We start from the raw sequence: 64,152 nt of genomic DNA on the forward strand, positions 1-64,152 counted from the left end.
AAATTGTAAATTGCCCGTTCAACCTTCTTCCCCAGATAGCCCTTCAAGAGGACACAACTAGCAATTTATTCAGCAAACAGCTTTCCTTTATGTATACAGGATACATCGTACGGGCTAATCCCTGAGGTGGTCAAGCTAGCCCACGGGATGCATAAATTTAAACCCAACTGATGAATATTTTTAGCAGATACCTTTATATTTTTCGGTGTACAAATAAAAGATAAGATTTATTTAAAGTCGGCAAGACAGATAATTATACAGACAACATACGCTCTCATGAGCTTTTATAACTGACTATTTAACAAATATGGATAACATATAAAGCAGCTACAAGAGAGTAAAACTTACATAATTACAGCATAAAAACTATGGGAGACATGCTAATCTTACAAGAGCTTAAAAAATATTAGTACAAGACAAAAAAATGTAAATGACAAGTGTATTTGTTTTAAAAAATGGCACAAGAAATCTAAATATCAGCTCACATCAGATTTGAAGTGACCTGATTAGCATGTTACTCATAGTAAATAAAATTAAATAATTTGGTAAAAATTATTAAATATATTATTACTGACGTGGCACACAGAAAATCACAAAAATGCTAGGTTACAGGTATCCTGGTTATACAAGATCAACAGACATGCATGATATTTTCTAAAGCAGCTAACCAAAAGACAAAGAAAATCACAGTAATGCTAGGGTACATGTATCCAGGTTATACAAGATCAACAGACATGCATGTTATTTTCTAAAGCAGCTAACCAAAAGACAAAGAAAATCACAGTAATGCTAGGGTACATGTATCCAGGTTATACAAGATAAGCAGACATGCATGCTATTTTCTAAAGCAGCTAACCAAAAGACAAAGAAAATCACAATAATGCTAGGGTACATGTATCCAGGTTATACAAGATAAGCAGACATGCATGTTATTTTCTAAAGCAGCTAACCAAAAGACAAAGAAAATCACAATAATGCTAGGGTACATGTATCCAGGTTATACAAGATAAGCAGACATGCATGTTATTTTCTAAAGCAGCTAACCAAAAGACAGAAAATCACAATAATGCTAGGGTACATGTATCCAGGTTATACAAGATAAGCAGACATGCATGATATTTTCTAAAGCAGCCAACCAAGAGACAAAATCATGCAAGGCAACACAATGTAAAATAAGGCAGGAATACAAAAGCATAACTATGCAAAATAATGAGAGTACAAAACAATGCAAAGTAAGGCAGGACTACAGAGCAATACAAACAACACAGTAAAACAATGCAAGTAAACAGAAAAAGAACATATCATGCAATTAACATACATGTATGTGGGTTGCTAACAAAAACTTCAGATCAGAAAAAAGCTATACCGGTGCTATGTTGTTTAGGCTTCTTCGGGAAGGGAGTTCCATAGCACAGGCGCAGCATATCTGAATGTGTTCTTACTGTAGGTGGTAGTAGCAATACGGGGTACCTGCAAAATATTAGAGTATCTGAAACGAGTTTTGTTTAACAAGATTTTGAAGAACAACAGGTGATATTTTTTTTACTATTCTATAAGTTTCAATAGCCATGGTACACATCCTTCTGACATGAAGTGTTGGTAAATTTACATATGTTAACAAATCTTGATAGGGTAAGCAGAAGTCATTATAAACAAATCTAAGCACCCTTTCCTGAAGTTTTTCCATTTTCCTAGTATTAACTTCACCGCAAAAATGCCAAGTCATTGGACAAAAATTGAAATTTGACAGAATGATGGTATGAAAGACAGTTAATCGATTTAGCTTACTAAGATTATGGCCGATTCTCTTTAGAATTTTAAGCTGTTTAGATGCTTTCTTGCATAAATTACCAATGTTGAGATCAAATTTAAGTTTGTAGTCAATATCAATCCCTATCAGTTTTACAGACTCTTCACATGTAATTTCAGTGTTGCCAATATTAAAGCTCGGATGTTTTAAATGGGTTTTCTTACCAACAGCAATGGTTTGAAACTTGTCAGGATTTGCTTGCATTTTATTACAAATAAACCAATCTATAAGGATTTTACTTTCATCCTGTAAAACTGATTTAACTCATTTAATCAAAAATTTTGGAATGATAAGACAATGTTTTGTCGTCTGCATAGTTGTATAAGGTGCCTTTATAAATGAAGTAGAAGATATCATTAATGAAAACATTGAATTGTAGGGGACCAAGTATAGATCCTCGAGGAACACCTTTGCTTATTTCGGCCCAGGAACTTTCTATATTTCCAATTTTTATTTGTTGTTTACGGTTTGAAAGACATGACTGTAGGAGGGTGGAAGCAGACCCTGAAAGATCGTAGGCTGACAATTTATCTAGTAAAATGTCATCTGGCAGACAATCAAATGCTTTAGATAAATACATTAGTATTGCAGCCACATATTCGTTGTTATCAATTGCCTGCCTCCAGTCCTCCAACAGTCGAAGTAATGTAGTGTGGCATCCATGGCCCTTCCTGAAAGCACAAAGAAAATTGTCAATATTGACTCAAAATAGGTTGATAATTGTTCATGCAACACTTTCTCAAAGATTTTTGAAGGAATGGGAAGTAAACTTACAGGTCTGGAGTTTGACCATAAAAGAGCGTCATTCTTTTCTATAAAGGAGTCACTTGAGCCTGCTTAAGTCTATCCGGAAATGAATTTGTGGTAATTGAGAAATTTATCATATCGATAATGGTTTGTACGAGTGAAGGTTTTGCTAGCTTAATGAGTTAAACTGAAATTTTGTCTGCACCAATGGCTTTCTTGACATTAAATTTATCAATGATTTTGGAAACCTGATTTTGACTAGTATGTACAAAATTAAAGTTGTCTTGTTGAAAATTCCTGTCTTTGATTTCTGAGATGCTAGGGTGAGTCATACTGCAATATTTTCGGCAACATTTGAAAAGAAGTCATTAAAAATCTCGGCAACATTTGAGTCTTGAGAGACAATTTTGTCATTTGCATTTAAGATGATTTTTGGCTGTTCAGTGCAACATTTACTTGACAGATAAAGTTTTATTGTATCTCAGAATTCAGTCGATTTAGTCACGCCAAAACATCTATTCTGAAAGTAATTAATTATTGACAGACTTCTAAACTGAATTTTTCATTTTTGGAGTAGCATTATTTATCACTGTACATATCATATTATGCCAGTCACTAATATTAGTCGGAAAATTCATAGTATTCATACAAAGTGATTTTGAGTTGGTAAGAAAGACATCTAACAGGGACGGTGTACAATTTTGTATGAAACATGAAAATGCAGGTTTAATTTGTAAAAAAAAGGTTTTCCAACTGATGTATGCGCTCAGCATTATATATAGCGAAAATCATCAAAGAAGACAATTTTTTTATACACATGTTACGAAATATGGCTAATAATTGATATGGAACATTTTACTTCGCCAAAAGTTCTTGCCATTTTGGCATTTGGTAAGCATCACCATAATTCTTGCAATGTTTCATTGTTGTGAGCTTTATTTGAAGCTCTTAAAATTAATTTGATATCTGTTTATTTTTTGTTTTTGGTTAATTGATTGGCTCTAGGTCGTTGCATCTATAATTGAATGTGTGTGACTAATCCGGTCGAAACGAAACAACACAGATTTTTTTGTACCTTACCTAACCGGAAGAAGCTAATTCAAGAAGCAAATTCAAAATGGAAGACGAAATCATGTCGATTTCACATGGCGAAGAAAACAAAGAATTAACGCCCAACGAAAATGGGGCATGCGGTGGCAATCCAACAGATAAGAAGCCGACGGTCGTAATTGTCCTTGGAATGGCTGGATCTGGCAAGACAACATTTGTTCAGGTAGAATTCTTCATTATTCATGGGGACTTAAAACTTTATCTGTTTTTCGGATAGTCATATTTTGGATATCAATGTAAACATTGCAGTTAAATATGACATTTAATGATTTGATATTTCTTTAAATGAAACACGTGCCACATGACTGTTGCCTTTGCTATGATATATACTTTCCTTATTTCAAAAAACATTTAAGACTAAGTTATTGTACTTAGTAGTGTTCTACTTCAGACGTTCAGTTAGTCCAAATAATTGTACGACGGAAGGATTTTTGATATGGCAAATCCTTCACGTACAAATTGTTAAGTATCAAAAGTGGGTAGTTGTTCCGATGAGTATTCCGGGTTAAAACATATAGTGTCTATAAAACATCATAAAAACAAGAAATATTACCAGATAATGTTATTTTATATTAGTTCCGTACACAAAAAATAAATATCCAACTTATAATTATGAGTTTGACTGCTTTTCTTCATTTCATTCTGTCAAAACATAACGATATATACATGAAGGGCACCTGCAATGCTTCAGGGCACAGTTTTAAATCGCTCGGAACATTTCGGCCATGGCCGAGTTGTTACGATTGTATAATAAGGTCTATCTCGAAGCTTTGTCGGAGGAGGCCGAGTTATTACGATTGTATCTAGTTGTTTCCCTTCGCATAATTGTTTTCTGTGTCAGTCAACTTTCGTTTTATTGTAAAGGTAAACAACTTGTTTTAATGCATTAAATGCTTGTTTAGTGCGAAATAACATTTCACTTACATGGTAAAATATGAATATAACTCTTTATGATCAATTTCAACCATAAAATACTTCACTTAAAACAATTTCAATATTTTTAAAACACCCCCGTTTTTTGCACATTCCCGTTTAGACGTTAGGGATTGGAAGAATCCCGTATAACACGTCTATTATTTTAGACTAGACGTTCAGTGTACTACAATATAGGATAATAGGGGCATGCATTACATTGATCACAGATGGATGGCAGGAATGATAAGGATGGCTGGTAGATATTCACCAGTAAAGTCTTAAGCTTTGTTGTTGGCTTCTACGTCCAATGGCAGTTACTTAGTATCACCTGGTGACTTTACAAATCAAGCATCCAGCGTTGAGATTTACCATTATTATTCATCACTACACTATCTACACTTGATAAATTGACATCAATAGTCTGTCGAAGTTTTGGGAAGATAATCCATCAACCATAAAGTTTAAGTAACCAAAGGCCAGAAGAGCTTATGCGATGGTAATGTTTTGATTGTATCTCGATGAAACTTGCACAGTATTTAGATATCCATTAGAGCTCAGTTCCTTTCGAAAACCAGCCAGATCCGCCCATGCATGCCTAGATTATGGGCCTTGAAAGTATAAAAAATTAGTGTGTCTGTAACCAATTGCTTGTGAACACAATACATTCTTCAGTTTTGATTGTATCTTGATGAAACTTGTACAGTATCTATATATCCATTAGAGCTCAGTTCCTTTCGAAAACCAGCCAGATCCGCCCATGCATGCCTAGATTATGGGTCTTGAAAGTATAAAAAATGCTATTTTTAACTATGTCTATTTTTAGCCTAGCCTACATGAGCGAAGTCTATTTTTAGCCAAGTTTACATGTAAAGTCACAATTACTTGTGAATGTTTGTTCAAATAATGCCCCTGGGGTCATTAGGCCTAAAAAAAAATACATTTGGTTCGGGTTACCCGACCCTACCTACGGAATAGGCGCCGACCCTAACGTTTTTATAGTCAGTTTGAAAAAAAAAATGAAAAACTAAAAAAAAAAAAAAAAAATTTTTTTTCTTTTTTTTTTTTTGCTTTTCAATATGTAGTTTAAAACCTTAATTGCTGATATAGAAGATAACTTGAACACCATTCTCCAATGATGAAAATGACATTCTTATATAAAGCCTTATAAAAAAAAAAAAAAAAAAAAAAAAAAAAAGCCTACCTACCCTACCTATTTTTGAAAAGGATGTAACCCTAACCAAACAATTTTTTTTTTTAGGCCTTACTGGCCACGCCCCCGGGTTCACAGGTTTGGTATACTTGTTAAATGTTAAAAACCTTTTTGTCTGAAACAGCTATGCAGATCCTTGCTATTTTGAACAAGGCTTAATTTAGTGGTCCACTACCATTGTTGTTCAAATTATGCCCCTTGGGTGAAAACTGGCACTGCCCCCGGGGTCACAAGTTTCCTAGAGACTTATTTAAGAAATATTTTCAAAATCTTCTTGTTTCAAACCACAAGGCCCAAACCTTTGATATTTGATGTGGAGCATCATATTATGACCGTCCAGCAAAACATTTGAAATTATGCCCCTTGGGCAAAAGTTGGCCCCGCCCCTTTTGACTTACTGTTTAATTTTTAAATCTACAGCAATGAAATTTTGACCATGTGTACAGTTTTGCAAATGAGCATCAATGTTGTCCTCGGATGTCCTTGACTTTGACCTTTTGACCAACCAGTTTATTTTTAAAGCTGCAGAAATGAAAGTTTGACCATGAGTACAGTTTTGAAAGCAAATATTTTTTACCCCCAGATTACCTTTACTTGGCACATATTAAAACAGTTCATGCAACTAATCTGCTTACAACACTTTCTGTCCTCAGATGTTGAACGTGCAGCGTTTTCAGCTAACCCAAACACAAAAAGTGAACTATATATGTGTTGCCTATTACTCAAACGTACATGCTCTGGATTTGAAATGACCACAAGAGCCATACCAGTAGAGCATAGGCCCTCTTTGGCCTCTTGTTTTCTTATAGGGAGGGTTTAGGCAAAAAAAGCATATCTTCTCATGCCTGGAAATTCCAATAATCTTGTTTATTTTTGTTAATATTTAGTAGTTCTTCATTTTCAGAGGATAGTTGCTCATCTACATACAAAGAAAACTCCACCATATGTGATCAATCTGGACCCAGCTGTGCATGAGGTGCCTTTCCCAGCAAATATAGGTGCGGCACCACTCAATATATTCTTCATGCAATTGAAATCTAAAAACATAAAAAAAAAATTGCACATTTGAATAGTCTTTTTCATGACACACAAAGTCCTGTGTATAATTATTGATCTCAAAAAGAGTGGTTTACAGTTAATAGTTACATACAGGGAAATATTGGCAGTTCATTTTCATCACTGTTCATTTTCAGATATAAGAGACACAGTGAACTACAAAGAGGTAATGAAGCAGTATCCTTTCACCTGTCGGTTTATATCAATGTTGTTATTAGCAAAATTTCGATGGAGCTTTTTACCCAGTCACTAAGAGAAGAGCTGCAACATACATGTACAATGTATAGATAGATTCAGAGCTTGACATTATCTTATTGTTCACATTTTATCAACTGTAGCTGTGACATATATGATAAACGTAATTATTCTTTTTTACGAAATTTAAATTTTAAATGTTTTTATTTTTCAATAAAAGAAATGAAGATCTATGAACATTGTGTCAATGTTTTCATGGAAGGTACAATGATAATAATAAAAAGTTCCTGAGCATGTACAGATATGGATTAGGGCCGAATGGAGGCATTGTGACATCATTGAATCTGTTTGCTACCAGATTTGACCAGGTGATGCAGTTTGTTGAGAAGAAAAACAAAGATGAGTGCAAGTAAGATTCATGTACATGTCAGCTTTGTAAAGGGAGTTGCAGTGATAATGACATGTAAATTACAAATTCTTTAGGAACTGATTTTGATATGGAAGGAAAATTATTTGATATGGAAGGAAATTTTTTTAAATAGAATATTCCATTAAATATCTATTCAACATAAAAAAATATTTATATGTTACAGGGTATTGGACATGTAGAAGTATTTCCCCAAGGCCCTTTTGGGTAGTCACTTTAATATACTTAAGTTAATGCCTGGGGATGAGTTTCATTAGCATTTTTATTGATTAGGTAATGAGATGTATGGTTTAGGTAATATGATGGATACTTATGTCACAGTGACCTTGAACACGAAAAGCTTGTCCAAATGATAACTAGACAATGGGTAGATTTTTGGTCCTCTAACTTTACGTGGAGGGTGGGCATGACCAGTAGAGGATACATGTTGATCTGAAAATATCAGTCATCATCTGAACATGATTAAAAACTGTACCTAGTATTCTCACACTTAGAATGGTCTTAATCTTAAAACTGCCTTAAAGGCATCCAATGACAAATCAGCTGTTATTTTGGTCCATGCATATTTCATTCAATTGTACAAATATTCCTGACAACATGGCGCTCAGGGGGGCATAATGTTTGCCAAATATCTCTTGTTAATTGATGTAACATATGATATATAAATATATTTCAGGTATATCATTATAGACACTCCAGGACAAATTGAAGTGTTCACATGGTCAGCATCAGGATCCATTATTACAGAGTCTCTGGTACCATACACAGCTTGAGTGAAAGCATTTACTTGAATATCAGACATAAATATGTAGGTTAACTTGAAACAATTAATGTATGACCGTGTGGTCTATAAGTAAAGGTTCATGTTAAGTTGATAATAGATTATCCTTCTCTGTCATGCATTGAGGTTTTTCCAATTGTGCTCCACACCAAAAATAGCTTTAATCCTGTTGTCTATGTGATGGACTGTTCCCACAGTTTTAGCCAGTGACATTTATGTATTGATGTCTTGTATTCTTCCCGATAAATGTCTTACATTTCACATTATCCTTACTAGGCATCCACGTTCCCGACAGTGGTAGTGTATGTGATGGACACGTCTCGCAGTGTGAGCCCTGTGACATTCATGTCCAACATGACATATGCCTGCAGCATCCTCTACAAGACAAAACTACCATTCATAGTCGCCATGAATAAGGTAAGGAAAACAGTTCAGTGGTAAATCGTATTGTCAGCTTGCTAAAAATTAGACCCATTGATATCACAATACTAGCTGTTATTGGCATTGTCCTTTTTCCGCTAAAAGGAAATTCAAAATAACTTGTGACAAATCTTAAGCGACATTTAGCCATGTTGCATAATAATCTTTGCCCAAATCAGTAATATCTCATGCAATACTACAACTGTAATGCTAAAATTTTACATAATCAAAAGATTATGGAAAAGGTTGAGAGAAAACCAGTGGCTCAAAAAAGATCATTTTCATTTAAAAGTCAATTTGCTCCACTGTTTCTGCCTCATTTCATCAATAAAGATATAACACCTGTCTGATCCCAGGTAGACATAGTGAGTAACAAGTTTGCTGTTGAGTGGATGACAGACTTTGAGACATTTCAAGACGCACTAGAGCACGAAACCTCATACACTTCCAACCTGACACGCTCCATGAGTCTTGTGTTGGACGAGTTCTATGCTAACATCAAGGTAAATAATAAACAGTACATATGGAGGGAGGGGGATCCTATGCCCCCACATCCTGGAGCTAGAGAACATGTATATGTCTAATCTGAGTTAAAGTTGCAGCCTACCTGTTAAATGAATGATCTGCTGGTTTGAAGTCTGACAAGTTTCTGTGTAACATTTTCACAATGACAACTTGAAATTTAATAATTGCTTATTAAACCAATGATGTTTCTCCAAGATCGTGTATGATCGTTTCAGAATGCAGTTGTGTACACAGTGAAATGTGTGGGTGTGGATAATAATCATAGACAATGTCAGTGATGTTTCTGCATGATTGTGTTTGATCCTTTTAGAATGTAGGCGTGTCTGCAGTGACAGGGGAAGGTGTGGATAAGTTCTTTTCCCTGGTGGATGAGGCAGCTGAAGAATATGAAAAGTAAGAGGATGAATTTTTACAAATTGTTTTGTAATTTGAGTCAGTATATTGAAGAAGGAAGAGTAATATTTGAGGCAGGTTTTGCATTTCATTATTGTTTTGGAAGAAAAAATATATATTATGAGTAATATCTTTTCAATGAACAAAATTTGATGTTTGTTCAGCGAATACAAGCCCATATTGGAGAAGAGGAGGAAAAAGATGGAAGAGAATGAGGCAAAGAGACAGGCTGGAGAACTGGACAAGGTGGCAGAGGACAGACTGGCGGACATTAACACAGAGGGTGAGTGAATTAACGGGTCTAGGGAATTGAACTGATTGGAGGATCATGCCGTTTCAATGCCATTTAGATGGTAGGACTGAGACTTAAGGGAGTCAGTCAAATTAACATACATGTACAAACCGACATTAGCATTGATACATATTAGTTAGAAAGAAATCACGGGATGTGAGTGGATTTAGTCATGATATAGTTATGTGTTGAGCTCCAATTTGGCTGTAGAGCAAGAAAGAAATGGACTCAGACTTAAACAGAGAGATGGTCAATGACACAAATGATGTTATCCAGTGTAATTATGAGATGTTATCATCATGTAGGGGTATATGCAAGGTGTTAATGGCCAAACAAGAGTTAATGGAGTAGGGGATGACTGATGATTAAGGGGGTGGGGATGATGGACACTAGGCTGGGAAGCTGCAAATTAGAGATGAACATTAACATGTTAAGAACCATTTCGGTAAAGATACATTCCTGCTATACTGATTCTGTCAATCCTTGTCTGAAAAACATATCGGTACATTAAAGTTGAAAAGGTTTATAATTCAAATATGATCACGTTGTCTTGTAAGCTGTTACATTGAAAACATTTAATGTACATTTACATTTGTATTTAGTTATGCATGTAATTTTGCAGGTCTGAGACAGGGCACATCACAAATGACCATTAACCCTGCGGCCGGAGCTGATGATGATGAGGACAGTGAAGAGGACTTCAAGCATGATGAGCCTATAGGTGAGTACATGGAAATGTGTACAGGAGTTCTGTGATGAGTATAAAGTTCTATAGACTTGCACTGAATAAGACCAGTTTCTCGACTAAGACTGCATTCTCGAATATGACCACATTCTCAAATGAGACCACATTCTTAGAAGTGTGATTGAAAAATGCTGTATTCACTTGTTTCATAATTGTAAATTATACAGTTTAATCTAAACTTGTAGAGTAGGAAAAGGTAATGGGGGGGGGGGGCTTAAGTGTTGAAAATGGAGTTTAATTTAGGTGAATGGCAATCCGGCTTTTATAACAGTGTTATTCTTACTCAAAGCTAGGGACAACAAACAAGTGAAAGTGTATACAGTATACATAATTAAGTGTCCTTTTCTCTTTTTTTCAGATGTGGATGAAGCGCGGGAATATGAGTCATTTAAACGTTACCTCGATTCACAGAAAGCCAGACAGCAACAAAAGGCGGACAAACAGGCGACTGATTACACCTGATAGTGGGGAAACTTTGTTATTGTGTTATAATGTGCTTCATCTGTAAATAAACATTATCGCTTAATATTGTGTTGATTTAGTGATAGCATGATTAGAATGATAAAAAATGGTGTGACAGATATGGTCATTTTAAGAGTTCTTAAATGAATTACAAGTAAATGTTCGAATAACTCTTTAACATAGCCTAGGAGAACATTTCTTGATCATAACAAAAATATCTCATACTGAATATTTGATCTGCCCAGCCTGTGTCAGAACTGCTCAGCCAATGTTCCAATATGAGGTAAAATCTCAGCATGTACATGAAAAGTGAACTTGTATGCACATTCAAAATTTAAAAAATCTGAGCTAATATGGAAATTCAGCATTTTGATTGGTTAAATTGGTTTGATTTAAAATCATTTATTTCAACCATAATAAAAAATACAGGTATGGTGGTTGAATGATAAAAATCATTTAATAGGTGATACCTTTCATTTAAGCTGTTTTTTTGGACTGTATTTATATTTATATGAATTGATGTAAAGTAGCTCTCAATCGGAAAATTATGTTTCAAGTCCGATTTTTTTCCAATTATATCACCATCATTAATACTTGTAGGTCCGTAATTATATGGAACCAGTTACTCTGCTACCAAATTTGAATCGAGTTATTGTAACTGTCTATCACTCTTAGATAAATAGGGCTAATACATTAAAAGTCACTAAATAGTGCTGTCTTTGTTAATGTTTTAAGTCCAACAAAAATACATGTTAATCAAACTTATGACGACAATAAGGCCATCTTAATGATTTGACAACAAAAACACATCGCTAAGAATAACAGAGCACCCTGCTTTGCATCCATAATGTTGACATAATACGCCATCGTCCATCAAAATTATATACTACATGTAGTTTGTATTTTGAAACACGTAGCCTAACAAAAACATAATTATTAACAAAATGGAGTATTTAAAACACAATATATTATTGTATTATAACACAAGTATTGTGTATTTAAAAATACTGTTATTAATCAATGGTGTAAATATAACCATGTTCATACAAGATGCATGTGTATATGAATTGTTTCTACGCTATACCAATCGACTTCCATTCAATGATTTGAATTGAGAGCCAGCACCTGTGTCCCGTCTGACAATGGTTGGTTGCTGTACATTATGTATGCATGTGTTTAGTGGAACTGACTTACAGGATGTTGTCTTCCCCAAGTTCATGGATGGATTTAGATCTTGAGCCATACAAAAACCCATTCTTAACAAAATGGTCCATTTTATTGTATTTTAAACCGAAAAATTAGGACTCGATTAAAGAATGTTTCATTCATGCTCATGGCCACCCACTACCAATGAGGTAATCTGCCTAAATCATACGAACATTGTGTAAATGACCTAGTCCAAATAATTGTACGTGGTCAGATTTTAAGCTCTACTGGCCAAAGGCCAGAAGACCTTATGCGATGGTAATGTGTACGTAGTATGTGCGTCCGTGCGTCTGTAAACAATTGTTTGTTAACACAATACAGTCTTCAGTTTTGATTGTATCTCGATGAAACTTGTACAGTATCTAGATATCCATTAGAGCTAGGTTCCTTTCGAAAATCAGCCAGATAAGCCCATGCATGCCTAGATTATGGGCCTTGATAGTATAAAAAAAAATGTTATTGTGTAAACAATTGCTTGTGACCGCGATACAGTCTTCAGTTTTGATTGTATCTCGATGAAACTTGTACAGTATCTAGATATCCATTAGAGCTCGGTTCCTTTCGAAAACCAGCCAGTTCCGCCCATGCATGCCTAGATTTTGGGCCTTGATAGTATAAAAAATGCTATTGTGTAAACAATTGCTTGTGAACACGATACAGTCTTCAGTTTTGATTTTATCTCGATGAAACTTGTACAGTATCTTGATATCCATTAGAGCTCGGTTCCTTTCGAAAACCAGCCAGATCCACCCATGCATGCCTAGATTATGGGCCTTGAAAGTATAAAAAAATCTGTGCGTCTGTAAACAATTGCTTGTGAACACGATAGAGTCTTCAGTTTTGATTGTATCTCGATGAAACATGTACAGTATTTAGATATCCATTAAAGCTCGGTTCCTTTCGAAAACCAGCCAGATTCGCCCATGCATGCCTAGATTATGGGTCTTGAAAGTATAAAAAATGCCATTTTTAGCTAAGTCTATTTTTAGCCAAGCCTACACGAGCGACGTCTATTTTTAGCGAAGTTTACATGTAAAGTTACAATTGCTTGTGAATGTTTGTTCAAAGTATGCCCCTGGGGTCATTACTGGCCACGCCCCCGGGTTCACAGGTTTGGTATACTTAAATTTGGAAATGTTAAAAACCTTTTTGTCTAAAACAGCTATGCAGATCCTTGCTATTTTGAACAAGTCTTAATTTAGTGGTCCACTACCATGGTTGTTCAAATTATGCGCCTTGGGTCAAAACTGGCACTGCCCCCGGGGTCACAAGTTTCCTAGAGACTTATTTAAGAAATATTTTCAAAATCTTCTTGTTTCAAACTATAAGGCCCATACCTTTGATATTTGTTGTGGAGCATCATATGATGACCGTCTAGCAAAACATTTGAATTTTAGCCCCTTGGGCAAAAGCTGGCCCCACCCCTTTAAACTTACTTTTTATTTTTTTAAAGCTACAGCAATGAAATTTTGACCATGTATAAAGCGTTTTCAGCTAACCCAAACACAAAACGTGAACTATATATGTGTTGCCTATTACTCTTACATACATGCTCTGGATTGAAAATGACCACAAGAGCCATGCCAGTAGATCATAGGCCCTCTTGGGGCTCTTGTTTACGATGTTTTATATGGCAAAACCAGTTTTGAACGTCTACTATTTTACCTTAGTAAATTACCTACCTCGTAATTTAAATAGATTTACATTATCAAATCTATATCAAATAAAATAAATCTCAAACAATTTCACAACCGTGGTAATATCTTTAAATTTGTCTTTGCTGTTTTTATATTGAAAAAATGTTAATTTGTGCCTTACGACGCCAGACCAGTACACTTCACAACCATATAATGCACCAGTCAATTGTAACCATGCCCCCCCCCCCTCCCCAGGTCCGGGGGATAGCCGGGGAAAAGGGCCGTGTTTTTACCAGGTGGCCGCGCAGTGTCGGGTGAATGCGGTGGTTTTGTCCTCGCGCCAAAAATAGCGGGAAATGGGCCTTACCTAGGACCCTTTGGAGCGGGGGTATTTAGCGGGGATTTTACCAGCAGTTCGTACCCGGGGTTGGCTGGACCGGAAGTCAAAGTCCCCGCTATACCCCGGACCTGGGGGGCCGTGGTTACAATCGACTGGTGCATAATAGAATGAGTGAAATAGGATTCAAAATATGTTGACAATCGAATGGTAAATCCAAGTGTTTTCTTTTAACATACACACTTTGTTTGATTCGTGTGGGTTTTTTTTAAAATGTAAAACACTGGTGACTGATAAATATGTGTTTTTATACATTTGTATATATCGATATTCAAAAGCGTTGTCGACTGCGTCTACAGCAATCAATGCAACATTGATCTGTTTTAAAAACTCCCGCGCATCGCGACTTCTCCACATGAACGAGAGAGCTTCTGTATTCACGGTTTATTGGCCAAGTAGGTCGATAATGTCCGAAGATAGTAAACAAGTTAAGTACGTGCACATTTGCATGCCTGCAAAGAGGAAGTTTCGAAATACGATTGAAAGAAGGTGTCAAGTGTTATCTTTATCAGAAGGCAAAGAGTGTTAATAAATGAGCGAATGTTTGTGTTTCCTTGTAAATATTCGCAGACCGGTGGACACCGAGATATCAATCAATACTTAATGTATTGATATAGGATGCGTTTTGAGTGTATTTGATAAAGAACAGAACTGTTGTAAATTTTGTTTTATCTGCAGATCGAAATAAGTGCAGTGTTAAACGCAGGTACATTTATAAAATCGGACATGTAACAATACTCATAATATTTTGGATCATTACATTTGTTCTCAACGAATAATTACTTGCACTCATTAATCAAGTCATGTTAAGTCGTAGTTTAAACGTTGCGCGGGGGTTAGGCAAGGTGAGCCCCGCACTAACACGAGGGATCAAGCCCGGGGGTCAGAGGTTGGATGACTGGGCAGGGTCGTGGAAAGTGGCACTCAATAGATGTCTCGCTTCAGCGGCGAGCGTGGACACTCTAGCAAAACCAGGTAATATTGCCAAATACATAAGAAAACTAAAATCGAAAACAAACAAACAGTAAAGCACTTTCCATACCTTCCAAGCATAAATAATGATAATTGAATATATACTTTAAGACGGTTTGATTCAAGACCGTAGTGAAAATATACATCGCTGCCCGCTGTTTTATATGAATGCATGTCATTGACCCATGTTGATATCTATATATACCGCTTTTGAGATGGCCATGGTTGAATGATTAAAAATGCCTTCGCATTGTACTAAGTTCAATTTAACAGCAAAAATTAACTAGACGTAACACACATGAAACAGTAACGTTATCTTACAACGTGAACATGATTGTTCTAAGATTGTGTCATGTATTACTATACCCGATGGATACAATTACAAAGAGGGGTCTACTTATATCTACAAAACGAGGTGGTTCCATCCTATTCCCCACAACTTGCATATAATGGTTTCAATAATGGTTTCAAACCGAGGTGACATTCGTATTTTATGTAAAAAAAGGAACCAGTGATGTATTTCAGAATGTATCCCGGTTTAAGAGACTATGTTGGTTGTTTAATATGCATCTATAATCCGTGATTAAAGACCGGTCCAGGATGTTATAGGCTCGAGCTCGGGCTTGGGAAGCTGGCCACTTGACAGCGGAAGTCGCTGGTTATTTTCAGAGAACGTTTATTTTAATTTCTTCTTTAATTAATCGTTAAAAAATTACCACATTAATGACCAAAATTTAGCACTGAATTTTTTTTAATGAATTTTGATTAAAGTAAATGTTGTCATTGCACGTTCAACGTTGAAAAATGATCTTCACCGGTCATGATATAACATAAAGCAAGAATGGTATGAACTCTGCTAAAAATGTCTATCTTCATACATCACTTATTCCAGAAATGTTTTGCTACCAGTGTGAACAGACCAAATCTCGGCGTGGGTGTGTCAAGGTCGGTGTGTGCGGGAAGACGCCCGAGACGGCGGCCCTACAGGACCTTCTCGTGTACGCACTGACGGGCCTCTCCGTCCACGCCTCTCGTGCGCTTGAAAAGGGCCTCTGGTCCTCGGAGGAATGCGATAACTTCTTCCGGGGAGCCATGTTCAGGTATTGGGCTGTCTTCGCAATATGGAGTGCGTAAATTATATAAACACTAACATCGGAAGTCTGACATAGATGAAGATTTTTCTAATTTAGAAGATTTAGACTTTTTTTATGTTGTCAAAGAAATATAAAAATAAAGTTGAGTTCGACGTGGTATTCTTAGTACGCGGCTTCGTGTATAATTTTAGTTGTGAGTAAAGAATATATATTTCTTTACAATAGCCTATTAATTCTTCAAAACAAGTTATTTCAGTCTAAGAATCCTCATTTCTACGTTTTTGTCTTTTGCAGCACACTGACAAACGTTAACTTTGACCCAGAGCGGTTTCCGGATTACATCCGGCGGGCGGTTGAGTTCCGGGAAGAGATCCGGCCCCTCCTGGAAGCCGAAGCTGTGCGGACTGGGACACCCCTTGACCCGGCGCTCAACCAGGGGCCGGCTGCATGGCAACCCCTATTCGGATATGACAATATTGAATACTTGGAAAGCGAAGGTATGGACGAAGAGTAGTTAATGGGGGTGGGGGGCTAGTTCAAATACCTTACACGTCAAACATCTTTTTTTAATAGAATTTAACAATTTTATAATCAATACAATATAATTTCAGGAAACAAGGAACTATTAATTGTTTATGTTTGCCATTTAATCTCTTGGCACGTTTACAAACTTTATGCATAATGGTGCTCAGTCGGTGTCCACATATAACGTATATCAAAGTCGTGTCTGCGCAGAGACAGTCTGAGCTTAATATGTGTTCCCTAGATCATGAAAGCTTGCCAAATTATCATTCAACTTCCCTAATTAAGTTTCAAGGACAAACACAGAGGCCGTACATGCAATGTGAATGGGCCGCTATATAAGCGTCCATATTTAATGAGGAGTATTGATTTACCCGATTTATTTATAAATATATTTAAAAAGTACATTATCTTTATCCAAAGGCCATAAGTTTGGAGTTCTTGAGGAACAGAAAGAATACGGGCCAGATGTGAACGGGGTCCGCTACATGACCATCTACGGGCTCAAAGGTCTGGCCGCGTACTCCGCACACGCAGTGGGGCTTGGAGAATCCGACCCCTGGGTGCCCAGATTTATGTACCAGGTAGGGAAAATTCTTATTGTTAATGTCTGTCTACGGGCTCAGGGGACTGGCTGCGTACTCCCCCCACGCCGCGGGGCTCGGTGATCCGACCCCTAGGCTCCACCTGATGTACCTGGTTAGGACTGTAAATGTGTTAACCTGTGTATGTGTTGTTCATGCATTTGTTTGTTTGTCATTTGCCCTCGCTATGCAACCTAAATAAGATCACAATAGGTTATCGACTGGCTGATCCACTGTCGTTGCTTATCGGTGAGTTCTCAACAGCCAACGAATACCATGTATTGCACACATTCCATTGGTTTGCAATGAATATCACGAATGCAATGAGTCACTGAGATTTAAACGGATGTGGTCCGAGGCCGGGAGGGCCAGTGTTATTCGTACATGTATGTTATGATACCAAACTAAGTTATTTATAAATATTAAATGCATATGTAGCTTTGTGCCCTCTTGAACATGGTACATAGCATCGCTTCATCGCATCTCATTATTTTGTACCACACAGGCGCTCAGTTTTCTGGTGAGCGGACCGGATGACAGACGACATGACCTTGGTGCAAACCTAGAAATGGCTCTAAAGGTCGGCGAGGTGAACATGCGCGTCCTGGAGTTGTTAGATCGCGGCCATCGACGCCAGTTTGGCACGCCCAAGCCGACAACAGTCAGCACTCAACCAATATCCGGCAAGGTATATGCTTTAAGAGCGCCGCCTATGCAAAACGACAATGTTCTTGGCGATCGCCTGATGAAATATACTCACATGAAAATGATTTCATTCATCTCCACCGTGACCAACGACACACGTTATGTTGTTTAAACATGATATATAGCGCTCGTCTCTTGTCGATATGATATTTCACTAAGAAAATGACACATAATTAGTTAAACAGCTCTTTAACACGTTTTATCTCTACTGGCCAAAGTTCAGAAGAGCTTCTGCGATGGCGCAGTGTCCGTTGTCCGTGTATCTGTAAACGATTGCTTGCGAACGCAATACAGACTTCAGTTGTGTTGTATCTTTACCAAACTTTTACAATAGTTAAATATCTACGAGAACTCGATTTCTTTCTTAATCGAGCCAGTTCTGCCCATGCATGACTGGATTATGGCCCTTGAAATGCTACAGTAATTTAAGGGATACACCTTTGTGTATATTCTAGTAGTTCTTGACTTTCGTGAAACGTTATGGTTCACTGATTGCTTCACTTTGAATGCGAGTTCAGTAGATAAACAAAACATACGTGCCGGTAGAGCATATATCCTCTTGTTATAAGATATCGCATCATTGGTATAGTATTTTCTTCCCAAACCCTCCCCAGTGCATCATGATATCGGGTCACGACATGGTGGACCTGTCTCTCATACTTCCTGCCGCCAAGGCTGCGGACGTTAACGTGTACACGCACGGCGAGATGCTCCCCGCGCATAGCTACCCCGGGCTCAACAAACACCAGGTACATGTGGTGTAAACGTTCTTTTCCTCGTCTCATTTTAAGAACAGTCTTACATTAAAACTTCAAGCGTATATTCATGGTTTCCATTGCTCTATCCTAAATATTTGTTGAATTATGCCCTAGAAACATGATTGTTTCCGGCTGTTAGTCCCTTTTGGTACTAATAAAGTTGATAATGGCAGTTTCGAATTTTACACCACCGTACTTTTCTATCGCCGTGCGACATTGATGCCTTTTGTACAATCGTGAAACCTGTTGAATACATGTTGAAGGATTTTAATTCTCTGTCAACTTATTTCCAGAACTTGGTTGGCCATTTCGGCGGCGCCTGGCAGAACCAAAAGATCGACTTTGCGGCGTTTCCGGGTCCGGTTCTCGCCTCGACCAACTGCGTGATTGAGCCACTCCGATCGTACAGAGACCGCCTTTATACGCTCAACGATACAGGGATCAGCGGCGTCAAGCATATAGACCTCCACAATCCCGAACACATGGAGGCGCTTATGCAGGTACTGTCTGTTGCCGTTGCTCATTTTAAAATTTTGTAAGTATTTCTCCCATCTACACCCCCATCCCTATCCCTATTACGGGTGACGTGCTAGTAAATGTGTTGCCATGGGGCCCCATCCATCGGTCTGTTTGGCACTTCCGTACCTACTTTTGTTCGAATCATCACAACGAGATTTACATTCGGAGCTCCTCGGCCATTTTTTTTGAAAAAATGGCCGAGGAGTTCCGAATGCGAGATTTAGAGATTATTGTTGATAACAGGGACTCGTTCGAAGATTGAACAAATCATTCAAGGTTAAAATTTAAACCTACGTGTTGAACGGCCTTTTGAAATGTCGAATGGCTATCATTGTCTGCCTGTCGCTAAAATGAAAATGACACCGTGCTTACAAATATAACAGTACGATTTCAAGAATTCCTATTGACGTTCTATATATTTTTTTAATTATTATAATAAAAATATAATGCTCTAGAAAAATAAACAAAAGATTGAACGAACATATTGATAAAATCTAATTATTGGATTCAAAGTTTTGATTCTTTTCTTCAGCACGCCAAATCATGTGCTGGATTCGACGACAAGACAGCGGCAAAACACTTCGACAAGAAGTTACTTATCGGTTTCAGCAGGGAGGCTATAGTCGAGCATGCTGAGACGGTAGGCTGTTCAGTTAAATTCGCGTATCTAGTTTTCAAACGTCACGGTATTGACGTCGGAGTCAGCGTGCAAAATAATACATTATTGATGTTTCCTTTTTTGGTATTTTTTAAAGGTGTAGTGTTTAAGTTATATCAACAGGAAACTTAGTACAATCCTTTACTATGACCATACGCACATGAACATGTAGGTAGCAGGTCCGATAACTGAACCCGTTCTAAAACATTTGTTCTGTGCAGCCCCTTTGTCAACGGAGTAAATCGGAAGAACGTTGGCGCCTTTGGTGCTGATGTTGTAATTATGCATTTACGCACATCCTGTATATTTCTAAATGTTTTGGTTTATTCTATATTAGGTTTTGGACGCTGTATCCAAGGGTGACTTAAAGCGGCTGTTCGTCATCGGGGGTTGCGACGGATCGGAACATAAGCGGAGCTACTTCACAAACCTTGCCAAGTCACTTCCGCCGCAGACGCTCATTCTTACCATGGGCTGTGCTAAATATAGATTTAACGATCTTGATTTCGGAACGCTAGGAAACACCGGAATTCCGCGCGTCCTTGACATGGGCCAATGTAACGATAGTTACGGAGCGATAATGGTCGCCAAAGCGCTTGCAAGCGCCTTGAACACCGACATCAATAGTCTCCCTCTTTCGATCTCGCTCTCGTGGTTTGAACAGAAGGCCGTCGCAGTTCTTCTATCCCTGCTTAGCCTCGGAGTTAAGAACATCCGGTTAGGACCGGTTATGCCAGCCTTCCTGACCCCTGCCGTCCGTGAGGCGCTTAAAGAGAATTTTGGCCTTGAACCCGTGGACATTCGGCATCCAATAGAGGATATGGAGGAAATGATGCATTATGATGAAAATGAAAATATTAAGTAGATGAAATCTATGACATCATTTTGGTTGGTTCTGAAATACACACGTTCGTCGTGCAACACGTTCCGCACGTGTTTTTGTTGAGCGTAAAGAGAGCCTTTGTTAACTGTGAGCTATTAGAATAATTTTGTACTTCTGTAAATGCCATGAAATGTTGTTAAAACATGTGCTGTAGTACTGTAGTGTTGGTGCATATGTTTGCTCGGATGCACTAATGTTTATTTTGCCGGATATTGTGATTATTTCCATGTATATGTTTATATATTTATATTGTTATTTATAACGCTTGTTTGGTAAAATATTTGACGAAAAGTTATGAACAAATCCTCTTGTTCATCAACACTTGATCTACACACTACCTGTGCGAGGAGTCACATGTATGAACACTGTAATATACCTTATAAAAGCTGCGAACATGATAAACATAAGTCGATCACATCATCACTGTTTTTTCTTCGATTTATTTATTTTCTTCATTGAAAAACAAACAAACTCATTTTACATAATCAACATAGGTGTGTTAAACCAGCACAAGAGCAATAAATTGAAATTATTTTTATAACACTTTTTTTCATAAATTTCAAAATAATGATTGCATCTAATCTAATTTCCCAAGTCAATTCCAAACCTGGAAATACGAAATATTCTTGTTCTCTCTATATATTCTGTTTCTGCCCATTACATTCTCATACACGTATATAGACGACATCAGGGGCATATTTATGACAATCAAGTTCTTTTGATTACTTTTGTCATGATTTATGTTGTTATTATTTTAAAATTATATGATGTTTTTATTGATACTGTCTTGTTACTGTTGTGCAGGCAGTGGAGGATTTCAGTATTCATCAAGCTCCTTTTTTACTACCTTTACTTGTTATCAGGGCTGTGAATATTTTAGGACCAGATGTATAAAAAAAATAATTATATAGATTATATAATCAATTAATGTACTTAGGTGAAGACTAACAACCTGTTACCCTCACAAGAGGTACTTTATCCTGAGTACTCTTAACAGGATTTTATGTAATTGTTACTATGGAAAATGTCTGTCTGTGATAAGAAAAATGTACACATTTATTAAGGTCTCAAAATAATTGTCTGTCCACACAATATAAAAATTGACAGCTCATTTCATAATTTTTTTGTTATAGCTTTAGATCAACCAATACTCAAGAATTTGCACATGTGTACATGTACATATACAAAATCAAAGTATACGGTTTATTGTGTTTATATTTTTATAGTTTGTATGTTCATGTCCAAAACAAATGCCTTAATGAATTTTGTATATATTTTGCAACATTTGATGTTGATTTCTTACAATGAATGGCTTGCTTTTGACTAACAATATAAAATTTAGTACAGAAAATAAAAATTTCTTTACCATCTTTTATTATTGGCTTATTTAAATGACAATTCCAAAATATTTAACTCAAAACAAAGCCACACTTGTTTGAGACGCTGCTATCTGTTTGTTTTCAATCTGGTTTGCATTATGCTGTGTAGGAGAATACCTGAAATATCAATATGTAATACGTTTGATATAAGATTTATAAACCAGTTTATATGTTTTTTTACCTTCATATGAAATTAACAAGACCCTGTAAAAACAAACACAAAATGAGCTATAGCAGATGTTCCCCAAAAGAGTGCAAAGACTGACTATTCCTCTTCGAAATGTCGAAATCGAACGGAATAGATTCAAGTAATACAGTTTCATAATTTGAAAAAAAATTAAAATACAAATTTCAACGACTTTCAATATGAGCCAGTTCCGCCCATCCATCCGCTGTCCAATGCAAATACACACTCCTCAAGAGACATTGAGGAAACTGACTGTCACAGGAGTGTTTGAACGAGTTGTTGGCTGGTTCAAGGAGGGAATAGAGGACCTTGCTGTCATTGCTACCGTCAGCCTTCTGATCCCTATGGCTACTGCAGACAGTTAACGCAGCTTCTCGACGTGAAGCTATTAAATTGGTGCCAGCAGAGTCGCCTAGGCAGCGACACCCTGGACTCTCTCTTGACGATCTCCATGGACGGTGCTCACGTGGAGAAATATGACGATATGATGTGGCCGTTATAAAGCTTTTCAATTATGTCTAAACATCAAAAGCTCTCACACTAGTTATTCTAACTTGTATATCAAAAACATGTAAGATGTTTCTTCAAAATGGCAATGTTTTTTATGATATAATTTAGAGTATAATGCTTGCACCATCTTGAAGGTTGAAAGTTCAATCCTAACAATGATAAGTTTCCACCAAATATATGGTATATTGAACATTGATCAATCAAACCACAGATCTTAAAAAATGCACTTAGTTAAGGTCATACTATAATAAGAATTACTTTGTCCTTATTTGACATGATATCTTCACCTCACATCCCTTATAAACAACATTTTTAGCATGCAACATTCTAAGCAATAAAACAGAGTATTTCAAAAGTCATCATTGTCGCAGTTGTTATAAAATCAAGAAACTACCTGTTGCCACTGAAACATTTAGGGATGAGACATGCCAGTGGTCCGCCGATGTGAAGGTGTGTCCCCCTATGTACAGCAAGACATCACAGTGTTGACATATAGCATCAGGTAAGCCTGTCGCTTCATTGCCTGAAAGAAGGGAACTTAAATTGTGTTCCATCTAAAAAGACTTAAAGCCACACCCTTGGCTTCTGTCAGTATATTTGTTTATATTCACGAATAAATAACAAAAAAAAATTTGAATAGCCTTCTGCCTAATTCAAAAGTGTAAACAAACAAGAGCTGTCACAGTAAGAGACAAATGCCTCTAAAGTGCCATCAAGTTCAATAAATTATGCAATTACTAATACGCCTTCATTTAGGAAGAGCTATCATAAAATATAATCATATGCCTGCCCCCATTATGGCTGACGTCGAGTGTGGAGGATTGAGGCCATAAAAAGTACTTTGTTTCCACTTATTTTTCAAAAAAAGGATCGGTAGGTAGACGTAACTTTTTTTATAATTTATTTTTTGAGAACCAGGATTCTGTATAAAATGGTCAAATTCTAAAATACTCATTAAAAAAAATGCGCATGTTTTAGGAAATTATGAAAATAAATTAGCACTATAGCAAAAATAAGTGTATCGGGGGGTAGGGACATGGGCCTCTGCACCAGGACACAAGCTAGTTCGGAACAACTATGTGCATAAGCATCATTGCATAATGATTAAACTTTAAGTGTGACCTTGAACTTTAAGGTAGTGTCATGGTTCATTGCCTTTATGTACCAAACATGTGTGCCAAGTAATTTTAAAAACCCTCCGTGCATGACAGAGTTACGGCTCTGACACGATCAATTATACTATAATGAGCATACATACAGCATTCAATAATTATTTAACTCTACTTGTGACCTCAAACTTTAGGTAAAGGTGTGGGTCTTGCACACAACACATCACCTTTATGTAAAGAACACATGTACCAATTCATTTTACAATCCCTCTGTAAATTACAAAGTTACATTCACGACTCGACCAACTATACTGTATATGCATATATGCAGCATTCCATAATGATAAACTTGTTTGTGTGACCATTGAGGCAGTGATGTGAGTCTTGCATGCACCATGTCACTTTATGTTCTGAACATATGTGCCAAGTACATGTACTTCTAAATTACCTCCTTGCATGACAAAATATAGCCCAGACATGAAAACCATTCAATAATGATGTACCTTTAAGTGTGAACTTGACCTTTGAGGTAGGAAAGTGGGTCTTGCACAATACGCATCATCTTTATGTACCGATGTGCTATGTAATTTTAAAATACCTCTCAGCATGACAAAGTTACAACATGTTCAGCATAGTGACCATCAACCATACACCCAGGCCTGGAAATCAACTGGAGACACGTTGGATGGCAGTGAGTACGCTAACACAACAACCCGCATTTCCTACCAATGAGAAGCAGGATTGGTTTATCAGCTGTAAACTGGTGAAGTGGAACCATGCATGAGTGCTCTTTGTTGCTCGTGGATCCTACTATAACGCCACCAGCATCCCTCCATTTCTGGAAATATATACCGTAAAGATATTTCATTCACTACTGCAGTTGATTGATTGTTTGTGTTCCACAAGTTTGAACTGTAGGTCTGAAGCTGTCCCTCTACACAAACATGATCTTTATCCATACACTGCAGGTAACACTGCGCACCAACATTTTTACTTAATCTGAAATATTACAGTTCTACATTTACTGAGATATGATCTAAAATGTATCGTTTCATTTGGCTTGCAATGCAACAATTGATTTGATACTGAAATACACTGAAATAGCATTTTAACAAAAGAAACCAAGTCAACATGCATTTGGTTTGTCCAGGGTTATCATGATACTAGTTGGGATCGAAAATCCCTCTAAAATCATAATCGTTCAACAGAAATACCGGTAATTTTTCAAGGCATTTGGAATTGAATGCAAAATTTCAAAACATTTCAACTGAAGTGGCTTAAAAGAACAAAAACCTACATGTTAGAAAGTGTACTTAACAATGAAAGAGAATAAAGGCAAATTATTATGCTGTACGTTTGTTATTTGGAAGTAAATTTTCAATGATATCTTGAGGTTTACTATTTTAAGGATATCAGCCACATAGCAATAATTGATTCCAAGATTATGTGGTCGATTATCGTTCACCTCAATCATAAATGATAAATTTGAGTACCATTTCTGATAGTACAAGTATAATATGGATTTATTCAAAGATACATTATGTACTTGTTTAACACTATCAGAAAACAAGCTTGCATGATTATTTTAATTACATCAACTTTATAACGCACCAGAGTACCTGTAATGCAAATTCCAGCTGGGACTCATCCTGCAGTCTAAGAAAATCTAAGACCTCCATAGCTCCTGCACTGGCCTTGCTTACAACTGCATTCAGAGAGGCGCTGAAATATACGTATTTTATTTACTTAAATCATTAATTGTGTAGTGAACTTCTTCTTTCATTACTGCTCAACAAATATAATTTATTATAGCCAGTTAATAAGACTTGCTACATATAATATAGATAATTATCAGTGTTAGCATGTAAATCAAGTTTCATCTGGGTATCATGAAGAGTTTCAGGTCCATGGCCTACATTCCTGGGTTACAAATATACCAAAGCTTTGTGCTCAATATTGTGTATTAACTATTGTAACACTTTACCATTCTTAGAAGATCTCTTTAAAGTTTTATTCTTAATGAGTACCTATGTAAAAATAACACCACACCTGTAATAAGAAGGCAACAGCACCTTGTCGGCCCCGAAGAAGTGTGTAGATCGGAGAATTGCGCCCATGTTCATGGTGTCCACAACTCGGTAAGGAAGGACCCACACTGATGGTTCCCCTGTCTCGATGTCAGTTAAGCTTGACCTGAGAGATTAAATTCATCTTTTGTTTTAATATCCAATTAAATGGCAAACTTAATTTCTTGTTGTTAGCAGGCCTTGATTGTGGACATTGAACATTTTTATAAATCTTTGTTTACCAGATAAATATTAAATTCAAAAGAAATGATTTTAAGGAATGTATCACATAGGAAGGTCCCTATATAAGAAGTTTTCAAGGACATAATATTGTTATTAATAATAAAACATTGCCATAGATACATACTTGTTTGCCTCTTTGAACATTGTTAAAAAGAACACACTTTAGCTGGTACACTACACACCTGTTGATATCTCTGTTTACATCTATAAATCTGGACATTCTGGCCGACACATCCAAACAAACACCCTACAATAAGTAGCATTTTAACATCTAATTAATATGACTACCCCCGGTACATGCTGAAATTTGCATTATAACACACTGCTTCAAACAAACCAATCAGAGTCAAGTATTTTTTGCACTTAATTTTGCTTATTTACATAGTGATCAAGTTGATTCATACATTGGGCCTTGATATCAAACTTCATGACTTATGTACCGAAATTTCAATGTTAAACTATAAGTCAGGTACAGTTCATGAATTACAAATGAAACAAATTCATTTGATTTATATGCATGTTCGTAGGGATTGAAACTTGGTCTCGAATAATAATCGATCATCAGAAACAATTGGAGAAGCCATTTTGCTCATGTCATCAAAATAAGAATGCATAAAATGTTTAAAATGAACTGGTATGAAATAATGACAAGCTGCATTTATAAGTTTACTAGTGATAGCTTAAAAAATAAAAAGTAAAATATTATGCTGTGTGTTTTAGTATTTAGAAGTTAATTTTTGCTGATGAGCTGGGGGTTCTTATCTAACTTAACAGCAAAAAATACACAATGCTGTTCTATCATTTTTGTTCAGATAATACTGCCACATATCCATGTATATAACCAATTATCAGCAACCTCAGTCTTAAACTTGAACAGTACTCTAATATTGTTTTATCCTAACCATAACCTGTCTCATATCATTTGCAAAAATGTGCTTATATTCCATGATTTTGAAATGTGGATGTGCCTTTTTCTTTTCTTTTTTAAACTGGTGAAAAAAAGAAAAGAAAGTTTTATCTGATTCAAAATGAAATTTATTCTTTAATGGATTGTTCAACCAAATATATCTGTAATTATTATATATTATATGTCATGGTTCTGCTCTTCAATTGGCTTAAAATGTGAACATATTTTTATTCTTGTTTGATATTTTCTTTCATCTTTTCTTTTTTCCTTCATATTTTTATCACTAATAACATTTAACATTACCTGGTGTGGATGGTGTCCAGAAATCTCCTCAAGTATATCATTTCTTACAGCCAGAAGAGGAATGGTTAGGCGTTCACATTGCATGCGAAGCTCCAACACACGTGAAGTATTTAACCCATGCTGAACATAACATTGCATGATTCAAGTAACATATGTTACCAGTGCGGTTCATTGTTTTGAGTGGAAAACGTCCTCGATTCGGTGAGTATTATCACTGTTTTCTATATGTTTCAACGATAATTTATGGAAACGAACTTGTGCACTGAATGAAGAGCAATTGCTCGTTTACGAAGACGCTTGTTTTAGATCAAAATAATGTCTGTATTAAAATATCTCATGAAAACAATGCTCGTTCTTACTAGGCTTCCCCACTCACTCAATGCATATTTTGCTTCAAAAAAACTATTTAATACCGTTCTCTTGCGTACAAACCCCACCCGATGCTTTGTTCTGGGCAATAACAGTATTGCTATTGTTTTCCGAATGCAGACAGCCAATTTTGGAGTTAAATCGCCTCATTTACAAAAATGCTTGCTGGTTCATTCTGTACATTTTTAGAACCTAGGTTCATCCCAAATCTAGAAGATCTATGGCACACTGTATTTACCCGAATTACCAGTCGTTTTGTTTTAGTTTTTCACAAAAATTAATTTTGTTAATTATTTAATTAAATAAGAGGATGTACAGATTTATAATTTATATTTTCAGGTAATAAAAGATGAAACGAAAGAAGAGATCAAACTTGAATCTAAATAGAAAAAAAACAAGACGCTTAAAGGTAGTCCATATAAACGACATAATTAATGAACTCTGGATACTTGATGATAAAATCAAAATAGAGGTTCTTTATAAATTAAAGGGACTATACACCAGATTGGCACCAAAAAGTTGTTTTTTTCTGTAAAGAATTCAGGACAATTTGAAACAAATGTTTTACTCTTTCATATCATATCATAATTGTAGAAAAAAAATTGAGTTGGAGACCGGGTTGGAACTGGTGTCGCCAAAATTGCAGTCCATTGTCCAAGGCTTACCCTAAATGGTGGTGGTGTTAGTAGTTTATACTCCGGGTCCCGGCGTGAGCACATTGAACGGTCCCAGAGTGACATTTTAACCACCTCACACTCATCCTGGGCAGAACCAGTACTAGGTGCCGTTACCTCTGCAAGGAACTGACAACTTCTGTACATGCCAGGGGCAGTGGTACAGTGCGAATGGTCGTTGAAAGGATTTCATAACCAATCACAACAGAAGTGACCTGGTCCGCCCGGGATTCAGAGTCCAACGTTCTACCGATTGAGCTAACCGGGCGGACCAACCCTAAACGGTTGGAATATTTAAGCTATATACCTAACTTGGTCTTATCACGTGATGACATCAACTAGCCAATCACACAATACAGGAATGAATTCCTAGTTATCTTTTTTAATTAAAAAAAATAAATAAGAAAAACTGCGAAAATTAAATTAATTTTGAACTACAGTAAAACTGCGATCGCTCGAGGTCGCAGGGGACCGAGCCTAAACCTCAATTATGTATTGCGTTGTGGAAATCGCTCATATGTTCAAAGGCTGTCGTTTACTATATGTATACTAAATATAAAATGTAAAAGAAATATCAATAAATCAAATTTGTTTTAAAAAATGGCCATATTGCAAAGCAAAGTGACAAAAAGGAATTCTTTTCAGAGATTCCGATGTTGGATCGATATGGTAGTGTTTATTCATATTTTTATTACTCATTTACATTTCTCACAATTAACTTCAACTGTCATTGCAATTTTGACAACTTGCGAAAATTTTGATACTTAGCTATTGTCTCTTTATTTTGGAACACGCGTTGGGAAAAAGTGTGAAATTATTACCTCGAGGGAGCCATAAGGTTTTGTGCATGATTTGTGTACTTGGGACCGAGAATATTGCTCGACTCCTCGACATAATTAGGTTTCAATGCAGCGTAGGTATATTTTATATAAGAATAGAAGGAAAAAGTTCGGGACCAAGCTCCCACCTCGAGAGAACGCCGGTTCTCGAACGACCGCAGTTTTACTGTATGTGGTACTTAAGTTAGTAAGCTTCAATGCATTGTACAAATCGATAAAAAGTTTATGTCCGGTTTCAACAATTTTCTCTTTTTTTTCGCTATTTCATTGTGCGGAGCCGAGTACAGCCCCTTTAAAAATTACTTATGTAATAATGTAAGGTAAAATTGTGGATTATTTAGGAAATAGCAATGAAAAGGAACTAAGAGTTTACCTTAAAGAGTGTGCTATATGTTTACTTTGGCAATCGTGCAGGAAACAGTGAACAATTTAAGGTCTTAAATGTTGTAAGTTACACCTAAGTCGATAAAACTGTTTTATGTAAAGACATTTACATGTAACCGCGTCGTGACTTACTATATAACCCCCAAAAATAATGACAGTTCTACTTTAAGTAGAGTGCCCTGTCAGTGTGTGTATACAACGTGATAAATAACGTCATAATCACTACGTCCGAAAACAAGATTTTGCTTCGAATGAAGACTTTAAACAAAGATAACTTTCCTATTTCTTCACCATTTTATATAAACATAGCGCAGTCTACGCCGCTAACGGAGCCCCGCCTCGGTCATTCACCAGTGTTTGGTTGAGAGTTTAGTTTCTTAAAACACGTCGACAAAACTTTTCACAATACAATAGACCGCCCTTTGTTTCTTTAAAATGGTGTAGTGATTGAAAAGTTATCTTCGATTTACGTCTTCATTTTAAGCAAAATGTTGCCTTCCGACGTAGCATATATGATGTAATTTATCACGTGGTATACATACACTACCTGTACATGAATTTTTAAAAAAATCGACGCCTTTTATTAGTTATTTTAATGTGCCATAGATCTTCCAGATTTGGGATGAACATAGGTTCTAAAAATGTACAGAATGAACCAGCAAGCATTTTCGTAAATGAGGCGATTTAACTCCAAAATTGGTTGTCTGCATTTTGAAATCAATAGCAATACTGTTATTGCCCAGAACAAAGCATCGGATGGGGTTTGTACCCAAGAGAACGGTATTAAATAGTTGTTTTGAATCAAAAAATGCATTGAGTGAGTCGGGAAGCCTAGTAAGGACGTGCATTGTTTTCACGAGATATTTTAATACAGACATTATTTTGATCTAAAACAAGCGTCTTCGTAAACGAGCAATTGCTCTTCATTTGTTACACAAGTTCGTTTCTAAAAATTATCGTTGAAACATATAGAAAACAGTGATAATACTCACCAAATCGAGGACGTTTTCCACTCAAAACAATGAACCGGAAAGCATGGACGCACCTGACATTACTGCCCTTGAAATTGCTCTTTGAAAATTACAAAATAAGATGCATTTGTAAAAACACATAATAAAATATTAAATTATCAAGTAAGACACATTTTGAAAATTGCAATAGAAGATAAGATGCTCTACTCAAGAATACAAATATATTCCCATCATAAATATTTAAGTATACGATTTTCTTCTGTAATCATTCTTAAATGAATCCATATACATATTTGTCTATATATATGCAAACAACGCATTTTACAAGACCATTAACATGCATCATTTCAATAATAAATTCAACAAGAATGTTTGTATACCTGGAAGAGTGCTTGATGAATTTGTCTTTTCCCTGCCTGTAGGGCTGCTGATACAGGGTGAATGCCCCACAAAACTTCACCATGCACCTCAGGTAAAGGAATGCGCTGACCTTTGCCTCTATGCTTGTCAATCCCTTTGCTGATTAAAATACAACAATTACCCATGCGTTATTTACTTAACAAAAATATCATATTTCCAATTCACTGTCAGAGAAATGGCATCAATATCATGAAATCAAAATTATTTTTATTACAATATCTTGAGTTACATAACGTAAACATACAATTGGATATTTTATCATCAAAACCCACTCCTCAGGGGTTTAGACAATCCGAAAATGGTGTAGAGAAGTTCTGGCTTCCATAACTTGGTATTTATTTTTTGGATGTTTACTTAACATTAGCAAGTCACAAAAAATAATTTTTAACGTGTTTGTTGGGAACCTGGTCAAATAACCCCCAAGTCAAATAGCCCCCATTTTGGTCAAATAGCCCCCAAACTTTTGGTCAAATCGCCCCCACTCCTTTTTTATTTGAAATTATATTTGAAGGAAAGTTGTAATTTAATATTGCATTTACATAATTGCTGATCAAATATTTATAACCTGATTTCAAGACAAAACATTTTTTGACAATTAAAATGTTTTAAAATATATTAAATATAATCTGCACATATTAAAGACTTATGATTTAGAAAAGACAGGGCATCTCAATTATGACATTGTGCAAAAATCGTATAAATGTGAAGTGCATTTATATGTTTGAAACATAAATAATAAGCTTAAAAAGTAATTGATTATGCGCAATATGAATAATGTTTGCTAAGCCCCGATAAAAATATGTACTATTACTCTTTTTGTCATAAATTTGTGAAATGAGTTAAAAGATATAAACATGAAATACACTTGCTTGCTTTTATTTATTAGTTTTACTATGTAAAAATTCTATTACAGTAAAGTCTAAAGGCTGTATGAAGAAAAACGTTGAATTTGAAAATATTTAATAAATACACCATATCAATTTTACATGTATGATTAAATTTAGAAAAAGAAATAATAAATTGACAGTTGAAATTGGAAGCCTGGACTAATGTCGAGTATAATAATAGAAAATGAGAATTTCATTGTCTGTTAGTATACGTATGGAATTTTATGACATACGAAACGCAGTATAGATAGTAAATACAGACTAGCCTCGTTCTCAATATTGTGTAATATATATTATATCAAAACTCTGTTTGTCATGAAGTGTGACATGAGATATATTTAATAAAATTGAAACTTGATAATAAATACTATTAATTAACAAATAACCTAATGAAATTTTATCCAAATGACGTGAATTATTTATTGATATATCATATACATTTTCCTTAGAATGTTAATGTATATTGTATTGTACATTGCGAATATTTTTTACCGTACAGTATAAATGTGTATCTAAAATATATGAAATAAATTATATGTGAAGAGTACAATGTGCAAATTATTTCAAAATAAAAAAAAAGTTAATTTATATATCCTACATGTTCCTTAAATTTTGATGCGTAATCAATATTAGAAGAAAAAACAATAAAAACTTATGGCTTAGAAACATTTAAAATGTAGATATGATATTTTTTTCATAAGTAATATTTCAAAACGTTTGTTATTCTAACTTGGTTAAATTGTCAGAGTTTTCAATACTGTACAGTATACAAATAATGTTGGTTGCACTTCATTTTGTAAAATTAAAGGTTTAAAAATGTTTTGGAATAACATAAGTATACATACTTATGAAAAAATAGAAAAGTGGGGACGTTTTTGGGGGGCTGTTTGACCAATTTTAAAATGTGAGTGGGGGCTATTTGACCAAAATGGGCGCTAAGTTCCAAAGTGCCCATTGTGCCAGTCCCATGGTGGTAAAGCAATTGCATATGTTGCACAACTTCAGAACAAAATAATATATATTTAAACTATTCTCACTTCAGTTTCTTTGGTGTATTATGCGCTTTCTCCTTCGTATACTGTGACATGCATCGTGTAATGAAGCGGCTTACTGTATACGTCATTCTCCTACATCCAAATGGCTCAATCATATTTCAGTCGAAAAGTTAGTTGTGTGTAACCTCAACCCAGTTAATTAGTGTTGAGTAACAGCAATGTTGCCTATTTCTTATATTACGACACTGAAATGCGTCGCTACATTCGGTGTCTCTATACTTTATCTTATTGTTATTGTTATTACAACAATAAATGCGTATAATTGTTGAGTATATTTGCACTGAAAATATCGGAGGCAGCCAACAATTTCTGGCAAGTCTACTTGCTAATGCCACGACGTAGACAAGTTTCAGAAAAGTTTACTTCCGCAAAATGGCTGCTGGCAATTTTATGCAGTTTTTCTCACGGGATAAAGTATGTAGCTAATCATTCTATTGATATACTTATGGAACAAATATATTTTATATTGATTCATTAAATGAGTACAGTTATTCATTTATAGTTTGTTTGTTTTTGTGGAAAATCTTCATTTAGTTTATTTCCTTATATATGTATATTGTTTCGACTTTGAAGTTTGGTGTGATCCAGGGCGCAGTATGAAATGCATACAACAAAGAAATAGAGTAATGCATACAACATAGGCAAAGAAGGGTTTTCACATTTGCATACAACATACACAAAGAAGGATGTTGAGAAACGCATACAATATAGAATAAGAACAAAAATATTGACATTGAAATATTATTGTTTAAATCAATAAATTAGTATGTTTATGAGGTTAGTCAAGTGAGAAATAGTTTATTAACTTTATATTTGAATTTTGCTTTTAAAACTAAAACATAATTGATTTGTTTTTCAAACTTTTTGTTTTGTTTGAATAGGGAAAATATCCTTATATGAAATCATTAAAATTGGTTTAATAGCTTGAAGGAAACAAAAAGTTTATGAAAACTTTGCAGTTGGATAAAATAAAGATTGTATTCATTGTGTATACTACAAGTATATAAGTACATTTAGGAAACAGAAACATATCATGTCACACTGATTACAATACATCAGAAACTTAAAAAAAAAAAATCTATATAAATAATTTCTCATAAGTATAGTAAAGCGCCTGGTATTTGATAAAAGACATACATGTATTTTTAAGAATTATTGTAAATTATATGTAACAATTATAAACTGTGTCCGAACTGAACAACACATTTGCATAAATATATTATATAAAAAATGATGAATACAACAGAGAAGCATGTGGGATGTAAAGGTTTACACATGATAAATGTACATTCATTTGTTTACTATAATGAGTATTTTTTTACTTAAATATTGCATGAAAAACACAGAAATTTCTCAGTGGTTGTTGAATTATCTGAAGGTGTGTTAACACAATATTTGTTGGTCTTTACGGGTGTGGTGAATTTGACATGTAGGCGAAATTGTTGGGTTCATTTTAAAATTATATTTCCACCGTTCTTCATCCTCATCGAAAAGTGGGAGACATTATATAGTTACGTACTAAGTAAATGTGTTCTATACAAAATATGTGCTGCTTCCATATGTTTCAAAGAAAGCTTTTAGTTAAGTTTTTGTCATTAACAGTCAAATTAAGGTTGACCAGTAAGAAACATTTCTGAAACTGGTTCAATATAATTTCTTATGTTTTCAAGATATACAAAGCTTTCACATTTTTATGCCCCCTTTTGAAAAAAGTGGGGTATATTGTTTTGCACATGTCGGTCGGTCGGTCTGTCTGTCTGTCGGTCGGTCGGTCGGTCGGTCGGTAGGAATACCAAATGGTTTCCGATCAATAACTTGAGAACGCTTTGACCGAGGGACCTCATACTTGGTATGTGTATTGGTCATCACCAGCAGATGAACCCTATTGATTTTGAGGTCAGTGGGTCAAAGGTCAAGGTCAGTGTGACCTTTACATGAAAAACGGTTTCCGATCAATAACTTGAGAACGCTTTGACCCAGGAACCTCATACTTGGTATGTGTATTGGTCATCACCAGCAGATGAACCCTATTGATTTTGAGGTCAGTGGGTCAAAGGTCAAGGTCAGTGTGACCTTTACATGAAAAACGGTTTCCGATCAATAACTTGAGAACGCTTTGACCCAGGAACCTCATACTTGGTAGGTGTATTGGTCATGACCAGCAGATGAACCCTATTGATTTTGAGGTCAGTGGGTCAAAGGTCAAGGTCAGTGTGACCTTAACATGAAAAACGGTTTCCGATCAATAACTTGAGAACGCTTTGACCCAGGGACCTCATACTAGGTAGGCTTATTGGTCATGACCAGCAGATGAACCCTATTGATTTTGAGGTCAGTGGGTCAAAGGTCAAGGTCAGTGTGACTGTAAGCTGAAAAAAGGTTTTCTGATTGTCCATATTTTATTTTCTTATATAGTAGACAGTAGAAATTTATATGTCACTAAATGCATGAGTTGAAGTATCAGTTTTCAGTGAACATCTAGTTTAATTATGCCCCCCTTCGAAGCAGAGGGGTTATATAATTGCTTTGCACATGTCGGTCGGTCTGTTGGAAGACCAAAGCTTGTCCGAGTGATAACTCAACAATTCCCGGACCTATGGTCATCAAACTTGACATGAAGATTAGGTATGACCAGTAGATGACCTGCCTCATATGCATCCAATGACAAATCAGCTGTCATTTCAGTCCATGCATATTTCATTCAATTGTCCAAATATTTCTGGCAACTTGGCGCTCAGGGGGCATAATGTTTGACAAACATCTCTTGTTCTTTTTCTGGTAATGGTTCTATTTTAGGGATTTTATGAATTCAATTTGCCTCAAACTTTAATTTAAAAAAAAATATTTTTTTCCTGCTTTGGAGTCCTTGATGTTTAATAAGTAATTTTGGCGTTAATGCAGAGTAAAAAAATGTGTTTTTTGCTTTCCCGGGATTTTGTATTTTCTTTGGCGTTAAACTTAATGTGTTGTCTAGATTTACAAAATCATCAAATTCAATAAAGATTAAGATCAATACACAGAAACTGTGTACTATATACAGATTGGTAGTGGTCACTTATCCAATAAAATTAAGGGTCACTTGTCCAGTAAAATACCAGTTATTAGAGATTACTTATGTGTATTATCTGCCATAAGGTGTTCACATGACATAATTATGATTCATTAATGACATAATCATGATTCATTATATATTTTTCATTTGTCACCTAACACCTATCTTTATGGCATCCCTTAAATTAACGATGTGTGAATAAAGAACAAACAAACGATTGCATAGCACCTGCTATCATGGATAATAGGAGTATTGTCTCAGAATTTTGGGGAGTTTATAATAAGGAAGTCAATAAATGAAATCAAAGGATTGTTATTTCTCAACTCATTTTATTGGGAAGAAAACACTATAACACGATTTATCCAAGCACTCTGACAAATATTTTGTCTGACTATGTCCTATCACTAAAGCCATTGTTTATAAAAAAAAAGATAAATTTATTCCAATCACAAATATTGCAATCAATATAATATGCACATGTAATAACTATAAATTTAATCTAACAGAATAACCAAATTTACTACACGAAATATATATACCTACCCTTTTTACTCATTTCTCCTTTCAATTTATAATTTCAAAAGGATCAGTTTATATATTTGGGATTGTTTGTTCTGATGAATGTATTGGATACGGAAAGATCAAATGTTGTTTTTTTTTGCATTAAAAGTTAAACTATTAAACAAATTTAACATCTGAGGTTTATCCCTTTACAAAATATATTAATAATTATCTATATTTCTCATTTTGCAATAATGGTAAGAAATTATAAATCCTATTTTCACCTATTACAATACAAATCATCAATTCAGACATTTTTACAACTACCAAAAAATGGTTTAGTTTTTCATCTTATGATGAAATGAAAGTTATTAAAAGTATTTCTGTGTTTGGTTTTATAATCCTCATGCTTCTTCAGGTAATCTTAAAATTTATATTTTGTTATTGTTGTTCCCTGTCTTTGCTTTCCCCGATTTCAAAGTTTTCATAAAAGAAATAATAAATTGTTTCTTTATAAATCTAGATATTAAACCATTAAACCAAATTTAATGATTTGAAATAAGGTTCTTTTCCCTATTCAAACAAAACAAAAAGTTTACACACAATCAATTAGGTTTTAATTCTAAAAGCAAAATTCAAAAATAAAGTGAATTAACTATTTTTCACTTGACTAAACTCATAAACATAATAATTTATTGATTTTAACAATAATATTTCAATGTCAATATTTTTGTTCTTATTCTATATTGTATGCGTTTCTCAACATCCTTCTTTGTGTATGTTGTATGCAAATGTGAAAACCCTTCTTTGCCTATGTTGTATGCGTTACACTATTTCTTTGTTGTATGCATTTCATACCGACCCGTGATCCAGACAATGAGACATGAAAAATCTAGATTACAGAGGAAGATTTTGAACAAGTTTTGATCTTCAGAGCATCTGTCATCTGGCAATAACATATTTCTTCATTGTATTGTTATTCACAAATAATTACAAAGATATGTAGAGAATATAAATAACAATAAATCAAGGTTTCTTGCCTCTGGCAAAAGTCCAGTTGCTCAAGTTAACTTATGCAGCTTTTTTAACAAAAGAAAAGCTTTTCTAAAAGCCATTTTTTTGCCAAAATTTAAAAGAAGTCACTATTTCAGTCTGAATTTATGTGAGACGTAAAATGGCTTCAACATGAAATTAGACCTGTGAACTCGTTTCTGTACAGAAAAATATGTTTTTATTTTCGGTATAAACTTTATCATAGTCTGTTACTTTAACTCCCTATTTTAATCATTGATGTTAATTTTGAAGGAAAATGAGAATTTCCATTTTGTCAAAAGATTATATTTTTTTCCAAAAGGCCCTGAGTTAAAGTACTAAATTGCTCATTTTTTAGACTTTTAAACCAAAGAAAAAGTTTGACCCTGGGACATTGAAGTTCAATCTACACAAGCAAGCCAATGCTTCCCTAAACTCTGGTATTGATCTGAAGGAAGTGGTCAAGCTTCCGCCAGGAGAAGATCAAAATGACTGGGTAGCAGTACATGGTAAGTGCACACAAATAATTTAAGTGTTTAATAATTTCTATTCAATGAACAACACACATAAAATAGCTCATTTACCTGAAATTCTATCACATTACATTTCAACATCATGGTTGTATGATTCTCAAGCATGATGTCATTTTCAAATGTCTGATAATGTTAGAAAATGAAATGTAGTATAGAGAGGATAACTGTTTGTTTCAGTGTTAGATTGCAATAAACATCTCTCGAGCAAGCACAATTTAAGAGTGGTGTAGCCAGGATTGAAATATTTTCTTTAAGTGTTTGTGAGTGAAAATTGATTGCAATCTTTCACTTAAACAGACAATTTTTCTTTTATTAGATGCCTCAAAAAGGTATAAAGTGAGAGTTAATTCACTTGTTTGTTAATTCAATTGTTGTTTTTCAGAAAAGCGCTTAAAGTAATATGCAAACGTAACCTCATTTTGGAAATAACCTCAGAGATATTCCCAGACCTGTTCATGCTTATGTCTGATTTGGACATGAGAGAGGGCTTCAATTTTAAAATTGTAAAAATTTATCAAACTGTTTGGAACTGAAATATCAATTTTATTTCACCAATAAATGATATGATTACTGGCAATACAATTGTTATTACTGATAATACAATTATACGACGAATAAAGTCTTAATTCTCTTCATGTTTGTTTCAGTGGTAGATTTTTTCAACAGAATCAACTTGTTGTATGGCACAATATGTGAATACTGCACAGATCAGACTTGTCCTACAATGTCCGGAGGGCCAAGGTGAGTATTGTTGGAAGGTGTGGATGTCATCATCCATAAAAATTAATGAAATTTCCATAAAACTTGGACAGATTCAAACATCGAACTTGTTTTTTTACACATAGAGTCATTTACACACACATGCAATGAACTTGTGAACATATGCAGAAATCCCTTTTTGTTACTCTGCCTTAAATATTTGTATGGCAGTTATACCCCTTTAATAACTGATAGACAAAAATAAAATAGACGTATGCATGGTAGTGCTTGTTTTGTTCAATCTATCATTTTTGATAATTAGTTTTAAAGAATCTGACAGAATCTAACACTTCAAGGTGTGTATTTGTTTCTAGTTTTGCTATCACTCCAATCCAGATATGAGTACCACTGGTGTGACGGTGTCCACTACAAGAAGCCCACAGCTCTTCCCGCACCTCAGTACATCACCCTGCTGATGGAGTGGGTAGAGTCACAGATCAACGACGAAAATATCTTCCCTGTCAAAGTTGGTTAGTTAAAAAAAATGGTTTAGAAGAAAAACAACAACTTGTTCTTAGCCTTGTTCATAAGTGCATTTTAGTAACGTATTAAAGTAAGAAATGAGTTGGTTTTTTACCTAAGGTAGAAATTGGATCAATGAGTATGAATCCTTACTTTACTAATTGGCTTTAATATTTAAAACAATCTTGACTGTTTAAACGATAATAGTTATTGTTCAAAATCTTAAAACCTTGGCATAACGCCATAACAGATCACGATTCAAATGAAACTCGGTAATACTATGAAGCAAGGCTCTAGCTTAAATAAATGTAGAGTTATGCCCCTTTTTTAAATGCAATATAACAGACTTGCCTTGCTCCACAGCATTGTATTACCGAGCCTTGCAACCATTTAAGAATTTCAGGATTTTTTGTGCATGGTTGTGCTAATTTTGACTGTGGCTAAGCATAACTGACTCTTGTGTCTTAGCTTTGATGGTGATAAAAAAACTGATATATTTTCTATATTTTATGGTGTATAAAAGAAGTAGAATAGCTTGTAAAAACCTTATTGAAGATACTCAAATCAAAGCATGTTAATCTTTAAGCTGTTGGATTTAAAATGCTGAAGTTTTCTTATTGTGAACTATCAAACTATTTCCTTTAATAGTAAAAAATGGCCTACAATTCTTTTTTCATTATTCTATCTTAAATAAATCAAAATGATCAGAAAGATAATACATTTTACAAAATTTGCTATATGTTCCTTGTTGTCTTCCTGTTCCAAAGATATTTTATGAATACAGGTCCCGTCCTAAACTCAATACTGATTTTATATTATTCAGTCTATACTTTGCAATTACTGAATTAACATCTCATAAGGGTTATTTAAGAAGAGCAGTTGTCATAAAAACCTTTCTGTCTATGGTGAATTGAAGCAGGAAGGAAACTTTCATATTAGTAAATGCACTCAAGTGGCAATATCTACAAGTGTTTTACATAGTTGCCCCTAAGACTTAAGATTGTCACCAAATGGACTGAGTATCATTCTGATGCAGACTGATATGTCATGTTTTTGATTTATTCAAAAATTACTTCCTGACTGATACAACTGATTCTTATTACTTTACAAATTGTGAAGACATAAATCATTTGTGGCCCTTGGAATTGTCTTCACTTGCTAACTATATTCTGATGGCTCGTGTGGCATATAATACTTCTGTTGCACTTTTGTTTTCAGGTACACCTTTTCCCAGGAACTTCTTTCAAACAGTGAAGAAGATGTTGACCCGGTTATTCAGAGTTTTTGTACATGTCTACATTCATCATTTTGACAAACTGGTTGCTATCGGTGCTGTAAGTACTTGCACTTGAAATACTTACATATACTTGCATGTCATTATTACAACAGCTGTTCACTTGAAGAAAACTTCCAAAGTTGAAAGCTTGGAAGTTCAAAATATCAAAACCTGGTGTCCATATTACTTTTATGGTCACAATTTCAATCAGTCTTCAAGTAAAAATAATTATTATAATATAAGTAATTATATGTGAATTTGGCAAGTTATAGTTGCAAATTATTTGATTTTTAACTTAATAGTTGAAAATAGTTGAAAAAATATTATTTAGGAGATTTAAACTTTCAAATTTCAGTGAAACAATTCCATTATTGATGGACAGGAAGTTCATACTTCCAGTTTTCGAAGTCCTAATAGGAGCCCTGCTCATACATGTACCTGTATGGAACATGTCTTCAAAATAATTGTGAAATTAAAGAGTCATTTGGACCATTTTCTTTTTTATGCCCGCGAAGGTGGGCATATTAAAATCGCACCGTCCGTTTGTCCGTCCTTCCGTCCGTCCGTGTGTCCGGCTCAATAACTCATGTCCGGGCTGTAACTTTCCCTTGTATGGACAGATTTTAAAATAACTTGCCACATGTGTTCGACATACCAAGACGACGTGTCGCGTGCAAGACCCGTGCCCCTACCTCAAAGGTCAAGGTCACACTTAGTCTTTATTCACAATGGAGTGCTGCATATAGGACATAGAATATAGGTTGTCGTGTCCGGGCTGTAACTTTCCCATGTATGGACAGATTTTTAAATAACTTGCCACATGTGTTCCACATACCAAGACGACGTGTCGTGTGCAAGACCCGTGTCCCTACCTCAAAGGTCAAGGTCACATTTGGGTGTTTATTCACAATGGAGTGCTGCATATAAGGACATAGAGTATAGGTTGTCGTGTCCGGGCTGTAACTTTCCCTTGTATGGACAGATTTTAAAATAACTTGCCACATGTGTTCCACATACCAAGATGACGTGTCGCGTGCAAGACCCATGTCCCTACCTCTAAGGTCAAGGTCACACTTAGGTGTTTATTCACAACAGAGTGCTGCATATAAGGACATAGAGTATAAGTTGTCGTGTCTGGGCTGTAACTTTCCCTTGTATGGACAGATTTTAAAATAACTTGCCACATGTGTTCCACATACCAAGACGACGTGTCGTATGACAGACCCGTGTCCCTATCTCAAAGGTCAAGGTCACACTTGGGTGTTTATTCACAATGGAATGCTGCATATATAAGGACATAGCAGTGTCGGTTGTCAACTATGGGTGGTATTTTTTTATGTTTAGAGGCAATTTAAAATAACTTGCCATATGTATTTGACATGTAAAGGCAAGATCAACTTTTCATGTACTGACCTTGTTCATAGGTCAATGTCACAATCGGGGGCATTCGTCACATACTGTGACAGCTCTTGTTTAGTAGTCCAATTTGGGAGTCAAAATAAATTGTATGGATGAAAAAATGTGTGAATAGTATATTATCTATATATTATATTATTCCCAATGAAAGGAGAAGACATATTGTTTTTACTAGAGTTGTCTGTCCTTCTGTCTGTCCGTCACAAATCATGTCCACTCCATATCTCTTGAAGTATATTGAAATAAATTGCCAGAAAACTTCACCATATTGAGACAATGTGCAAAAAGTAAAATGGTCACAGTTTTATACAAACCAAATTATTTTCTATGTCAGTTTTTGCTTACCAGGGTAGCTTTTATATATAAATTTAATTTGTATGTGTGAACATTGAGTATATGTAATTTTCTCTCTAGGAAGCCCATGTGAACACGTGCTACAAACATTTCTACTACTTCGTCACAGAGTTCAGCCTTGTCGATAAAAAAGAACTTGAACCTCTAGTAAGTGCTTTGAAATGTTTCAGGAACTTGAAGTCCATTAAGGATTGGTTACGATGCTTTGCTACGCTTACATTTTAGTCATTAATCTGGTCAGAATGTTATGAATACATAAGCAATGATATATTCTCAACTCTGCTTGAGTGCATCACTCAGTCTCAGGACTGGCATGTTTTACCAGCATGGGTCCCGAGGTTAAATCCAAGAGGCCCTAGCATAGCTTTGCTCACATTTTACATTTTAACAGTGCAACCTCAGGATGCAGACATTTAGGAATAATGGAACAATAGGAAAAACAATAAGTATATGGTTTGGGATGTGCATGATCAGAGCTACCGATAACGTATATTTAAGTGTACTTTACGTCCATTTGTAATTTGTAATGAACACCTTGGTTCCATTCAATAAAGTTCAATGGTGATTGTAAAAGTTAATGGGTACTTGAAATTCAAACGTGCTTGTACTTAACATACAGGATAGGCTAGTTCCTAAACGCAGAACTTAATCATTTAAAACACCGGATAGCACTTACTTCCCTTTGTATAATAAAAACCACAACACTCAGTAGGTGAAATCACTGCGTAAGTGTTCAAGTGATTCTACACTGGTTTAGCAGCCATTTTTTATTTGGTCAAAGGTTTTTCCCAAAACAGTCGTAAATTGATCGTAGTAACGGAATGCCCTTAAACAGTTTGTAATTTTACCATTACTAACACATGTTTGATTTTATATCATTATTGACGCATTTTAAAGCTTACTTACACCAATTACAACCTTATCAGTAGTCAACTTTATATGTAGATCTGCATGATGCACTCAGACTATTAAGTATCTATCATGTGTTTCAGGTCGATAAAGAAAAATCCAAGCTGAGTGCATGTGCGTAAGCTGGTAATATGGCTTGCAGTTATCAGCCACTCAGCTTGCCCTCGGGTTGGATTTTTTTATCTGTACCTGAAAAAACCATGATTGATATTTTTCTTGCATTCCTAAAATTATCAATTTGTGTGGGGAAAAAAGGAGTAAAAAACACATTATTGTACATTTCACCAAAAAGCGTGTGCGACGTGTATTGGCGTCATGAAGCATAGTAATTTCAGATCACTATTGATGTCAAGTAGTTCCTCTATAAATGGCATTTTTGATGATTATTTATTTTCAATTTTAATTAAAAGTCTTGGCGCGTTGTTACATGGGGGTGTAAGACTGATTTTTGAAGCACTTGTCACATATGACAGAAAACACATGTCTGGTATGCAAGAAAACATCTTTTTTTTGCTCTTGGGCCAAGCATGCATGAAAACAGGATTAAATTGCATCTTCAATGAGTGATAGGGCCATTGGGTGAAAATAATAATCTTTCCATGCATAAAGTCAACCAGTTTTTAATGTCAGTAACTTCTTTTTGCAGAAAGAGATGACGGAAAAGATCTGCCACTGATGTTCACTTGTTGCTGTTAATGATATATTCACTGTGACGTGTACAAACACTAACTTGGGTAGAGCACCACTCCTTGAAGCTAGACTAGAGGGTTGGATGAATGTGGAATCAACTTCACTATATATACTATCATTCTTCCATTCACAATAAATTACTTAATCTTAATGAAAAAATGTGTTGCAAGCAGGATATTGGTCAAAAGTTTATATTTTGGTGAAAAATAATTACTGACAAATTGTTGTAGTATCATTTTCTTTGTGTGCAAAATAAAACTTCTGACTTTAGGCACGCAGTCCCTTCATGAAAAAAAATTGACACATTACTTATACCTTGAAATCTGTTGTGTTCTTGTAACCAAGATCTAATTATTAAAAAATAATTGTATAGAATTTTTCTCATTTTTGCTGTTGAAATCATTGAGATTTTTACATGTCTACTTGTATGTCCATTGTTTGATTTTCAAGTTAAGACTGTTTAAGGGTCAGGTTCTTAGTAAGGAAATACTAATCATTGTTTTGAATAACATCGACAAATTGATACATAACAATGTACACAACTATTAACTACGTTTTCATTAACACGGCACTGGTTGTCATTCAATCATTTAATTGACCAAGGATTTGTATTTCTTCAGTAAATAATAGAACCTGGTTGTATAATCCAGCAATTCCTTAAGATACATCTGACAAACAATCTCTTCCAAGTAACCAGGCGCATCAAGGCTACAGTGTTCTCTTGTAATCACTCATTTAAATGATTAATTACTGACTTAACTCTTTACTTAAAAAGAGTCTCGTTCGGGCCAAACAATAGCTTTTTAAGGATGACCCAAGTTTTTTTACCTGGGTCCTTGTACTTGTTCTTGTCAAGACTGTTGATGGTCATGCATTTAGGGAAATCAAAATAACTTTTCAGCATGACAATATTGTGTGTCACCAGCAACACTAATGTCTGTAAGTTAAAGGTCAAGGTCACACTTTGGTAAAAAATTACTTGGTTTGGGTCTTTCGCCAAATAACAGACCAGCGCTTCCGTTTGCACTAATGTGCTCATGTTTCAACTTGAGGAAACATATAAACCTTTAAGAGTACCATTGGTACTCTTATCCATATCATTGCATTTCTTTGCAACAATGTTGGATCCTGGTTTTCGTTCCATTGTGGCATTTCAGTTTAATTATTCTATCATAATTTTCCCAGTAATAGAGTAGGTTAGGTAACTTTGTTGTTAAATTATATTTATTTACACAATTATTCTTGCCAATATATTTGTTAGAAATTAATTTAAAACCTTAGTGAAGTTATATAATTTTAAATTTGCTCTGCCAACCTTTATAAAAATGATATTACAATTATTATCCATTGCTCGTAAATAGATTTTTACAAAATTAAACATGTGTTAAGTGAAATAACTTTCTTCTTTTTAATTATCTCATAAAGATTATAAGCTTTCAAAATGGTTTAAACATTTCTATTCAGAAATTTCTTGAACTGTATTATGTGAAAGAATTTTTGGAATTTCTTAAATGCTCTGCCTGAATTTAAAACAGCCAATCACCGGAAGCTATTTTACAACAATTCAATCTAACATTTTTTTTTATCCTCACAAAATTAAGTTTTCAGGAGGTATATAGGCGTGAGCATCTGGGCTGGTCAGTTGTTTTGTCAGTGTTGTCCAGACGATAACTCATGAAACAGTCAACAGATTAAAATTAATTTGGTAACACTTACTCATGTGTTAGAGGTAAGACATAGGTCAAGTTGACTAGAGTAAAAACACTATTTTTGATTGAAGTTGTGACCTTTTTCCCCCTTAGAATTTGCCAAAATTTGGTATTCAGACGATAACCTATGACAGGTTCTATGGATTTAAATAATTTATGAAATTGGTACATGAGTTAAACACTTTAAAATAAAAGTTTGATTTTAGTTAAAATCAACCCATGTTTGAAGGATTTATAGCCCCTTTTCCTAGGTGATGTGTGGGAGTATTCATCATCCTTGATGACCGTTCTAGTTTTGACAGTTCCGGACTTTGACATGATTTCATGAATTTTGAAAGAAAAACGAATTATCATTAATGAAAAATAGCTTTTTGTTTTGCCAAAAGTGCCTATGACTTTAAACTGCATTACTGTTGATAAATTCTGTTTCCAACTGTATTTTTAGTTGTAATGTGTTGAAATATCAATGTCAAATACATGTTACTTAGTCATGGGATTTATTAGGTATTTCTGGTGGGCAAAGCTTGTTATGTTATTATTTTATACATTTATGTACTTACAGGTATTTCATATTTCTCTTTAAACAGTGGATTTAGTAAAGGTTCGAATTACCAGTAAACCTAGATTTATATCTTATAGCATGTGTATAAGTTTGCCAAGTACATTTAAATTGGAGAGATGAATATTGATATTTATGTTGAAAGTTCTAGGATAATTCACAAAAGGGTAATTGTGTGTTGTATTTTTGATAAGGCAAAATTTACTATATTATGAATTATGTATGGAATATTCATATCATGAACATTGAGAAAATCCATTCTTTGTGAACTAATGTCTTGCCTTTTAGCCAAGTATTATTTTCTTTCATTGAAACACATCTTCGCAAATGTATCATTGACTGAAAATTACATTACTGATAAATCCTAGAAAATATTTAATTGCTAGTTTAGAGGTTTTGAAAAAAAATAAAATTCTAAAGAGCAAAATACAACTTAATTGTGTATGTTTTTATGTGCACAAATGTATGAAGATAAATAAGAGCAAAATAATATTCCATGTTTGATGATCATAATGTACAAGAACAGTTTGAAAATCATTTCTGCAAGAATTTGACATGTTTGTAGAAACCAATCAATGTAATTTACTTTTATATCTTTGATTTTTTTATGGGAATTGTTTCCCAAATATTTCTGTTTAAGGGATTTATAGCTTGCAGAAACCATCTTGTTGACTAAAATAATAATCATTAATGTATATAATCATTCATGTGTAATTGAAGAGTGCCAATTGTAAATACACTATTTCTTTTCCCCATTTCTGTTGCACTTAATACCAGATTTGATTAAATTTTGTTGAATAGCAATTCTTTGCAATTTAAAAAAAATACACATGGCTGTTTTTTTACTGCCTGAAATTAGTTTAGGAATTTTTTTTTACGGACGTTAAAGTTCATTTCATTTTGTCTGTTAATTCTTATGGCATATTGGACCAATTATCAAGAACTTTGTGAACGTTAACCATGTGATTAACGACATCGTTGTTTACTTTTAAACATAAAGCAATTGGTGATGTGCTCATATGATTAAATTAAACAAGTACAGCTGTCTCAAAGCTAGTTACAAATATTGCAGAGTATAAGTGTATCCATTAAACTTCCAGTGCAGCAACAATTTGAAGGTTAACAAGGTAGTTAACTTTAACAAAGTTCTGAACATTCGGCCCATTGTTAATGATATCTGTCAGGCATCAAATCTTAGAATTATTGTGTTGTTTATAAGTGATTTATCATCAGATTTATTGTTGATGCATGTGTTATTTTCTTAAGTTCTTCTACCTGTCTTCTATACTCGTACAAATAAAATAATAACTCAAATGTTTCTCAGTGTTTATTTGCTCGTCTTATGCAGAGTGTTTTGTAATATGATTGAAATGCAAGTATACAACTCACCAAACATGGACAAAAAAGGCTAATTGTCCTGTTGTCAATACTTAAATGTATTTTGTTATTAAAGTGTTTGATTCTTTTACATAATCATTGTCAGCAACATTAAATATAGGAAACAACAAGTACATTATTCACTGGTAACTTGTGTTGTGCAAGCAGTCAAAGTATACAGTTAATTCAATAATCATGTAGTCTAAAATACTATCCACGAAAATAAGTCAAATGTTAACGTTAGGCAGACAAGCAGATTGTCCTTCCATGGTCTCCTTGTGTTGCTGCAGTTTGTAAATAACGTCTTTATGTTGAATGAAATAATGGACGCTTTCAGCCTCTGCACATGTACTTCCATCAGCAGCATGACTGACCTCATTGGTCACACGATAACCATTGGTACGTGACTCAGCATCGCTCACCGTCCCTGCTTCCATCAATGCTAAGTCATTTTTGTTCTCATTAACCTCTTTACTTTCAACTTCTTCGTCAATGGAGTCACCGTCTGACGGAGTTATATCGTTGTTTGCAAACGGACGGTTTAACGTAAGGTCGTTTACGTATTTGCCGTTGACGTAATCATCGAACCAGACTTGTTCAACCAGCCGAATATTTTCCATTTCGATCTTTGCTTTCTCAATTTCTTTCGCAAACTGTCGCTGACGTTCCTACAATGGAAAGCAAGGCTATAAATGACGACAATCCATGCGTTCTACATTGGAGCAATATTACTCCCACGTACTTCCTTTAAGTCCATTACTAAGATTAACGTCCCATATAACATGATTATCCAGTTCTTGTTTTTGGTTTCGTTCAAAGTTTATTTACTATTTTCCTACTTTAAAGCACTATCTTCAAATGTTTCTGGCGCTACCTGGCGCATTTTCGCCCTTCCGCCGTGTACATCCAAAGGGCAGAAATCCGCAGCCATAGTTTCATATTTTTCGACTTAAAAACAACATCGAACGTCTCTGTCACAATGTTTGACGTATTTTATGTGACCAGACCCATAGACTTAACGCTCCAAGCGGAGGGCGAGAGTAGTGTAGTTCGGGTGCCTCTGTCACAAGAGATTGTTGGTTCGACCCCACGAGCGGTACTTTTTCGTCGCCTTTAAAAAATGACACCAGTTCTGGTGTCTAATCAGGAAACTGACTCGAGTGAGACTGGTTTCGCCTTTCAACTGACTTCTCAATCGAACTAAAATAAAGTATAAACTAAGCAATTATTATGTGGTTCGCAATAACCATATCGTTACATATTGAGTGTGTACAAGTTGTTCCTTGTATCTTTGGTCTGCACTTGCATTATTAATGTTTGGTATAAATCTGATTTTAAAGCAGCCATTTGCAACTACCTTGATCTGCGTGTGCTGTTCGCGTGCGTCCTCGTAGTCAATGGTAACGTTTCCAATGCCAGTAGTAACCGTGTGCTTGGTAAACGGAAACTCGTGTCGGGGCTGCAAACATAATTGCTTTTTTTTACTTTTGTTCGAATGAAATAAAAAGTAAATATATATTTATTTATTTTTTTGTGGGGGGGGGGCGGCGTCTTTCCTGTATATCCTGACCAAAATACATTGATTATATAGTTATTTACTCTGTTTGCAAAAATAGTAATGCTTCAAATGTTAATTGAGACGGCCACGAGAACATATCTCAGTTGCATGTATACAGCATACTGGTGTGTTTAACTTGGTATAATTCATAGTTATTTCATGGTAGATCGTTGCTAGGAGTGACTTCTTATGAATGTATATCTGAGGATAAAATGTACTTTAGGTCACATGTAGATATATGACACTATATAGCCAGTAAAGGAAACAGCAAAAGTTAATACACTTGGCTTCTCAACATTGTTAATTCAAATACAATCAGGGGCGTACCTAGGTCAAAATCTAGGATACGCACAGTCTAGGGTGGTCCGGGGGCATGCCCCCCCGGAAAATTTTGAAATCCAACATCGCATTTGGTGCTATCTAGGGGCGTTTTGGCACGTATAAAAGCATACAAATAGATGAATATTTATCTTAAGTAACATTGTTAGTCCCGATATTTTTTTATTATTTTTTCCAAAAATCAATACTTGTATTTGATTTAAATAAACAAAAAGATCTGGGGTGATGGGTGGGGTCTCTATTTAGCATCCAATCCGCTGAATAATTGAGATATTGCGTTGACCAAAAAGGCTTGCGCACCTGGGAGCAGGATTTTTCAACCCCTTCTCAAAACGAAGACTTTTCAACCCCTATTTTAAAGACTTTTCAATCCCTACCTGTTTGGACTTTTCAACCCTTAAATCAAAGACTTTTCAACTCCTAGTTGAAATATTTTGATAGCCATATTGAAGGCTTTTCAACCCCTATATCAAAGACTTTTCAACCCCTATTATTTTTGTCAGCCAGGTGTTGTCTTTTCATTGTTTTTGCAAGAAACTTAACCAATTGTTATTGAAATACAATTAGAGATTTGTTTGGCTTATTTGTTACACTTTTCTCCAAAGTATTGGATGAAATTTACAAAGGCTTTGCCTTGATTTACTAAGCACTTGATGGTTAGTTTTTTTTTTTCAAAATAATATTCCGAACATTAACAATGGTACGGTAAAGTAAGATTTTGGTGCCTGGTTACTCCGAACATGCAATTGTTGTATTATTCTGAAGGATATTACATATCACAGCGAATTCACATATATTATGTACAATGTTATTACCATAATTGTGTTCTTTAAATAACAAATTTGAATAATTGCAAAAGAAAATGAATGCAAAGAATAACTACAACTAATAAAAGAACATTCTACTTTTTGTGCCTGTAGAATGCCAATAAAAACCTGAACTTGAACATTTATAAAACTTTCATTGCTTTTAAAAAAGGTCAACAGTGGAAAGTATTTTTGTAGTACCATATTGCTATTTCAGTACAGTTTGATTTTAATTCTTGATAATGTATTATCTAAAAATTCAGAGTTTGCGGGTATAAATAAATCATATATATTTTTTGTTTGATTTTAAATCCTGAAAATTATACACAAAATTTTTCAAGCTGGCCATAGTTTGGAATGATGGCCATGATATTAGAACCTTAGTTAACTGCCACTTTCAAGTTACTATAACCTCAATTAAAGGTGTTATGAAGCCCCTTAATCCCTTAGGAATTTATGACAATGTCACACGTGTTGCCCATTAATGAATGTGCGACCTTCATTCCATTCTTTAATTGCATATATGAAAAGAAAATACAATGCTTATAGCATTTTTTTTACATATATACCACTTTATAATAGAATGTCCTTATTTTTTTAAACTGAGAAATAAAAAACGTTAATAAAATCTTATGTTACATTTATGTAATTTGAAAGCATTTGGAACTCAATCTATAATACATTTATAACATCTTTGAACTCAATGTATACTTTTGTATTTCTTAAACATTGTCTGCTAAATCATGATATTTTGAAATATTATGAAGAATTTTATTTAAATTCAACTCATTTTATTGTCTTTTTTATTGATGACAAAATGCTTTAAAAAAAGTGTTTAAAAAAAAACTAAAACAAAAACAAACAAACGCTGTTTCAATTAATTGATGGAGCAGTACCATGCACATAATATATTGTGTGAGGATTTCCTCAGGGAGATAAGGAAGATTTATGGTTAAATGACTAAATAGCTAAATGGACAGTCGAGCATTTTTTTTTACTTATTTAAATGTAAATATTTAATGAATTATTGTATAATCATGTGTTTTAAGTATGTATATTTTGTATGTATTACATATTTTTTGTTTGTTATATTTTTAGTCTTAATATATTCTTGATTTTTAAAAGAAATTTCATAATAAATTGTTTACTGTTGTAGTTAATTTCTTAAAAAGGTGAGAAATTAAGGAGTTGAAAAGTCTTCGTTTATTAGGGGTTGAAAAGTTTTTGTTTAAGGTGGGGTTGAAAAGGCTTAGCACTTTTAGGGGTTGAAATGACAAAGGGGGTGAAAAGTCTTTGATTTCACAAATGACAAAGGGGTTGAAAAGTCTTGGGGTTGAAAAGTCTGACAGCCGCGCACCTCGCCGGTATATTTAATCACATGCGGAGTCTGAAACTGTCTCCATGCTATGCTTAACAGCATCTAGATAAGTTAATAAAATATTGTAACTTAACACAAATAGATCTATACTTAATTATTTTGCTTTTAAAATGTATGGGAAAATATCTGTTCTTTCACGGCACTAAAATGATGATAACAATCAGAATATCATCTAACTTGTATTCATGCACACCTGACGATTTGTAAACATGATAATTAAACGCACCTGTTAATGTGCTTTGCTGTGGCGTTTACATGAAATTTATCACTCAGGTATACAACTATCGTAATCGGATCAGTTATTTCTTACTCTTCTCACGGTGGAGAACCCACGTGACTTATTCGGTAAAGTGCACGGCAACAAATGTCAACAAGTCTCGATTCAGGTAAGGTTTTTAAAGATAACTTTCTTAATATTTGGAGAATTTTTGTGAAATAAAGACCATAAACCCCGCATTTAAGAGCTAGATCCACGGTAATAAAGAACTTTCTGTTCAGTCATTTTTAAAAGTCCCGCCTTGTAAACATCATTCGGATCATTTACCAGGAGATCAACAGGATCCACACCAATTTGGCAGGTTATGGGAAAATTACGCGTGTATAACTTAAGTTGAGATCTACATCGTGATCACCTTTTTAGCGGAATTTAGGTATTACACTATAAACACCAAAAACGAATAAATTCTGACGTAATTATTTCTTATACCCCCCCCCCCCCAGCCTTTACTTTTTATTGCATTTTTGGAACTTTTATTTTTTCGCTTTTTTCTGACGAAGTGTACGCATTGGCGTACTGGCGTATGCCTGGGTACGCGCCTGACAATTCATATATTTTAGTTAATTAAAACTCAAGTACATGTTTTGCTATTGAACTACGTTACTTGAGCATGATTGAGCAATGAATGATGTTTCTCAAGATAAAACACAAGAGAGTGAGCTTTTAAAAAATGTAAAATATTTGTAGTTCAAAATCATGCCCTACTGCCATGTGTCAAGATAGTACCGGGGTGTGAACTTTTTATTTTTCAAAAGACTCTGAAACTGGTGGAACGAAACGGGCACTAGTCAAGTATGACGTCATCGTTTCCAGGAATTGCTTTCCATTTATTATTGTTGTTAAGTAAACAAGAGAAAATATTAATATTAAAATATCCGGAATTTTACACCGGATTTAAGAAGGTATCTTACTTTTTTATTGTTTAGAATCTTACCACAAATTGTATCCCGACATTACTTGCAGAAAGCTTGAAATCGCGTGCCAGTTCTTGTTGTAAAAGTTCTGCAACCAAACGTGCGCCTCCAATATTTTCTGAAATAAGAAAAATAAACGGATGGAATATTTACTAAACTGATTCATGTGTAGATTTCTTTATAAAATTAATTTTGTGGCAATATAAATATCAGTAGTTCATAGAAATTCAGTAATCGCCTAGTCTAGTAGACAGTGGTGTGCTTTGTTTTTGTTTCAACTTACCGGGTGACGATCTTTCGCTTAAGAAATCTTTATAATTAGCAATCCTCAGAAAGTCAAAGTCTGTCAACAGGTCGCTGTTCCTGAAAAAGGCAGAGACCAGTCTTCAAATCGAATTTTAAAAGTTGAATAAAATTCAAAAGTTAACAGACAGAATTTCTAAACCTAAAAAGGCTGAATGAACAAAGCCGTTTAGGTGTTTAGAAGATAAATGAACACATCTGATTACCTGCATGCTTTACCTTTTTTGCCCATTTAAACAACTTTTCACTTTTCTTAAAAGCGTCAGCCGCGGAGGGTTTGGACGTAACGGTCAAAGTTGATGTAACGTAGAAGTTATGACGTCATACAAAAACAATGCGTAAAAAGTTGCACAAATTAGTAGTAGTAGTATAAATATGATATTTATATTTAAAATTAAATATATAACTAGGCAATTAATGATTGTAGTAAGTTCTTTGATGCGTGTAAATGCTACTTTATTGAAAATAATCGTTGTTAACTTGTTTCACATCGTTGTTTTTATCGAATTTTTGGCTTGTTGTCGCCGATGATCTCCTTGTACTTCGTCGAATTCATACGCCGTTATCATCTCATGGTTCTACTTCTCATTGTACTTTTACTCTTGCTATTGCTACTGATAAACTTTTGTTAACGCCATTTAATGTGGAAGCTATTTGAGTTTTTGTTTATTACACTCTTGTTTGTTTCCGTCAAATAGACTGCCAAGGACGCGACTATTTAAGCTTCTTTTGCTTCCACAGAAATGTCTTCGACTTCGATCTCACAGTCAATACCGAAACGATTCAGGTGCTCTTCCGTTCTTCTTTTTAGTGCACCCCCCCCCCCCCGGGCCGTGTTTTTACCTTCCAGGTGACCCCGCAGTGTCGAGTGAATGCGGTGGTTTTGTTTTCGCGCCGAAAATAGCGGCCTCGCCTAGGTATCCCGAAGTGGGGGGATTTTACCCGGGATTGGCTGGACCTAATGTCAAAGTACCCGCTATTCCCTGGACCTGGTGGGCGTGGTTACAAATGTCTGGTGCATTACTGTTTGTAATTGTTATACAAGCGTTCTTGAGATGGATGCTTGGAAGATTATTTTATTTGCCTTATAACATATCTGGAGTCCCTTTTCTCTTGAATTGCTGTCTCTTCTTTATTTTGGGCTTCTCTGGCAGCCTCTTTGGCCAAGCGGTTGGCTAGTTTGTAACCAACTATATTATTGTGACCTGGTACCCAGTGTATGGTAATTTTGTTTTCCCTTCCTTCTCTTCCTTCTAGAGTAGCAACTGCAGTTCTAATGTTGAGTATTGTTTCGATTTTGGTCTTTGGAATTTCTTTTGAAAACGCTGACCTTATCGCTGCCAGACAGTCGGTGAATATATGGACGTCTTTTCTTTCTATAGTGGTCAGACCACCTTCAAAAGTAAGTGCCGTCTCTATTTCTTGATCTGTATTGGTGTAGAATTATAGCCATCCAGATATAACTGCACCTGCTCCAGTAGGTCCTGGATTGCCTAGAGTAGACCATAAGTAAACATCAGCAGGTCTTCCGTACATTCTTCAAGTATTTTGTTGATGTTTACAACTTGGTTTTCGTTACTCTCTGTGAATTCTTCCAATGTAATTTTCTCCCTTGTTCTTGATAATCGGATGAAGGATTCGCTATTCTTAAACTCCTTTTCAATGTCACTGAACTCGATGTTGCCCCTAAGTTCACCGAACCTACTCATGAGCATGGAGAAGCGTGTTGGTTTTCAACCATCTGTGAAAGTCCTCCTTTAGTGGTTCATATGGCCCCTTTTATACCGTTTTATAACGTCATGCAATTTCGCAATTGTTACTGTACATTGCACAATTTCTCACTGTGTTTGGATTTGTTCAACGTGAATCGAAGTGAAGGTCGTCTTGGCGGCGAATTAAAGGGCTTGCTGATAGGTAACGTACCATTTCGATCACCGTTGGTCGTGACCACATCAGAAGTTTTCTGGCGCGAAAACATTTGAAAATGCCAAGCATCTATCAGTAATTGGTGTTTATCATGCGTTTTAAAGGTCATCTAAAGAAACTAATCACAACTTTATAGTTTATATGTGCAAAAACGTATTTTACGTACTGGTTATAGAGAATTAATCGAGGTTTACCGTTGTTCCTTTTTCGAAGATTTCTATATTGTGCATCGATCTATAATACTTGAATTACAGTGTTTCGCGCAATCGCTTCTCAGCAAGGCGACCCGGGTTCGATTCCCGGCCTGGGCGAATGTGAGTTTGGTTAGTGTTCACCAAACCGGACAAGATGTTTTCTTCTGTTCCCCCCACAATACACGACCACACTCGCGCGCAACATCGTGCCAACGACAGTGGCTTAGTATAATTTATCATATCTTTCTTCACAATTGTTGTAAGATATATAGTGTTTAAACTAAAAATTTGTACATGCAGTATAGGAAGCTTCACTCGAATGAGAAAAAGAAGGTGGACAGCATGAGAAGCTGCAGAAGAAGACCCCGGGACTGATAAGCCAAAGCCTGTAGAGCTAAGACTTCTTAATCCTGAGGAAATCAGTGGTAGATTGAATATATGTGATTCTACCTCTACGAAAAGTTGCTCTTTGAACTATTACAGTACAAAACCGTACATGTAGTTTGTAAGGACCTTTAAGTTTTCCATTCCGACATATGCTATACCACAGGTTCAATGCACACTAAATACGATTAAAGAGTTTTCACTTAAATTTTTAAATTAACCTTTTTCAAATTGTCATGAACACTAGTTACAGTAGCAATGGATTTTCAGAGAAGAGAAAGGTCAAGAAAACTGCCGGAGCAATACAATGGCTGGCAAGGCAGGAAGAATTCATTTCCAAACTGACATTTTTTTTCTGAAAAATTCAATTTAATCTCATTTATAAATATCATTTTAAGGTATATAATAAAACGGAAATTTGTTGGTTTCATTGTAAGATCGCAATATAATTAATCTTGAACATCAAGGTAAATACTTCACTCGTGGCCTCTCGTGAAATATAAGCTTTTGGTGCTCACTTGGTGAAATTTATAACGATCTCACACTGAAACAAACAATTATTCCTCCTATAATGTTCATATATATAAAACATGATTCCCATTTCAGATCAGCTGGGGCCAGCAGACATTGCCAACTTTACGACGGTCTCTATCGATTTCTCCTCTCAGTGCAATAGTAGCGTTAAGATACGCTAGTTTAGCACTTATTTATCTACTGGACGCAGTGGAAGATAAAGGCAGATAAAGAATACAGAATTTTTGAGGGTCATAAAGTTGACCCGTCATTTTATTATAAGTTGCGATAGAAAACTTCAGTTTTGGACGATTTTTAGATTTAGCCATAATTAGGGAGAGCTGTTCTATAGGGGGAACGTTAGTTGAAAAAGTACTGAAATATCAAATTATCTGTGATAAATCTACTTCTTTTACATATTATATTCCGTGTCTTTTTGTTGAATTCTATAATTGATCGTTTATCAATTAATTGAGGCCATTTCCACACCTTTATTTTAACAGTTTGGTATTTTTTGGACTAGGGCACTTGTGGCCTAGTTCATAGCCGTAACCGCGATGTCTGCATTTTCAAGCCGCATCTGGGGGTCCACTGATGTAATGTATTCATACGCTGTATTTTGATTGGATTGCCGTTAGCGAATTTGAATAATCGAAGTAATACCAGAACTGATTACAATGAAAACATCCAATAAAAATAGTTCTCCTAACAAGACAAGCTAATTGTATGTTCTTTTAATGAAGCACAGGAAATGGGTACGTAGCGAGTGAGTTAATCGGGTTAACTACATGAATGTTCTTGCATACGCTCAGATTAAATGCAATAAGAATATGAACATATTGGAAAAGTACGCATCGACATTTTTCGTTCAAAGCTCTTTATTGATAGACTGGTAGCCGCTTCCTCTTTTATCTGAATAGAGACCAGTATCAGCTAACCACGGTGCCCGTCGCGCATTCGAAATGTCTTGTGGGTACGTAAACCGAATCAAGCGTGCGGTCTAAATAGTAAACAACCAGGATATTTGTTTGTTTGTTTTTAAAAGTATTGTTATCCTTTGTATAGAATGTTGGTATTAATTTATTAACAGGGCTGTTCTTTTTTTCGACATAATTTGTATGTTTCCGTGACATTTTCTTTTTAAATACAAATTTTATTTTTAACTAATCATTGCATGGCACTCAGCACTTTTTAAATACAGCATGGTTTTTGGTTTTGATTGTTTAAATACTATTAATGTAAAATAAAAACCATATGCCGCGTACCTGTATAACGTTATAATTTGTGTTTTTGAGGAAAAGTAAATTCGGGTATCAGTCTATTGTATTGACTCATTCACTCTGATCAGAGCGGCCGAATGATTCACACATGTACATGTTATCACTACTTCCGGATGCTGATGGTGTGAATTTTATACGTGTTATATTGAAGAAATTTATCAATAAAGTCGCCATTGAATGATTACCACCATCAAACGGATTTATTGTCATCTTACCGTGGATAGCATGTTTAATTTGACACGTAGAATTTCAAGCAATACAAGTTCGTTTGATAAAATCATGTGATTTCAATTTTGCAAAATGGAGATAAATAAATATCAAATATGCGCATACTTATTTATGAAGTTTCATTCTAAATGAAGCCAAATGTATTAATATGTGCACAGCATCTGGCTTATGAATATGATGAGTGTTTACCTATGTGCATAGAAAAGTCTTGGAGCCATTCTCAGTGTAAGTACATTTTGTTCAATGACATTGTGTGATAAGCCATCGCCATTTGCCTGCTCACTTTTGATTTCTAATCTTATTATGCACCAGTCAATTGTTACCACCCCTCGGGGTATACTAGGGAAAGGGACAGTGTTTTCACCTTTCAGGTGTCCTCGCAGTGCCTGATGATTGCGGTGGTTGTATCTTCCCGCAAAATATAGCGGGGAATTACCCTTATCTAAGAACCTTGGGTTGCGAGGTAATTTGGCAGGGATTTTACCACCAGTTCGTGCCCGCAACGTAGGGCAGGGATTTTATAGGGGATTGGCGGACTGAAAGTCAAAGTATTCCCCAGACCTGGGGGGGGGGGGGCGTGGTTACATTTGACTGGTGCATCATGAAGTTCTTTTTCTGAAGACGCTTTGATCTCACTTTTTGTTTCCTAGCCAAGAATGAAAATCAGTAATCACCCAATGTTGTGGCATAGTGAAGTAATGAAGATTTAACCTCACAACAGCCTTTCTCAAATGCTGTCCAGGCTTTTTTTATGCTTAAGAATAACTTACCTGGCGATGTCAGACCAGAAATCGTCTTGGCATGAGATTGGATTACTATGGATCAGTATGCACCAGTCAATTGTAACCAGGGCCCCCACATCCGGGGGTATACCGGGGAAATGGGCCGTGTTTTTACCTTTCAGGTGGCCCCGCAGTACCGGGTCTTCGTGGAAAATACAGTGCGGATGTGGCTTAACCTAATGTCCCTTGGGGGATTTGGTGGGAACTTTGCCATCAGATCATCCCTACAGGGCGGGGATTTTAGCTTGGGTTGGCTGGACCGAAAGTAAAAGTCCCTGCTATTCCCTGGACCGGGGGGGGGGGGGGTGCATGGTTACAACTGACGGATGCATAAGCTTGCGTACATACATTCAGATACAGTGTTTTGGTGCGCAGTTGACAAATTAACTAATTACTTATTAGAAGTTAAGAATATATATTTATTTATATAAGTTATACTTTGCAATCTAAATCATAGATTTGAAAAAGGTAACCTGTATCAATAAATGCAATTATACATAAATAACTGTGCAAATCTTTATGAATCATCCCGTACCTTGCAGGGTCTATGTTATTTTAAAAAAAAATATACTAAGGGAGCTTTCAAGATTAGCTTTCCAATCGCATGAACTACACAATGCAGTTTGAAACCTTGATAATTCAAACAAATCTTGCTTGCAGACCATTACTATTAAATATTTTATAAGTCACAGACATTATAAGGTACATTTTAAATGGGCTGTACTCAGTTAATAATGAAAAAGAAAAGACTCTTTTTTATAGAAACCTGACATTAACTTGGTATCGATGTGTACAATTAATGCATTGAAACTTACTAACTGATGATGCACATAGTTTACAAATGATTTATTAATAGCAGTTATTTCGTGTTTTTTCCAATTAAAAAAGATTACTAGGTACATTGTATGTCTACCGAGTATAATTCATTCCTTATGTGTAATCTGTCGTTGATGTTATTACGTGATTTAAGCGAGTTAGGTATATATCTGGAAATTCCACCCAGTAAGAGTAAGTCTGAATAGCATAGTGGATTCGACACTGCACTGCATTTTTTTACATTTTGGTATTTTATTTACAATAACGATATCAAAGAGTAAAATAGTTTATTAAAAAATTGTCCTTAGATTCGTTAAAGAAGAAAAAAATGGTGCCAATCTGGTGTACAGCCCCTTTAATAAACAACAAGTGAAGCCAATGCTGTATTAAATTTGAGACAAACAAAAAGGAGACGGTACAACGTTCAAAAAGTGTGACCAATTTGAGAATACCCGGTACCTTACGTAATTTATAAATTCTCATGCGATTCAGACAATTTTAATGCTAGAAATCACAAAAAAACATTCCCTTGAATTATTCCCATCATAGTTTTAACTCAAATTTCAATGCACAGTATTTGAAATAATTTTAAACAGATGAACAACTGTTATTTTTAAAAAGCACAATACATTGTTTATCTTTTATGTGACATATAACATTAATATAAAAATTTATTCAGACCATAATTTAGAGACTTGTCTTGCACTTAAATGTGAACAAAGTATGCTTGGGATTGAACACTAAGAAAAACAAATTTTTCAAAGAATGAAATTAAATGAAGCACAAAATATACAAAAATTGAAACTTTTTAGACTATCAAAACTTTAACATTTATACTAAATACGGTTACATAAACTGATGAATACATTTGTAGGATTTGATATCCCACTAAATGTAACCGTCGGCTTCGTTCATTCTAAACTTTTTCTCAGTGATAAGGAATCAATTTTATTCACTGCAGTTGTTTTCTAACTTTATGAAAATAAGAACAATGGAAACAATGCATTTACTTCTGTTTATCAGTGCAGATTGTGGGAGGTCATGGTTGATTTCACTGAACCACCAATAAGCCCTGCCGAAATTTGATTCTAATTGGTCAGTCAGGTGTTTTTGGTAGGCATAATTAGTATGAATCTTAATTTTAACCATCATTTATGAATGTTTACAAAATCATTGAATATTGAAATAACTAGCGAAATGTTAGTTTGAATGATGAAAGCCATGAAATATGTGAAGTATTGAAAAAGAGACCATTTTCCAGCTTGTGTAAGTATCGAGAAAAATATTAAGTAAAATTATTTATTGTTTATCTGGAAAATGTTGAAATATCATGTTTAGGCTTATAGTGATCATACTTGATTGCTATGTTATTGCAATATGTTTTATTCATTGCAATATTAATGTAAAACATTTTTATGTTGACTTAAGTTTGTAGATAAAAACTATTGGTATATAGGTGATATGAGGATGATCTCTTAAGTGTTTAAAATCCCTTTTGGTATTGTGAGTTCTTTGCTCCAGTCTTGATCAGTTAAGCTTTTGAAGATTTTCAAAGTAACTGCAAAACAAGTCCAGCTGTCTAGAAAGACTATGTCAAACCCTTACCAGATAAAATTTCTAGTGTTTTCAAATTATCAACTTGGCAATGGTTTTATCATAACATAGGATATTAATGCTAGTTGTTTTAAAGAAAATTCTAGTGGTTTTGTATGTGGAGTGATATATCATAAGTGGCACTAAATTGAACATAATTTATAGTTCTCATTGATAAAACAGATAGCCCCAAGTACATGTTGATCTTAGATTTAAGGCTTGGATGGAGGCAGGTCAAGAAAATTGCATGTTACATTGTTAATACATTGTACTTTCCAACGCAAGAACTGTTTGTTTATTCAAGTTAATAAAGCAATCCCCACACCAAGGAAATGCAGTATTGCTTAACCAGCTCAATTGACATCATGAGTTGGACATTAAATTGCTGCAATTAAAGGCACATCTAGATATCAGAATTATTCAAACTCTGATTTAGCAACCTAATTATACTTTAATATATGAACTACTTTTGCGAAATGAAAGCTTTTTAGATTTACAAGGGCGGGTAAAAGTATTTGTAGTAAAGTATATGAACTGCAACACCTGATACATGTTGCCTAGGAACCATACAAATTCTAGGCACTCCAAATGGTACAGTTCTATTCAATTCGGAGTGCCTAAAATGAAAGCTTCTTGATTCTACATTCAACATCTTTCTGTATGACCAATGACCAGGAGAATCATGAACCTACAACCATTTGCAACTATTGAGATAGGGAGCTATCAGGACAGAGACAGAGGACAATACAAGAATGGCCAACTGTTGCATTTATTGATGTCTTTTACAAATATTATCCAAAGTATGGCCCTGTGGTTTAAAGCTCCCCTGAAAGAGGTGACAGGTTTTCTATATAGGATATAATTACATCATTGAAAATCTTCTCTGAAACTGCAAATAACAGACCTTTGATATAAAATGATTTAATCAAATTAAAGAAGTATGTGTACTTTGGTTAACATACGCCAACCACGTAAATTAATTTGTTTAGGTCTGATTTAACGACATTGAGATTTTCAAAAGAACTATGACTTTATCTGATTAAACACTTTAGCCCCCCCCCCTCCCTCTACCCACACTTTTAAAATTTCCTTTGCAGCTTGCAAGCAGTTTTAGTCTAAAGTTTAAGCTAGCCCATTAAACAGTGACCCCTTGTGATGTGAGCCGATTTGTTTAATGCTTAAAACATGGTTATCAACATTCCCCTAAATGAAGCCCTAGTCCATCAGTGCTTTCAGCACTTTGATTCTAATAGCAGTGTAACGCAAAATTGGGTGTAAAATTTCGGATAGGAACAGCTAAAATTATTAAATAAATATTAACTGCAAATGCTATCATTTAGTACCGGTCTTTAACGATACAAGTCAAGTAAAATGTCATTAATGTTGTATTGACAATAAGACAGGTATACGCTTTTATTCCATAACAACACGTTGATTTAATGGCATTTTGACACGTTATGAAAACCTAGTGCACTCGTTAGTAAAAATATGCTGACAAAATTCCATGCAAGACATTTCTTGCCTAATCGAAATAATAATATTTACGCTAAATTTATGAACATGTTTGGTTGAGTGCAAAATGGTAGACCAAAATGTTTACCATTAAAAATTCGAACTTAAGCAATACTAATGCAATGTTGACTCGATGTAGATATGTAAATTATTATCTTTGAATACCCTTATTTATTATGTTTCATAGCCCATATGTATTTCCAAAATTGCCAATTAAACTTGAAACATTAATATTTGATAAGAAAAGTGTTACGTTTTAACTGTCTGTAATAGTGATTGCTATTAAAAATGGGAATAATTTTTGCTAAATATATTACTTTCTTTTTTTTTACATTTATAATTTCAATTAAATAATAATAATAATAAAAGGGGGAAAATCCGAAATAGTTATGGAATAATTTTATTGCTATAAATGACAAAGTTCGTTGCACATGTCATACCCAGTGTCATAAACTTGCCGATGGATTATTTCTACCCTGCTGTGAATACGCCGCGGGGTGGGCCATAAAACCATTATCGTACAGTTGAATACACAATTTCTTGGCATCGATTTTCTACAAATTTTACATAAATGTTAAAAAAGGACCAAAAGATATTTAAAAATTCGTTATTTCGAAAAGTGCATTTGAAAGAGAGAAAAAATTTGCATCGTAATCCGCTGGAAGCTTAGCGATCGGATGCCTATAATAACTTTAAATAGCAAAACAATTTTTAGCTCCTTCTTATTTCAATGTAACTTTTAATGACCAACAAAACCCTAAAAAAGGACCAAAATGTAAATATCATACAATTAATACAAAACCATCATCTTCAAGGGCAAGAATTATCCTAACATATATGTAGGAAGTAAGTTGATCAGTTGAAAGACTAAGTCGTGAGAACTGTTTAACCATATTATCCCTATATAACTCTATAGGCACTTTCGATTCAGCGGATTTCTCCAAAGTTGGCAATGTGTAGCTAAGCTGAAGAATAAAATTAAAATCTGAAATTTTCAAAGTACACAATTATGGACATAAAATACTATTTTGTATTTTAATAGCTAATTATAAAAATTCTGTTTTCAAAAAAAAAAATAGCATTTGAAAATAAAGTTTTAAAATGCATTTGTTCCGTTTGTTTTCTTTTTTTGAAAAAGTCAATTGTATGAAAGACTGTTCATGAGCAAACCCATATCCGCTCAAAATAAAGCTTACAATTATGAATTTTTGGCTTAATAAAAAGTTGAGGTATTTTCAAAAATAGTCAAATATTTATTGACGCAATATGGACATACATCAGTAAAATAACACTTCCAAGTGCACACTGAAAAGGTGAAATAACCATGTTCGCCTGCTGTTCTCGATATGCAAAGATGCTAAATACTGTGGAAAGGAACTGTTCTATTTGTGTAA

General features: G+C 34.8%; 5 protein-coding genes across 8 annotated transcripts; 3 read left to right on the top strand and 2 right to left on the bottom strand.

Annotated features, from left to right (window-relative positions):
- Positions 1–3,675: 3,675 nt before the first annotated feature.
- On the top strand, positions 3,676–11,799 carry LOC128230237 (GPN-loop GTPase 1-like). The gene is made up of 11 exons (XM_052942334.1): positions 3,676–3,830; positions 6,697–6,790; positions 6,986–7,025; positions 7,345–7,452; positions 8,147–8,225; positions 8,528–8,668; positions 9,028–9,174; positions 9,507–9,589; positions 9,754–9,872; positions 10,504–10,602; positions 10,985–11,799. The coding sequence occupies exons 1-11, from the start codon at positions 3,690–3,692 to the stop codon at positions 11,086–11,088; spliced, it is 1,155 nt and encodes a 384-aa protein (XP_052798294.1). The 5' UTR covers positions 3,676–3,689; the 3' UTR covers positions 11,089–11,799.
- A 2,949-nt stretch (positions 11,800–14,748) lies between these two features.
- On the top strand, positions 14,749–22,568 carry LOC128231973 (hydroxylamine reductase-like). The gene is made up of 9 exons (XM_052945281.1): positions 14,749–15,303; positions 16,193–16,400; positions 16,689–16,891; positions 17,340–17,500; positions 18,006–18,188; positions 18,820–18,954; positions 19,257–19,463; positions 20,015–20,122; positions 20,478–22,568. Exons 1-9 carry the CDS (start codon positions 15,132–15,134, stop codon positions 21,003–21,005), a joined length of 1,905 nt encoding a protein of 634 aa, XP_052801241.1. The 5' UTR covers positions 14,749–15,131; the 3' UTR covers positions 21,006–22,568.
- Positions 22,377–33,524, bottom strand: LOC128231974 (rRNA methyltransferase 1, mitochondrial-like). 4 transcript variants are annotated; one of them, XM_052945284.1, is made up of 9 exons: positions 33,383–33,524; positions 31,345–31,483; positions 27,728–27,847; positions 26,700–26,764; positions 26,258–26,401; positions 25,828–25,930; positions 24,935–25,046; positions 23,494–23,622; positions 22,377–22,519 (listed from the first exon to the last, which is right to left on the bottom strand). In XM_052945284.1, exons 3-9 carry the CDS (start codon positions 27,809–27,811, stop codon positions 22,470–22,472), a joined length of 687 nt encoding a protein of 228 aa, XP_052801244.1. In that variant the 5' UTR covers positions 27,812–27,847; positions 31,345–31,483; positions 33,383–33,524; the 3' UTR covers positions 22,377–22,469. The 4 variants fall into 4 exon arrangements, with proteins under 4 accessions (XP_052801244.1, XP_052801242.1, XP_052801245.1 ...); XM_052945282.1 differs by having other exon boundaries at positions 33,309–33,524; XM_052945285.1 differs by lacking the exon at positions 33,383–33,524 and adding an exon at positions 31,629–31,737.
- Positions 33,525–33,601: 77 nt separating this feature from the next.
- Positions 33,602–47,896, top strand: LOC128231976 (MOB kinase activator 3B-like). The gene is made up of 7 exons (XM_052945286.1): positions 33,602–33,740; positions 38,270–38,420; positions 39,092–39,185; positions 39,540–39,673; positions 40,884–40,999; positions 42,772–42,858; positions 44,267–47,896. Exons 1-7 carry the CDS (start codon positions 33,699–33,701, stop codon positions 44,294–44,296), a joined length of 654 nt encoding a protein of 217 aa, XP_052801246.1. The 5' UTR covers positions 33,602–33,698; the 3' UTR covers positions 44,297–47,896.
- A 7-nt stretch (positions 47,897–47,903) lies between these two features.
- LOC128230700 (uncharacterized) lies at positions 47,904–53,762 on the bottom strand. Its single transcript, XM_052943144.1, has 5 exons — positions 53,737–53,762; positions 53,511–53,590; positions 53,248–53,345; positions 49,313–49,414; positions 47,904–48,623 (listed from the first exon to the last, which is right to left on the bottom strand). The coding sequence occupies exons 1-5, from the start codon at positions 53,760–53,762 to the stop codon at positions 48,183–48,185; spliced, it is 747 nt and encodes a 248-aa protein (XP_052799104.1). The 3' UTR covers positions 47,904–48,182.
- Positions 53,763–64,152: the final 10,390 nt, after the last annotated feature.

This window comes from Mya arenaria, chromosome 4 (genome assembly GCF_026914265.1).
Source record: "Mya arenaria isolate MELC-2E11 chromosome 4, ASM2691426v1".
In the NCBI taxonomy this organism is placed as follows: Eukaryota; Metazoa; Mollusca; class Bivalvia; order Myida; family Myidae; genus Mya; species Mya arenaria.

What these genes read in the sequence shown, in the direction of transcription:
- LOC128230237 (XM_052942334.1), top strand. Translation starts at nt 3,690, where the DNA reads ATGTCGATTTCACATGGCGAAGAAAACAAAGAATTAACGCCCAACGAA. An exon ending in TACAAAGAGGTAATGAAGCA is followed by an intron (nt 7,026 to 7,344) that starts GTATCCTTTCAC and finishes GAGCATGTACAG; the next exon opens with ATATGGATTAGGGCCGAATG. An exon ending in CCATTATTACAGAGTCTCTG is followed by an intron (nt 8,226 to 8,527) that starts GTACCATACACA and finishes TATCCTTACTAG; the next exon opens with GCATCCACGTTCCCGACAGT.
- LOC128231973 (XM_052945281.1), top strand. Translation starts at nt 15,132, where the DNA reads ATGTTAAGTCGTAGTTTAAACGTTGCGCGGGGGTTAGGCAAGGTGAGC. An exon ending in ACATGGAGGCGCTTATGCAG is followed by an intron (nt 19,464 to 20,014) that starts GTACTGTCTGTT and finishes TCTTTTCTTCAG; the next exon opens with CACGCCAAATCATGTGCTGG. An exon ending in TAGTCGAGCATGCTGAGACG is followed by an intron (nt 20,123 to 20,477) that starts GTAGGCTGTTCA and finishes ATTCTATATTAG; the next exon opens with GTTTTGGACGCTGTATCCAA.
- LOC128231974 (XM_052945282.1), bottom strand. Translation starts at nt 33,421, where the DNA reads ATGATTGAGCCATTTGGATGTAGGAGAATGACGTATACAGTAAGCCGC. An exon ending in CTGTTGCCTTCTTATTACAG is followed by an intron (nt 25,931 to 26,257) that starts GTGTGGTGTTAT and finishes CGTATATTTCAG; the next exon opens with CGCCTCTCTGAATGCAGTTG. An exon ending in AAATGTTTCAGTGGCAACAG is followed by an intron (nt 22,520 to 23,493) that starts GTAGTTTCTTGA and finishes TTGATATTTCAG; the next exon opens with GTATTCTCCTACACAGCATA.
- LOC128231976 (XM_052945286.1), top strand. Translation starts at nt 33,699, where the DNA reads ATGGCTGCTGGCAATTTTATGCAGTTTTTCTCACGGGATAAA. An exon ending in TATCTTCCCTGTCAAAGTTG is followed by an intron (nt 39,674 to 40,883) that starts GTTAGTTAAAAA and finishes TTTTGTTTTCAG; the next exon opens with GTACACCTTTTCCCAGGAAC. An exon ending in AAAAAGAACTTGAACCTCTA is followed by an intron (nt 42,859 to 44,266) that starts GTAAGTGCTTTG and finishes TTCTTTTTGCAG; the next exon opens with AAAGAGATGACGGAAAAGAT.
- LOC128230700 (XM_052943144.1), bottom strand. Translation starts at nt 53,762, where the DNA reads ATGGGCAAAAAAGGTAAAGCATGCAG. An exon ending in AAGCGAAAGATCGTCACCCG is followed by an intron (nt 53,346 to 53,510) that starts GTAAGTTGAAAC and finishes TTCTTATTTCAG; the next exon opens with AAAATATTGGAGGCGCACGT. An exon ending in ATGTCGGGATACAATTTGTG is followed by an intron (nt 49,415 to 53,247) that starts GTAAGATTCTAA and finishes TTATGTTTGCAG; the next exon opens with CCCCGACACGAGTTTCCGTT.